The sequence below is a fragment of the Centroberyx gerrardi genome, chromosome 16 (assembly GCF_048128805.1).
Source record: "Centroberyx gerrardi isolate f3 chromosome 16, fCenGer3.hap1.cur.20231027, whole genome shotgun sequence".
Classification (NCBI taxonomy): Eukaryota; Metazoa; Chordata; class Actinopteri; order Beryciformes; family Berycidae; genus Centroberyx; species Centroberyx gerrardi.
Window position 1 is genome coordinate 19,846,803 of NC_136012.1, and position 60,948 is coordinate 19,907,750.

Below are 60,948 nucleotides of genomic sequence, written 5' to 3' on the forward strand. Positions count from 1 at the left end.
CAGGAGTGGAGGGAAATGGCTCAAATTTTTTGTGGTCCCACTTGAGTGGGTGGCGCATCATCATACAATAGAAACACTTGCTGCAGGGCACCGAAGCAGTTTTAACCAAAGAAGTGTGACCTAAATGTTCATGCACTGACTTGGTGATAAGAATGATTCATACATAAGAATTAGCATAGCTTTTTTCCTGTGGATACTAAGGAAAAAGTTTTTCCCATTAGTTCAATGCACGTATCGCACCAGGGGAAGAAGTATCGGAAATGTGCAGCTATGATAATTTTAAGGGTCAGGGCACCAGTGATAATTTCCAGAAGTTGCTCTGCATTTAGTTTGCCTCCCCATTAATTTTTAACATAAGATGTTGAGCCTTAGCATGCCGTAAACCTAATTACCTATGATGGATGTTAAACAAGTTCCTGACGAGGGCTAATAACTGTGTTGATCAGTGTCAGGGAGTTCTCTGCTTCCTCTCTCTCGCTTTCCACCCACACTCAAACCCTGCCTTCCATCACGTCTGGGGATGCTTTGACAAAATAAACCGACAACATGCTGCTGAATTATTCAAATTTGGCTCAGTGATGTATGAAGAGAGAGTTGCAAGAGAGAGTTGCAATTAGCGCTGCTGTTTAATCCCCCCTCCCTCCACTGAACCTCCAGGCAAACAAATTACCATCCATGCCCCTTCAGCTCCTGAGCCCTACGTAAGGTGAGGAAACTGAAGCTCCCATTGTTCTAGTAGCTGCAGTCAAAAACACTGTGGTTCGAAGATGGAGACAGAATCTGTCCATTTTTTTTTTCAGCCATAAAGTGTTGTGATTTGCAATTAGATTAGGATACAGAAAGTTTGCTGTCAAAGACTATCAACTCTAAGAAGAGGAAAGGTACTAACGTACTCTAGTACTGTAAAACAACTGTACTGTATCTATCAGAAACATTCATGTGATTTTTTTTTTTGTCAGAATATCAGTTTTTTTGGATGCTCAACTACATTTCATTCATAACTACATTTAATTTCTAATAGTCAAATCTAATAGTCTAATTCTAATAGTTTTTCAGCATCCAACATTACAGTCAGAGAAAAAAAAAATCTCTTGAATCCCTCAGCCAAACCAGTCAAAACAAAAGCATTCGCAGCGGATACCAGCGGTGCGGAGAGATGCTCCATTAGGCTAACCTTTTGTGCCAGACTTAGCTTAGTTTAAGACCATTTCACATCTCCCTCCTGCCGCCCGCTGTCAGGGCGAGAACGGGGTTTGATTTCAGCCGGCATTTGGCCTTTCAGACGTAGCACATACCTAACTCATGACAACGATCTAACCCTCCGCCCCATTGAGTCTCTCACTTTTCACTTTCTCTCTCTCACTCTCTCTCTCTTGCTCTTTCTATTTCTTTCTCTCTCCCTCCTTCGCTGTCTCTCTCTCCGACTCTATCTCCATGACTCACTCTCTGACTCCCCCCCTCTCTCTCTCTCTCTCTCTGTCTCATGCACCTCTGGCTGTTGGTCTGAAGCTCTCTTAAATATTCATAACCAGGGAGAGAGGAAAACTGATGAGGAGCAAAGAATCACAAAAGCCGGTGCCTGGCTTGAGTGTTGGAGAGCGAGTTCTCCTCCCGGTTTTTCCTTTCTTTTGCTATAATACCAGAGGTCAGGCAACTAAAAGACCCCACACTTGCGTGGTTTACGATGTTGTTGCGTCTCCTGCCGTTTTCTAGCTGCGGGCTTATTTTCGATGCCAGTGTGAGAACGCTATTATGCAGCTGAGACAGATGAAGGTCAGCCCCACTGATACTTTCAGATTATTTAAGAAAGGTTTCAGAAGACAAAAATGTCCGTTCAACTGGAAAAAATAAATAGTTTTTGTCTTCTGAGGAATGAGAGAATAATTCATGATCTTTTCTTTAAGCAAAGTAACTTTAGTTCCCGCAAAGTTTTGTGTTACTGCCTGGCTAAATCTATTGGGAACACACTTAATTCAAAACATCACGCTCTGTTGCTTAAACCCTATTTATAACATGAAGATATTCAGCTAGATTAGAATTCTAGTTTAGACCGCATTAATATAGGAAGCGGCCATTGGGAGCCCAGTCTAGGTCTGCCTCTTGGTCTGTCTACATCATTACACTCACTGTCTGCTGTCTTTATGACTGTGTATGTAGCTGAATCTGCTCCGAGTGTGTGGGTGATGCTTAGCACAGTTGCGTGTGTGTGTGGCTGTATGTATGTCCATCCTCTCTTCCAGACACCTGTTGCATGCAGTGATTTTACCTGCCAGCGGACGCGTGTGCTGCCCTCGCTTTCATGGACGTTGGCGCCGGCCGAACTCCCGCCATCATGTTTCTCTTTGTCTTATTTGCACTGTCCATTTTATTGTTGTGTCCCAGCACCTCAGCCGTCCTGGTGGGAGATCCATCTTTAAATTTGCCCACCTACTGTATGGTTTCTCCCATGTTTTTTTCCTTTTCAGGTTTTTCTTGGGAGTTAGATATAGGCCTCTCATGTCTTTCCAACGTGCTATTTTGTGTCTTGTGCTTTGTTTCCTTGTGTTTTATTTTGTTGCTTACTGTATTGCATCATATTGTTTTGTGACTGATGATTGATTAGCTAGATCTAGGTAGGCTCACTCGCTGTCATTTGAGACATGCTTGTGATGAAGGGCTATCGAAATAAACTTGACTCACTTTGACATATTATCATCATAATCAACAGAAACGGCATCCTGAAGGCGCCTGGTTCACGGCTGGTTCTAACCTGGTTCAAGACACTTTTCAGAAGCCCGACTTCACCCCTCCTCTCTTGAACTTTTTCTCTTATCCTCTCTGACAGTCTCCTACACTCATTAAAGAGTCATTACTGGGACTGTAAACTCACTCTAGTCTGACACAACAGCTCCGGCACCCTCCATCTTCTAGCTTCCAGCTTGATGTATAGAGGTTGCACTTCTTGCACAACAGTGAATTACTGAATTACAGTAAAGCATTTGTTACTACTCATGAGTGATCCTCATCCTATCCCAAGACGTGCTGTTTAGAACATTACGCTATCTCTTAAGCCACCAGAAGACACAGGTTTTGTGTTATCTGTGTGTCTTCCCTTCTACTTTGCTACATTTGAGAAACAAGTTAAAACACTAATGCAGGATTGACACAGGATAAATGCATGATTGGGGACTTCAATGATGGGGAAATCTATAGGGAAATTGAAATTCTCACCTTCCTCACATTCTCTCTGTAGAGAGACAGCCAAAGGGCAACAAGTAGCGATAGGCGAGTAGGTGGTATTCTGGCGAGACCGGATCAGAATACATTATGTCAAAGGCAGAACTAGTGATTGCCTAATATGTACAAAATCAGGAGATTTATAAAAAGCACTAGAAATTTCTCTGTCCCCAGAATAGCATCGTTTACTGAGATGACCCCTCAGGTAGCTAAATAAAACACACTGAATCATCTGAATGGAATAAAACCCCTTTACAATAACATCTACAACCTTCACTGAAGGCCTGGTTCATCCTGTGCCGCCACGTAAGCACATTCCTGATACTGCACCATGAATCATCTTCTCCCCGTTTACTACATTTGCTCTCTTGTAGCGAGCACAATTGTGTGGTACAACCTCTTTCCTCTGACTCATCTGAAAAATAGGCAGCATTAGTTAGCTGTCTATTTTCCTGAAAATCAGTATATGCTTCACCCTTGAACTGCTGGTATGTTATGTGCAAAGCAGAGGATCTTTGTGAAGGTTAATCTCTGGGGCCTATTACTTGCTTGCTAGATTGTAAGCTACACTACATCTACAATAAGACTACAGTTTCTACCTTTCCCATTATTAAAACAGAAGCTGTGGTTACTTCTGGTTTCATCATACTGTAGGTCAGACACATTTCATGTTGGTCTCTGCAGGGTCGTTCCTCTTCTTCCAGACAGTTCTGATAGTTGAGAAGAACTCTCTGCCTGGTCAGTGTTGTGTAACATAACTCAAATCCCACTTAGACCTATTAACTCATCATCTACATTTTAAATTTGGCTGACGTCCAGAGCCTTTTGCTTCAATAACAACTGGGAGATAACAAACAAACCTGTGAAGACTCGGGGATCCTGACCACAAAGGGGTCAATCAACACTGTGTTCACCCTGACTGATTTTGCACCTAATTTCTGTTGTAGCTAAGAGTCACTGATCCATTATGAAAATGTTTTCAGAATGCATGTACTCAAATGCACTTTCAACTGTGGCAGAATCTCAATAAGGCGAGTCTATCCATGGTGAATTCAAATGAATAATTCAATACCAAACAGACATGTACATTTTAAATGCCCCTGTTGTTCTGTTGTTGTATTTGAATCACCCTGAAAGTAAGGTGCCCCTCCAGAGTAGCACTCATGCATCTTTGTACTTTGGTCTGAGGCACTTGCCTTTGAGTATATGGAGCTAAACCAATTTCAGGTGCATTTACTCAAACATCAGATGGGGCTTATCTGTGCAGGTTTACATGGCCGTATGGGACCATTATTCATGTTCAAACATGACAGGTCTACTTCCAAGCCAAGACAGCTCCTCCATCAGACTGTGCCAGATTATACTGTTGATATATAACAACATCAAGCCTGAACACTAAAGGGAAATTACACACTGTCACATGACTGGGCTGAAGGATGCTATTTTGACCATGGAAACAAATTGGTTAAATCTAAAGAAACGAATGTTGCTGTTGCTGTTATTGTTGTTTTTGCATTGTTTCTATCTTAGAGAACTGAGAAGAAGAATCTGAATCATATCTGCAGTGCATCATGTGTTCGGAAAGTACAACAAAGGAGCAATATTTGAGTAAAGACTGGGATTGTACCTTTGTGTTTGAGATGCCTGAGTGTATCATCACTATTCCTATAGCGTGCGGCACATGTGCCTTTGCAAGCAAGATAGAAGCTGAAAATGGATATTCAGAGTGCTTGTATATCTCTCTGTTTCATGGAGTTATATATCATACTTTGGAAACTACATGATGTCAAAGTCCAAAGCATCTGTGATTAAATATTTAAAAAGATAGAAGAAAAATAGCAAATGCAGGTTCAACACAGCTCTAAAGAATATCCATCGAAAATGGTGGTAATTCCCGCAAGACCAAAAGATTCATCACTGAATGTGAGGGAAAACTACAACCAGGAGGCAGATTTCTTAACTCTTCACTGCCTTCTGTTAACTAATTAAACTTTAATGCATTAACACATTGCTTTGCATTCCATTCATTTCCATCACATACTGAGAGCAGCAACATAAAAGAAGCCACGGGGCACAGTATTGTATCTCACCGTCTGTAGCCCTGCGAGTGTCACAGGCATAGCGTGGAAAATAGGACATCCATTGAACACTCCTTCAAAATCGACTGTAACAAAAATGAGTCACACAGATTCTGTTCAAAGCTACAATCTTTACAAACTTCTTTTATAGATGATCTCATGTTAAAAAGAAAAATATTTAAATGTTTTTTCCCCAAGAAATGGTTCCACAGCCAATTAAGTAGATGTTGATTTTGCCTGGGTAAGTTAAAAAGGAGGACAAGGAGATTGTAACTAAACTATCAATGGCAGCCAGCATCTTGGAGTGAGCACCTTATTTATGGCTGCTGCATACTCCTGTGCTATAAAGCTGCACATACAGTCAAGCCAACACAATTAGACTTGTATTTCATGGTTACAACTCCTTGATACAGTGCCTTGTGTGTCATAAAAAGGCACAGCAATTAAAACCTACTGTGCCACTGTTGAAACATGCGCAGCACATGTCTCATAGCATAATGATTCTGGATTAATGGACCAATATGCTCAATGTACAAATCATTATATTAGCTCTGTGGAGAAAGGCGGGTGGGCTGTGTGTGCACCATCCAGCAGAGTGGGTATGTACAGGACACAGGCATGTTTCTGCACATACCCATGAACATTATGCATGTGTGCCTGTGCCTGTGTTCAGTTTAAATTGAATGTTTATACATGTGTGGAATTGAAAGAGTGAATCACCTTGTTTCAAACTTGGAGGTATGACTGGAGAACGGGGGACACACAAAAAATGAACAAGAGCCTCTGGCTATCTCCGCAGGCCACACTACCCCTCCTTGTCTTTAACTGAAGAGGGAGGGATGTGGCTTAGCCGGCGAGTTGGAGGGAATGCAAATGCAGGTGTAAGGGGTTAGTTGGGGTCCAGAATTGTCATTTAGTGCTGCCCCACATGTGGCTGGAAAAGGGGGCGTTATCAGAGCCAGAGACACTCTCCTCCTGCAGACGGAAAAATAAGCCTGCGAGAGTGTAAAGGTGGCGGGGTGGCCTTTCCTTGATTGAAAGACGAAACAGAGAGTCACTCCTTGGGTCTGAAGCTCTTATCTGGAATTGAGCAAAGTGTTCACTTGTGCAGTCAATCCCCGGCACAAGACCAAAGCGCCAATGTGTGTCCACTTGGAGAAAGACCTTGCAAAGCACTTGGTGTGTTGTTGGAGGAAGCACTATTCTGCCACACAACAGGCTCTGACTCAAGTCCTCTTTGAAAACAAACATAAAAAAAAAATATTTGTATTCCACTGAGCACACTGTACAGCAGGTAGGAAGGACAACAGGGGAGCACAGAAGATATGTAAGAATGAAAGCAGATACAAACTACTTATGACAGGGCCTCCAAAACATTCATTAGTGACCTTTCCCTCAGCAACCTACCTAACCCATGTAGCCATATCCAGGTTGGTCATTAAAGCTTGACTTTTTCTTCCAATTTAATCTGTCGAGCCATTTATGCCACCGTGAGCACGCTCAGTAGCAGGCTCTCAGTCAAGCTTTGAGCAAGGAGCCTTTGTACAGTTGTTTGGGAGTATCAGGAGCTGTCATACCGTTCTGACAGGGTCAAAGACAGAGATATGGCAGGTCAGATAGAAAATCCAGGGGAACCACACGACATGGCATCTGTATAATTCTCCATTAGCCTATATATATATATCACTGTGGTACATTTTATCTGATGCAGGTCTTCTGGAGAGATTGCAGTCCTGCTGAGCTCACACAGATTTCTTTGTAATTATGTGTCAATCAAGCCAACAAAGCTGTCTGGTTCACTGCATCAATGCAAACTAAAGTCAGAGCCAGTGCAGTGAATTAATGTGCAGCTATTATAAATATATTGTTATTTTCCTACTCTTTAAGATGCAGATGTAGGCCAATGTATGTTCTACGATATCACTGCCTCATTACGGCAACATGGAAGAGATCTATATGTGGGGGGGACAGAGCTTTACCCTGTATGATTCTCATCCATCTGTGGATGGTGAGGTTTTTGACCAAGAGGAGAATCTATGATTCTCGTCTGCCTTAGGCAGTGAGATCTGACGTAAATATCGGATCAAGAGTAGAATCAGATGGATTCTCATCCATCTGTGGATGGGGAGGTTTTTGACCAAGAGGAGAATCTATGATTCTCGTCTGCCTGAGGCAGTGAGATCTGACGTAAATATCGGATCAAGAGTAGAATCAGGAAGGACAGGGGAAAAGTAAATTAAAGAAAAACATATGGGTTCACTCACAATGTGCATCTAAAAGTGGGAGTATTTGTTGTGTTCTTCTATCTTTCTATTTTACTTGATTTGATTCTTTTAATGCAATGCATCTTGCTTGTTCTTTTATATAAATTTTATCTTTTTAATCTGTCTTTTATCTGCCTTTTATTGATGTAAAGCACTTTGAGCTGCATGTTGTGTATGAAAGGTGCTATACAAATAAAGGTTATTATTATTATTATTATTATTATAATTAAAACATTCCCTCTCTAATTTTCAGCACACTGTATATACTCCTATAGAGCCTTATGAAGTGCTAAAGATCAAACTTAAGATAAAGTCACTTTGAAGATGTGGAAGCAATCGCAAGAAAAATATATTTAAAAAGTTGTTAATGAGTCAATGTTTAATGCTGTGTTTCAGGCTGATTTTCATCATTTGAATCACACACACAAAAAAAATTTATAATAAGATGAGTTTCTAGACCAAAATACAAAGTAGTACTGGTGGCAAAAATTCCTTTTGGACATTTTGTTTCTCCTAAGTACTTTGAGGCTGAATGCTTCTGAGTGCAGGGTGCAGTGAGGTGAATTGCATGCTTATGAATCACAATAGTTTTCAGTTTTTGACTGCCACCAACAAGGATAACATGCAGAGCCCATATATTATTCTAAACCTATTTTGACATTGTACTCTTCCAATATTTTGGCAGACTGACATAATGAAATCTGTATATGCCTCGTCATTTGCTCTGTGGCGACCATTTCCCTCTGTCAAAGCCTATTGGCTTTCTGTTGGATGGGCTGTCTACTTTGGCTGGCTGTACAAATTGAATGGATGCTTTATGCTTGCAAACTCACGGTCATGTCTGTCCCTGTGGATAATGCCTTTACTCTATACATGGGCGGGGAGCAAGGAGTGTTATCTCTACATATGTATGTCTACCAGGGGAGAATTCATCCCAGTGTACCTCATACATGTAATCAAGTGATACAAATATAATATTTAGAAAGCACTTTCACTTTCAAAAAAAGTTTGCCCTAAGCCAAGTTTTTGGAGCTGAAAATGTGATTGGACGAGCGGCAAAAGGCCATGAGGATTAGGTTGAAATGGGTTGAGTGCTATATTTATGTATGAGGAGGTTAGATATGACCAAGCACGTTCTTCATTGAATGGTGGGGTATTTCCTTGAAAAGGTTTATCTCCATACCTTTTAGAAAACCTTTTTCAGAACTTTCTCTCATATACCGTGTCTAGGTGATAATCTAGAACGGTTACTTATAAATGCGTTATTTGATTTGATTTTCACCTTTATAAAGGTGAAAAGAGAAATCCATACATAACAGGATTCTCCTTTTAAAGACACTTGTATATAGACAGAATGTTAAAACACATATATTTATACAAATATATAAAATGAGAAGTAAAAAGGAGAGCTAAAACAAAAAAGGAAAGCAAACCAAATAAGCCAAAACAATATCAAAATACAACCGGCAATTATGAAAATGTAATGACTATATGTGTGACTTGATAGGTTGATGATTTTTTTAAGGTGCATATTGTGTCTTAGTATAGATGGTGTTTCTATCGTCTATTGTAATCGGAACAAACGAGTAGATGATTTGTGTCTCTCTGTGGCCCATCTCTATCACTTTAAACGTTGCATTGATTAAGTGTCTTGCTCTCCGCTCTTATTTGTTTGAAATGATCTTGTCATCCAAACCTCTGCCTTGTTAAAGTGAAATCTCTTTATGTTGGCTATTGATTAATAGTTTAACATAAATAAAACACACATATAGATTTGTATGTCACCATGACAACAGTTACTCAGAAGAAATGATTTGTACATGATCCAGCTGCGATTCTCTCTCTCCTCTCCGATCATTTTTCTGAGAATGGACATCTTCAATTGTGATATGTGGCCAATACTGTCTCATGTTAGGAGGATAAAAAAAAAAATGTTGATATATATGGATGAAGGAGGAGAACCTTGTTACCAAAGTCCTATAAAATCCACACAGCTAAGCTACTATCAGAGAGGATGGCACCTTAGCCTTGTCTCCATGTAAGTTTCTTTAAACATTGTGAGGATAATCACCTCTTTAGGCTATAAACAGCATGGGCCGCTGCACAAAGCTTTCTGTATTCAGCCAAACCAACAGCCATAAAGAATGTTATTTACTCTGCAGCTGAGGATAAGGAAGAGGTTAGGCCACAAACAGGCTACTGCAGCCACAGGTCAATCCCCCAGAGGAGGGATCTAGATTGGGATTTTGTGCCAGGGCGAGCAGCCATTTCTGGGAGACTCAGAGGGATGAAAACCTTCTGAGGTACAACTTAGCTGGCTAAGAAACCATTTTTACAGCAAATGCAAGAATGCTGGACACAATGACAACATAATGGATAGCCGATAGTCAGAGAATTAAGCACAAATTTTGGAGCAATTTCCACTGAACACCTTGGGTAGATTTCTAGTCTAAATAATGCTGTCGTTGGTTTTTTCCAATCTCTTTCTGTTGAAAAACTCTCTTTCTTTCTGTGTTTCTTTCTTTCTTTCTTTCTTTCCTTCACCAGACTACAGGTAAAAAATACAAGCCTGTGATGTCATGTAGGGGAATATTATGGTCACTTAAATGCTGTCTCCTCAGGGCACCATGTCAAAGGTCACATTTGGTGTGTGACCATGAATAAAGCGCATGGTTATATTAAGGTACGGTTGGTCAAAGAAGACTTTCAACTTTGCTGTATGGGTGACAGGGAAAAGTCCAAGAGTGACTGCTACAGCTGGAATCTGACCTTTCAATGGTAAACAACCCATTAACCTGCAAAGTTGAGATGAGGGCAGGGTTAAAGGTTATGGACTGATGGTCAAGTAAAAGGGTTGCCCAATTTAGCATTCACTGTAGTGATCGCTTAGGTGGCTTTATAACAGCTTATTTTCTTTTTAAAAATTCTACAATTGTTTACAATAATGTCGAGAACTTGAGAAGGAATAGTTGGCTGCTTGATTGTTGAGCAGATCATTCAATATCACCAGAATTATGTTTTCCACTGCTTTAATGTTTGGATGTTGCCCCAAAAATCCTTTTACCATGTGAGTTTACCCATACAGAGCTTTAAATTACAAGCAACCAACAAACTCACATGGGACAATTCATGACTTGATTTGTGGCAAGGTCTCAGCTAGCCAATTGGGCATCTGACCTTAATATTCGCCCATATTTGGTGAGCACTGCTTTCCCCCATCAAAATTGTCTCTGCTGTGTGACAGATGTCTCCCTGGCCCCAGATGTCAGCACTCCTGTTAGGGAGTGGAGGGCTCCACTGCCGGCCAACAGCCTAGGTGAGCAGGCTGTAGCTCCAACCCCAGCCTCCACTGGACTTGGGAAAATGATGCTGTCAGATCCATGTTTGATAAGTGGTGTTGCCAACAACAACAGCAGCCCTCACCCCCTCCTTTCTTCTCTCTCTCGCCACCATCATGTCCACATCCACTCACCCCATCTCCGCCTCCCTCATCCCAACATGCTCGCTGCCCCTCCACCCCAGTTGGCGTTCCTGGTTTCCGCGACTGGCTGAACCTGAAAGGAAATGCATGATGATAACGGCGCGGTCAGAGCATACATCGCTACTATTTCAGCTATCAGAAAAGCCAAAACAGAAGCACTTCTGAACAACAATAATTGCGATATTTCACATCTCTTGACTACTACAGTGATGGAAATGATGGCTGGCATCTTTGTGGGTATTGAGGAACCAGAAACAAAAATTACAGTTGCAGCGTTTGAACAATGATGAGACAATTGGGGTAATGATTATATTCAAAAGGAAGAGATAGCCATGGGTGAAGAGAGGGAAGAACCTCACGATTTTCCAGTCACTAGCAAGAGCAGAGAAATGTAATGCATCTTTAATAACCAGGCTTCAGTGAAGGAGGGACAAGGAGATAAGTAATTCTATAAGGTTAAGGTTAATCTGTTGTGTTTTCCCACCCAAATAGAATGGAAAAGAGTGAGACCTTTTACCTGCTTAGGATGTACTGGGTCTGCTTGGCGGAATCCGCTTGGGAAGATGAACGACTGGAACAGAGGCAATTTGATGGTCAGACCCTGTGAGTGATGTGTCATGTTGTACTGCTGCCCTTTGATCTCTAATTTACCGAGCCTTTAATGGATCCTGAGAGCATAAAGACACACAGAGTGGCAGGGCGAAGCAGAAAAAAAACATCTAGCTGGGTTCATATTTGTCTATCGTCTCTGGATTCCCAAACAAACGACATATATGTAGATTGTAAGAGAACCAAATCTAATTTGTATTTTTGTTAGTCTTTTGTGATGCCAGCTATGTTTACCTTTACATACTTGGCTAACTCAGCTGTCATCAGACTGTAAAATTTTAATGTCACAAGGTCCATTATCAGACATATAAGTGAAGAGCTGGAGTGTATGCAGATTCAAAAAATTAAAAGTGTCTGGCATATTTACAGCATGGGATCCACATGACCTGGAAGTCTCTAATATTTACAATTTCACCTTTCACATTTGTGTTGTTTTTTATTCATAGTCACTTTTTATTTGGCCTAGCCTATTTGTTTGAGTTTAGTAATTTGTAGCATTTCCTACTTTTGTAATGTTAAATAGGTCAACGAGCGATGAACGAGAGATAAATGCGCTTGGTTCTTCTAATCTACACGCATGGTTCTCATTGATTCTACACAGGTCTCATAGTCTGCCATCTAACAGTACTGGGTAGACATTACATCGTTCACAACTCCTCTAAGTGTATAGAGTGAGCGAGCATCATGTGGAACCAACCCACTCTTTCGACTCTCGTTCATCGTGCACCGGAAGTCTTCCCACTGTCATCTTCCCTTTGAATCAGATGAATGAAAGAATCAGTTGAACAAATCTTTTCACTGACTCATAAATAACCGAATATCATTAAAGAGCCATACTTTGCAACACTAGTGTGTTCATCCCAAAGGAGCAAAACTGCAAAGAAATCAACCAGTTTAGAAGCATCGCCCTACTGAACGTGGAGGGGAAGATATTCTTCTCTGTGTCGGACTCCACAATGATCTGGGATCAGATTCAGTCAGCCAAGCATGAGAAGGCGGACCTCCATGTTGTCTGGCTCAATCTTGCCAGCGGGTATGGATCAGTTCCACATCAGCTCATCACCTTTGCCTTGGTGTTCTTCTATGTGCCAGACTTCATAAAGCTTGATCACCAGATATTTAAGTGACCTATAGCTATGCTTTGCACTATAAGACTTTACAACAGCGTGGCAGCAGCTCGAGCTTAGGATAACAATGGGATGCTCTATCTCTCCAATGCTGTTTGTGGCAACCTGTGAGGTCATCTTAACTGGAGCAAGGCAGATGGTAGGAGGAGTGTGCCTATGTCCAGGCCAAAGGCTACCCCCATTGCAGAGCTATATGGGCGACCTGACATTCACTGTACTGTACAAACAGCAGCGTGCACAGCCAGACTCCTGCAAAGGCTGGAAAAACTGGTGGCGTGGGCAAGAATGAAGATCAAGCCCTCCAAGTCGCGCAGCCTGGAGTCAGAAGTGACCACACATACTTCACGGCAGGAGGCAAAAGGCCCACAATAGCAGAGCAACTCATGCAGAGTCTGGAGAGTCTGGAGAGCTCTAAGACAGACAGATGGGGAAAACCTGTGGCTGGGCGATATATTGAAAATTTAGCAAAACCGACACTAGCACTCTCTCACTGACCAAATTTTTTACATGTCAGTGTGTTCAGTAAATGCATGTCAAGTAGCCAACTTTGCATAAACAGTTTAATTTGTGTTGCTTCAGTTAAACTGAGTCGTGCTTCAAAGTAGCATAGCTAGTGAATAATCAGCTGCAACAAGCCAGCCAGAGATGGACAAAATAGAAGGTTTTGCCTTCAAAATAAAAGCATACTTTTTATATTTATGACGCTAATGGTGAATGTAGTATTTCTGCACTGGGGTTAGAAAAATAAACAAATTATTGTTTCATTTATCATTATCGAGGTAAGTGACAGTATATAGTGATATGAATCTCAGGCCATATCGTCCAGCCCTAGGAAAGCCATCCTGAAGCAATTCTCAGATGACCTGGCAAGAATAGATCAAAGCCAGCTCAAGTACAAGGTGTGGTGCTGCTGTTTTTCCTTGTATCAACGCATAATGTGGCCTCTGAGGATGTGCGAAATCACCTCATCTGAAATCGCAAAAATGGAGGCCAGAGCCAAGAGATACATCCATACGTGGCTTGGGCTACCAAGATGCCTCTCTGATGCAGGCTCAGCTTCTTAATCAGGTCTACATATGACACCCTTGGCCCCGAAACATGCAACAGTGGTTTGGCATTGAAGAGACCTGGCCACTCTGTCTGCCCCCAGTGCAAGTCTCCAGCATATTCTATCAGGCTGCAAGACAGCGCTGCATTAAGGCCAATATCGATGGCAGCATGATCAAGTACTGGCAGAGATTCTGGAGGCAAGCAGGCAAGAGGCCAATAGAAGCTGTCCCCATCCACAGGATACCAGACTCTCTTTGTGAAGCAAGGAGAGAAGGTTCTTGTGTTGAAGGTGAAGAGTGGAGCATGAGTTGACCTTGGAAGGATGCTCCAATTCTCAAGTGAGATCACTGCAACTGCTCTACGGCCTGACATTGTGTTGTGGCCTGTTGCAGCCAAGACTGCGTTCCACTGAATGCAAGGAGGCAGGGTGGAGGACAACAGTCTACCCAATGGAAGTAGGATGCAGAGGCTTCATTGGACAATCAACTCAACAATCAACTCTACGCCTGTTCCGAAACATGGTATGTTTTGGGCCTGTTCCGAAACATGGAAGGAAAGCAACAAGAGAGATGACTGAGGATTGTTTGGCTGTGGTTGAAGAGGAGGGACAAGAGTTGGGGAAGGAACAAGGAACACCAGTGAGACGTAGAGATGTACGGGGGTCAAAAAGGGGTGAAACATTGAGGAATGGTGGTCCCCGGCTGATGATCCAGCTGATCAGTGGGCAGCAGTGGATGTGCGTCAAGCTTTAAAACAATGATTCAAACTCTTGTGACTTGCCCACACTGTTTTCAAAGCAAATTCAAATGCTTTCACATTCAAAGCAAACTGAATACCCAAAACTCAAGTTTATTGGGTAAAATACCCAATAAACTATCATTAATGCACTAACTAAAAATGCTCCACCCCTATACCAGCCATTGAGAAGGAGAACTTTAGGTTTGAGGAGTCCGCAGTTTGCTGAAGTTACATTACATAATTTCTGGGTTATGAAGTCCTTCAAACTTTCAAATGTTCAAACAATTATCTCCTGCTGCCACTGGGGGCACCAAAGTGTGAAGCTGCCGTCTGCAGCTTTACGTAACTTCACAATGAAACAGCATTTTGAGAGCACCTTGCTTCCTTAATTTGATGTATTTGATGGGAAGGGGGGACATAACATCGGGAAGGATCATTCAAAAGAACCAATCGGTTAGGAAGAGAAAGGCTGTTTTATTTGGTGGAGGGTGTGATGGCACTATTGGTTTTTATATATGCCTACAGGTACAGCATGAGGAAACCATTAAACACACTGTTGAAGTAAATATAGTGGATTTTGATATAAAAAATACAAGAATTTGTGACATTGTGACTAGGGGGCTATGATCTCCTTATCACTTTCCACCTGTAAGGAGGATGTTATGTTTGCTGTGATGTTTCTTGTGTGTGTGTGTGTGTGTGTGCGCATGTGTGTGTGTGTGTGTGTGTGTGTGTGCGTGTGCGCGTGCCTGTCTGTGGTCTTGATGTTTGATGTGTTGTTGTGATGTTATTTATCTAAAAAAAAAAAAAAAAAAAAGTTCAAAAATTGTAAAGGACAGCAAGAGTGCAGACTTTCCATCCCTTTGGCACTAACCATGAACTATAGTTAATCCTATAATAAGTATAAAGTATAAAGAAGGATACTATATGTCCCTATAGGAATATTATAGTGACTTTTAGTTATGGTCCTTTGATGCCAACCACGCACGCACACACACACACACACACACACACACACACACATACACACACACACACACACACACACACACACACACACACACACACACTTTATCTTTCTGAAGAATGGGCTACCTCCTCTCTCTCACTTCATCCTCATGGTCTCCTCCCACATGAAATGTTCATTAAAACAAGGAAGAATGTTTAAGTCTCATACTCCACATCGCCCTCAACCAGTCTACTGTTATTTAGCTCACATCCTCCGAGCTACAATTAGCACTCCCTCCATTCCCCCCACCACAATTGAAGCTAATTACGATTATCTGGCGGCCATCAAAACAAATGCTACTGTTCCTTTAAATCTTCGCCTATTTTTAATTGCTGGAGCGAGGAATTGGTCATACAGAGAAAAACGAGAAAAGAAAATAAACAGACAAAACCACTGAAAAAAAATCAACACTCGCCTTCACACATGCTTACTAACACACTGACCAGTGGTGTCCAGCCGCCTGAAGCAGAGAGCCTGCTGTGGATGTGTACAGCCCTCTGGACTTGGTGGGAGGGGAACAAGTTTCCCCAAAGACAAGCTTGGATCACTCAGAGAGACGATGCCTTCCTCCTCTAGCCCAGTCTCACAAGCCGCTCAGTGGATTTGGTGATTCCTGAGATTATTTCTGCAAGTTATTCAACGGGACTGAGAGAGATTTGAGCCAGATAATGCTCCCACAGGTCATTAGGATTCTGTATGTCTTGTCTTTCTGCTTTTTCCAAGGAGGCTTTATCAGGTAAGGCATACTGTACTTATATGTATTATTCTCAGTGGGTTTGTTCGAGTTGCTTTTATTGCTTGTCATCAACTTTTGGACCGTTACAATCGACGCTACTGACTGTAACATCATATCTGCCATTTTATACTTTTAAACTTGATCATAATAAATAGCGGATTCAATTTATGGATCAATTTGTCAATGGGCGCAGCTCTGAAATTTAGCCATTGTGTGTTCATTTCAAATTATAATGGTAACTAAGGCAAAAGGAGCAGGAAAGATTTTAGGCTACCATTAACTAACTGGTCCCTTCAGGTTTTGCTGCCATAAATAAAATGTGATGAAATGGGGGGGGGGATGACATGTATCAAAATACGGTACCTGCGAGCACGCTTCAATATAAGAAATTATTTTAGGATTCTACACATAGAGCAAAGTCTTATCTCTCGTTCCCAACTATTATTTAAAAAAAAAAACAATTTAATAATGGTCGCTGACAGGTGTCCAGCTCAGGTGTCTGTTTAGGAATGAGCCGACATCAAGTTAATAAGTAAACTTAACATGCACAAGTTAACTATGGCAATAATAGTAATAATGACCTCAAATTAATGTGTCAAACCCTGTGGCCTTAGAGCTCAAAGAAAACCTGTCCTTGTCCGAAACTACCTGTGGAATTCCCGTTTGAATTACCGGGCTTTATCGGTGACTTTTTGAGGTGACATAAGGCACGGTGCTACCGGTGTATGATATTCATGAGGAGCAATTAATAATTTACAAACAATTAGTGAGCAAAACACTCCTGTAACAACCTGGAGAAACATCAAGTTCATTGCTTATTGACCTAAACCTGAGAGATGTCATGCATAATAAACGCCTGCATTCGTGATGTTTCCAAAAATGGCAAGAAAGGAGTACAATATGCATCGCACATGTGCGGCGCTGATTAATTATTGTATGAAAACAGGGCCAAGCTCCAGTCACTGTGTATTCAGAGTGTCTGGGGACAGACACAACAAAAACATTTCCCTTCCTCTGCCTTTCTCTCCCTCCCTCATTCTCTCACTTCTGCCTCCTTCCTCCTTTATCTTTCTCTTTTTCTTCCCTCGTTCTCTCACTCACTCAGACAATCTCTACCTCCTCCCTACCCTGCCCCATTCCCGGCTCCCTCTCTCTCTCCTCTTTTTCTCCCATTCTCTCACAGACTATCTCTACCTCCCTCCTTCCCCACCCCTCCTATCTTTCTTTCTCTCTCTTTCCCTCTCTGTGTGTGGCAAAAACTTTTTTTTTTTTTTTTTTTTACAGTGAACACTTTCCTTATTTCATGCCCTGTCAACCTCAGGTGTGAGCGGGAGGGAATTAAGATCTGCATAATCCTGGAGCGGAGCAGAGCCGTGACTCCGTGACTCCGTGAACCCAGGGGCTAGGAGAGCAGCTCTTAGCCTGGAGAGCAGTCAACTGACAGCACCTCCTCTGAGAAATTAGATGCTCTCTACCCGCCACATAGGGAGAGAGCGAGGAGGAGGGGAGAAGGGAAGGAAGGGATCGAGGAGGAGGAGGAGGAGGAGGAAAAGGGGGGAGAATGGGCGGAGAAGGTGGGAGGAAGGGGTCATGCGGATAGATGGGTTAAAAGGGGTACAGGCAGGCAAAGACCGGTGGAGGTGTTGAGAGGTGGAGGGCGAAAGGGGAATGGAGCAAACCGGGAGCGAGAGGGCTGGAGGAGGAGAGAAATGCGGAGGAGAAACTGAGGGGGTGATTCATTTAGCTGGAGGGGGCAGGGAGATTAGCAAACTGGAAGGCAGCGCTGGGAGACGGGGAGAAATGGTGCAGATAGGGAAGGGGAGATGAGATGGAGAGGGGATGGTGGGGGTGAGTGGCAGGAAGGGTTTGTTAGAGATTTGCCGGGGCGATTGTCATGTAAAAGCAATGCACAGGCTGGATCAGTATGATGGGTTTTGGACTGGCTGGTTTTTGACAGGCGGAAATTTAAATGAGAGCGAGGAATGAAAAGGGTAATGAATAACAAAGTTCATATCATAGTCTGAGAGAGTGATGGGTGAGGGGGTAGGTCATATGTGAGTGTGTGTGTGTGTGTGTGTGTGAGAGAGAGAGAGAGAGAGAGAGAGAGAGAGAGAGAGAGAGAGAGAGAGAGAGAGAGAGAGAGAGACTGTTGTGTTTGTTGCAACACTGAAGGCCTGTTTCACTTGAATGTCAACTCAGGAAGCCCAGAATCAGTCTGGTTGCCTAAAGCGGGCCTGCTACCTCGCATACTGGAGTTTTCTCAGCAGGTTTTAACTTTTTAAATGAGTCTTTTTTCTGCTTTTTTTCCTTCCACACCTGACCTTCCTTTGTTTATGAGTTCAGTGCTATGAGGGTTTTTTTTTTTGGATTGAAGTTCACCTTTTTCCTAGAGACAGAATTACAAGCGAAAGCAGCTCACTGAGCGGCTTTCGTTCACTCTATAATGAGCTGATTTGCTGCTGTAGTGTTCACCTCAAATCGATGACACATGCCGGCCCCACCAGTAGGCGAGAGGCTCCACAGTGGATACACAAATTGTGCGAATATATGCACATCATCTAGTCTAATGTGTATCTGTACTATGGCAAATTGAAAGTGAAGTGTGGCAAATTGCATTGAGGTGAAGGGCAGAGAATCGCACCAAGGATCCCTGCTCTCCTTGCCTCTGGTCAGAGAGAGTTCCTTCTGACTCACAACTGAACAGATCAGAGAATAAATCTCATCACTCAACGCTTTAGAGCAGGGTCCGCATGAGTCTGATTACTGGGTGTCCTCCTACAGTGTGTGTGTGTGTGTGTGTGTGATAGAGTGAGAGAGAGTGAGTTAAGGGAGGCCTAGTATTTTCCACTCTCAACTGCTCCCATCACATGCCTCAGCGAGTGAGAAGAAGGGACGCGCGAGGGGAAATTAATTAAATATGTACTGTATACTCGAAATAGGGCATCGAGTCAAGTAGATGATGACTCAACTTGATCATCAACTTCAAGTCCAGCACATCTTCTAAAAGTGGGTCAGTGGCTGAATTATGGAAATGAGAGATATGAGTGAAGTTTGTAGAGATGAACATGGGCAAAAAAAATGCATAAACTGAGCTAGGGATATCTGAGATGACAGGAAAAGTTTGTTTACTGAGAGAGTCTTCATTGCTGCATGCTGCCACATGCTCTGTTTCTCATTCCTGAACAAAAAAATTTGGTTTTATATAGATGGCATTGTTTTTCTGTACAGTCAGTAGGCTTACAAGAACAATTCACCCTAAAGCACTGCTAGAAAAGCAGCTATTGGTGATGTACCTTGCATATCTGGGCCCATTTTGTTGTTGTTTTGTTGTTTGGTATATTTTTATTATTCCTATGGATAACTGGCCGAACGCAGACAACGTGACGTCACATCGAGATATTTCCAGCGCAGCTACAATGGAGTTTGATAGCAGGACATTTTTCAGCGATCTAAAACATCAACGGTAAATGTCAAGTTTTGGTGTCAAGCAAGGTCATCTTTCTAGACTCACCATTTTGCACCAGTGTTCATAGAAGAGGCATAGATACCCATTTCTCCACCTAGAGCAGCCTAAACCAGAATGCATTGCAGCCACAACATTTGCATGTGGTTTTGAATAGAGAGCCTAAGTCCCTCCCCTTCCGCTGTCCCCCATGGGACCTTATTTCGGAAAAAATATGTACGGTAGTCAACGGCGAGAGACAAATAATTGTTTGATCCCGTTTGAATTGTGCCATGAATTACACATATGATGTTTTGTCAATTTAAAAGATAATTTTGCAAGTCAAGAAAGTCGCAGTTTGTCGTAAAACAGTAAAGTAACGTTTAGTTTTGTGTGAAACCGCTCAGTGAACTACATCTCTCGTCTTGCACAATATACGTCACCAACACCAACATGGAACGAAACATACGAAACACACAGGCATCGCGTTAACGTTAGCCCCCACTGTACTAAAACTATCCTAAACCAGTTTAAATCCATTCTTACTGTCTACCTTCCAGGTTGTGTATAATACTCCTGCTATCTGAGAGGGACTTAGCTTCAGCGGCTCTGGGTAGCTTGTGGAGAGAGGAAGTTACGTCACTTGCGCGACTTTTGGGTGTGTAGTCTTTCTAATTACGTATTTTTACAGTCTTATAGTTCAACAGTTTTACGACAAACTGCGACTTTCTTGACTTGCAAAATTATCATTTAAATTGACAAAACATCATATGTGTAATTCATGGCACAATTCAAACGGGATCAAACAATTATTTGTCTCTCGCCGTTGACTACCGTACATATTTTTTCCGAAATAAGGTCCCATGGTGGTCCACCGGAAGGGGAGGGACTTAGGCTCTCTATAAGGGGTGATCATGGACACGCCCCATTGTTCATAAACTAGTAGGCCAGCTAGCTATATTTATATGCCCATATGCTAACAGGTTCATGCCCGTTGTCTGGGGCTTGTCGAAAGGCATTCTGGGAAACAGAGGAAATCAGTAACTGAAGTAGAAGTAGACAAAGCAGGTTGAGGAAAAGTGGGTACATCAAAAAAGTAAACTACAGCAACACCTGATCACAAAATAACTCCTGGAACGCGTTGAACATCACAGATTGATGATGTATAGCAGTGTATCCAAGGGTGGATTTTTCTTCTTAGACCATTCATCAAAAATCAGCTCAGTAGATAGTGATAAAATATTTGTTGTTAGTTATGACATCAGTGGCATGATCTATATTATTTCAAATATGTCAGGTGTTGCCTGTGTTTTAGATAATTGTTAGATAATCACCTATTTTGCTAAAACCATGGTTTGCCATCTAGAGTCTGTGCTAATTCTTATTGAGGTGAGTTTACTAATGCTGCTGAGGATTAGCTCACGTTCTGTCAGCTGGATTTTTGCGTTGCATTGGGGTTTATTCTTTGTGCTGCTCTTTATTCTCTTTTATATGATAATTCTAGGGAGACAGAAATACTATCAGGGTCCTATGGCTCTGACAGTTGCTCTTGTAATGTTGTTGATCTAGGATTTGAAGCTTATTCTACTGTTGCACTCATTGTTAGCCACTCTGGATGGAGCATCAGAAATTTAAATGCAAAAGAAGTTAGGACTTTGTAACAGTCGCAAATATGCCTACTATGCTTTTGGAACATTGTTTGGTTGCAGGAACAGATTAAGTCACTGGGTGGTGCTCCTTGTTTTTACTGGGACTGGGTTACAGCGGCAGGTTGAGTACTACTCCCAGTCTATCTCCTGATGAGTAGCTTGTCTCTTCAGTAACGATTTGGTACGTGTTAAACTATATCAATCTACATGTATGTTGAGAGATTATAGTGCTGTAGAGACCAGGCATTGTATGGTTGACAAGTATAGGTGAATAAAGTGGTACATGTGTGAAATCCCAATACTGACGTCGTCTGGCTCTGTCATGCTATCTTGGAGCAGCCTACTTCCCTAAAGCTAATGTAAGCTAAGACACGACCAAGCGCGTTACAACTTTCTAAGAAGAAAGGTTAAGAGAGGCATTGCTCCAAAGAACTCAGACTAGGCCAATATGTGCTTAAAATGCTTGTACCGTTTTAATTACTAATATCAAAATGGTGGGATTTTCTTTTTAACTCAGTTCTAAGAAACACCTGTTTAACTGCAGAAAAACAAATTTCTCAGAGGAAACATTCTGGACTGAAGTAAACACTCATTAGCCAAGTCAGACTTCAAAAGCTCAGTCCTTAAGAGAGGACACAATCTTTCCGTGATAGCTTTTAATTAAATTCTGATGGCAGTCCCGGCTGGTATAGAAGCATCCATAACAGCAAAGTAATGTCTGGAGGCTAGTAAACAGTGAAGGGAAGGGGACTGCAAGGAGTGTGTACTTTCACTTTGAATGAATCACAGTCCAACTGGAGCAGAAAAATGTGGAATTGCCCTTACAAAAAAAGTCACAGGTGAAAACCCACATGTGAATTCAAGGCACATGTGCTTTGTGGACACATGTGAAATTTCCCATTTCCCTTGTGAGAATTACATTTTCAATTATGAATTGTGTCTGCATGTGAAATTAAGTTTTCACAGGTGAAACAACTACTGTCATATGTAATGAAAATAAAATGCTCACGTGGGGAAAAAAACAAACACTTTTGACTTATGAATTGAAGTAAGTAAAAGCTGTCACATGATGTCAGATTATGTGAAAAAATCCACATATGAAAACCAACCTGTGTCCAAAAATACATGTGCTTTGAATTGACATGTGGGTTGTTCACACCAATGGAAAAAAAACATCAATTGAGTGTAACAGAGACAAAATTTCGCCTTGAATTATTCTGTCACAGACACTTTGGGAGCTCTCTTGTCCTTGCCAAAAAACCCTGGAAATCCCCACACACTTGGCTGATACACAGAGTAGAGCAATGAGGGGTGCTGACGAAAAAGCAAGTGTGAAAGGAGGACAGATGGGATGTTCACGTGAGTTAATGACTAAAAACTGAGAGCCAAGTTGGAGACAAGAGTCAAACAGACGGTTTGCTCTCCACAGCCAGCGCCACCTCGAAGTTCGAGGATAGACTCATGCGTGGAATATAAAGACAAAGGATACAAAGGAAATTTAATCGAGACAAAAACAAAGGATTCATGTTTTTGCACCGGTAAACCTTAAATGCCATTGGGAATATGTTAAAGGTTTCATTTTCGCTAGGTAAAAAAATTACTTGTAGTCATTTATTGTGCTCATTGTCAGTGCGTAGCAATGTCTGGCTCTTTTTACTATTGGTTCATCTTTGTTCCATAACCTGCTATGAAGCCAGACAAAAGTCACTGCACACACTTCTAAAAATATTTGTCAGGTCACTTGAGTAACTTTCAATAACAAAGGGGTTAATGAGCACAAATACTTGGACACACAGTCTAAGCCTGACTAGAAAGCGGTGTCTGACACAAATCTGTCCAGTGCTTCAGTGGGCATTAGATTTGCGTTTGGATATATGGTGGAGGTGACAGCTTACTGATGGTCTCTAACAGCCAGCCAGCGTCCTGAGTGCTGGGCTGACACCTCCAGCCGGAGAGATGTGACTGATGATTCTCTGCCCGTTTGACCCAACACCGCATATGACACTTCCCTGTTTCTGCGAGATTAAATGCGCATAACAACCTCCTTCTCCCACATCTGAAGGCAGCTTTCTCTTGAGATGCTGAGACTGATGAGACTCGGTGAGTGTGAACGGTTATTTACGTCGGGCCGGTCAAATACAGATTGTCAGCCCTGAGTGATGCCACTAAGGGCTCCAAATCAAAACGGCTTGTAGAATCACATGATTTTTAGATAAGGAAACTATGGTAAAGCTGGAGGAGTTTCAGATTTCGTATTTTCTCGGCTATTAGATGCAATGACCAAACTCCTTACATATGGAAGGGCAAGGAAAAAACAGTTTTGTACAATATTGAACCTTTTAAATCTCTAATCATTGGTGTCTTATACAAGTACAATTCCCCATCCTGATATTACCAGGAAGAGAAATGGTTTCTCTCCCTGTCTTGTCTCTTCCCACACTAAACTGTGCGTGTGTGGCGGAGTGACACGTATCTGCTGCCAGCTGAAATCAAAACCCCGAGCCACTGAATAATAAAAGCATCATGAAGTGTAACTGATGCGGATGAGCTCAGTGTAAACTTTTAATCTCTGCAGATACTCCCTAGTAACCAGCTAGCGCTCAGCTGGAAGGCCATTAAAATGCAACATTGTCCACTGGTCATGGAAGGAGCCGCCGCAGCCTTGGAGGCAGCAGAGCATGCATTCACAGAGGCTCAAATCAAATGTGTGTTCACTCGCCTCACACACATCCAGCCTAAACCTAAGTTATCCCATAGGTAAAAGAAAGCATTGACTCCATTTTATCACTACATGCCCACAAATGTTGTCCTGTGTGTGTGAGCTGCGCTGCAACTAGACTTAATCCAAGATTAACAGAATAAGTAGGGTAGGGGGAGAGACCGAGTGATGTAGGTCTTTCCTAAGGCAAAGTCTCATGTAATTACATAGTGAGAAAGGTGGGAAATGTAGGGAAGACAGGTTCAAATGCAGCTTAAGTGAGATTGTCTTGCTACTTCACACAAATGCTCACTACAGCATTTCATATGGGCAATATCCCTCACTATATGTCATACAGACCAAGACATGAGATCAGAAGATCAGGAAAATGACCCTCTTCCATATATAGCTTACAAAATATGTGACACATCGGTAAATTAATGCTACTTAAGTGGATCTCCTACTCTCTCCTTCTCTGGCCCTGGCAGATTAAAATGGCCACTTATTGACTGGAACAGCACTTTGGCTCTGAGGTTCATCGTTGTAGGTCATTATGTTCTCTGCAATTAGGAACATGAAGTGGGACCCATTATAAAACCCTCCATCATGTCATTAAGTCTGACCATACAGTTCATGCTGATTAAACTTCACTTTGGGAGGAAAGGAAATGTCTGGCCTAAGAAAACCGAGCCTCACAATACATAGCTGAACAAAAAGAAACAGTTGACAATGGAGTCAAACTGTGGCTCTGCTTTGTAACTGAATCAAAATCTCATTAACTGAACACCATTCAGAATGACCATAGTGCAATTACTCGGTAATTACTCAGAAGCTGTAATTTATCAGCCAAATATGGCAGGCTAGTGCCAGCAGAGGTAGAGCAAAAAAAACACTTAAATTGTTAACTCAAAGTAAAACTTACACATCAACCTAACTCAGCTTGAGTTTTGATTACTGCTATAGCTGATTTATGACAATTAAATTGTAATTGGCTATTAATTAATTAGTTATTAATTACCAATGTACAATACTGTACAATGAATTAATTTAAAGCACTTATATGGATTTGATGACAATCATGTGATATGACAGGAGCCAGTTCAGGTTCAGTCATATCAAATCTGACCAGGGATCAGAAGTAAAAGACAGAGAGAAGTGAAATAAGCAGCTTGACTCCTATGGACTTGGACTAAGTGAGAAGTCATCAGATCGTTGCGTGTTTAATGCAGAATTGGTTAAACATGGATTGGGCAAAATCAGTGAGAGGATTCTGAATCCAGCTTTAAGCTGTTAATGGAGGTTGGCTCAGATACTTCATATCTGACATGGCAGTTTTGTAAAAAAATAAATAAATAAATGAGGTACAGTATTTAGGAAAAGTTGGAATGAAAGAGGAGGTGTTTGCTCATATTACATTCTTTGCAACTGTGTGCTTACTTGAGTCACTGAAGACAGTAAATTCATCTGACTGTGTATCGCCACAGTACACTGATTAAAGAGCCATCATGTGGCTCATGCGTATGTGACACTATCAGCGATGGCACATAGCATGATACCAAGGTCACTCAGATTAGGAAACGGAGGACTAGCTGGAGCGAAGGTAAAAGCCAAAACAACAAACAAATTTCTCCTTTTTCTCTTTTCCTCCCTCCTTTTCCAGCCTTTTTCACGCATGACCAGCGAAGCAGAATTTCATGAGAAGGGGGGCGGGGGGATCGTTGAGGGGGATTACAACTGTGCTCGTCAGATAACACAATGGCAGTGCGCAGGCCGCTCCTCTCCAGCAGCATGAAATGAGAGTGAGCCATGCTGGGATACGATGCGGGAGCCTGTGTAATTCCTCCACACGCTGTCTGGTGTCAAGGCACCCCTTGACTCCCGCCCACTACTGGAAGAAGCAAATTAAATCCAATAGCACTAATCACAGTTTCACCACCACTAAGTAAAATAAGGCCTGACTTGTGTGCTGACCTCCATGGGTTGCCTAGTGTAAGAGGCAGAGTAGCTGCGGTATTAAATGTTTATCTTATTGACATTCTGCTCCCTCCTCTGTTACAATAAGAGAACCAATGGGGTCTCCAATAATCAGTTTCCATAGAGATAGGGCTATATTGATTGGATGGGTGTTGGTGTCCATTATCCAAGACTTTGTGATAGCATTGGTGTGTTGGCCATTAGTGGCCTAAAGGTAATAATCTTTTATAAGCAGGGAGATGCTTTTTCAAGGGTAAAACACCACAGATCGAGTATCTCCACAAATCCAATGCACTCTGACCTCAGGTTCACTCGCAGATTCTCTTCTCCACACATTAGTGAGATGACTAGTTGTCCTTGAGGGGGGAAGTGCAGCATTAAACTGTAATGTTATTGTGATGTGTTCAATTTGAGAAAACATGACAGTAGCCTGTATAAATTGCAGAATGAAAGCTTTTCTTAGTGTGAAATCTCAAAGGGGAATACTACAGAGTTTTAGCTTTGAAATGTGTTGTTCCTATGCCCTAGGACATTGTGGGTTGTATTGGTGTACAGCTCCACAGAGAGAATAATTCAGAAAGGATGGAACTGTGACTGTGACAGCACCAAGGATGTTTTCTGGGGATCATTGCTTTCTCCACTTTAGAACTAGCAGCACTCCTGTAATATAAACCCCATTTGGATGTAAAAGTTTAGACATTCTGGCTGTCTGCAAAGTCTCATTCTCTCAGTCACTTTCAATTTATAGTATTTCCAGGGCAGGCAGTATATCAGTGTGATATCAGTTGCTTCTTGGGTTTCTAGCTTTGAGAAAGATATCCATGTTCCAAAATGCTGTTTGGGCTGTTGTAGATTATAGAAATAATGTGGGAATTTAATTGACACACAATAAAGAAAATTCAATACAGATCTGGTAGAACATAGTACTGGTAAACCAAATTAACAAACCTAGAGAGCTCATTCAATTACAGAGCACATTTCCTGGACAAGAAATGTGAGTTATTTGAGAGAGAAAAGTATTGTCCTTGTACAAAAAGGTTGCGTTGTGCTGTCTTACTTTGTTAAATGCAGTTATGTTTGGTGTTGTGTTATATGTACTATTACTAATGGTTTCAACACAGGGGAAAATATCTGGGGCGAAAGTAGACACCTTAGTTTTGCACTCTGTTTGTTACATGGATGGAAAAAGCATATTAAACAAGTACATATCAATATGAAAGGTTGCGCACAATATGTGGCAAATTTCAGACCCGTGTTTGACTGTCTGAGTCATACGTGGGGATGTTAACCTATTAGATACTGTCTATAACCTTTAATTGTTATTAACTCTGCCTGTAGAAAGCCTACGTGTTCCCTTTTCTCCATTAGGGAGGCACACTCCATTAGACATGCTTGGCCATACTGCCCATGGTTATCTCAGCCCACACACTAGGCCCAGAGCTTCCTAACCATCCATAACATGGCCGGAGACACATCTCTTTATCGGCTTGAACAGACACCGTTTGGGCTCCTAATGTTCGTCCTTGTATTCCCTCTCTCACCTTGATGCCTGGCCACTGAGACTCCCTCCATTTGTCTGCGTGTTCCCACAAGACGCCCACATTGTTTCCTGAAATCAGGTGTCTGAATCTCACGGTCCTCGAGAAATGTTTGCTTTTCAATAAATGGGTGGCACGCTCAATAAACATGTGTCAGATGGACACTGCTTGTGGCACTGGGTTATGCTTCTGCTATTTCTTCCACAAGAGATTTCTGAGGCAAATACTTTGTCTTCACAGTCGGTTACCTTTGCATTGTCTCTCTGCAGTCTAGGACATATTTCAATCACAAAAACATTCCATTTACACTAACATCTAAAAAGAGTTGCCTCCCTCATGCAGATGACTGACTCCCAAGAGTCATTAAATCCACCTGACAGGAGGTCATGGGGAAAGCACAACGTATGTAAAACAGGATTAGTTCCTAGTCTGTCTGAACTTGTTTATGCTTAACAGGCTAAAGGCGAACCATAGCCATATGCCTTTGTTCTCTGTACAAATTGCATGACATGCACTGCCATGATGTGTGTCCAGCACACCAAGGGGATGATTTGTGAATAAGACATCACTCTAGAAAAAGCGCACAAAGCAAATGGAGCAGTGCCTGAGCTGGGCCTTGAGGCTATGTCAAGGAGCCAATGTTTGTCCTGCCTCTGAGTTTTCCACTTCTACTAAAAAGAAAACATGAGGACACATAACTTTATAACCATCAACCATATTTTAAATCAACTTTGCACTGTCACAGCTTTGTGCACCCAAACTTAATCAGCAGCATGATAATAACACCATGACAATGTAATTATTCAGTCAGACTGCAGTTAAAGCCTCCCTAGTGTTTTGTTGCATGGGCTGCATTGGTGTAATTCCAATTAGAGGGTGAGTTTGCGAGAACTGTCAGTGGGCTGTGCGGCATGCTGAGATCCATGTGTCTAGTGCTATCAAGCTGAGAGGAAGATATGGAATCCTTAGACAAGTAGACAGGGACTCTCCTACTGGGACTGACACCATACTATTTATCAAAAAAGGGAGACATTCAAAGGGCCTAAAACTGAAGAAATAAATCTGCAAGTAGTTTTGAATGATTTGGTTGCATTCCAAAACACTACTATATCCATTTTGGGAAATAATGTTAACGGATGTTCCTTATTCATAATTTAAACAAGGTGCTCAAGAAGGGGAGGGGAGGTGGGGGGTATGCGTGGTTGTGGGAGTGAGTGAAACTACCTTGACTTTAAAAACTCCACCTGTTGTAACTAAGAGAATTGAGCTTTGAGTTAGTTGACGCTTGAAGTTTGAAGTTTGATTTCTACCGCACTGCCTGGTGTACGAGCGCACCTTGTATTTCCTTTATATAAGACTCTTAGTGCTCTGCGCTGGCTAAATAGTTTATATCATGAGTCCCCTAAGCACTGCACACAGCAAAAAGAATTGCACATGAACAAATGAACAAACAATGCACAAACACACACACAGAGCCTGGCTCTTATAGAGGTGCGCCTTCCAAGCACCTAAAAACCATCTATCCATCCATTTTCTAGTTGCTTGTCCGGGTCAGGGTCGGGGGGGCAACAGGGCGAGCAGAGCAGCCCAGACGTCCTTTTCCCCAGCAACTTCCTCCAGCTTCTCCTGGGGATCTCCAATGCTCCCAGGCCAGCTGGAAGATGTAGTTCCTTCAGCGTGTCCTGGGTCTATACCCCGAGGTCTCCTCCCAGTCGGTCGTGCCTGGAATACCTCCAGGCATCTGGGGAAGGAACGTTATCAGGTGCCTGAACCACCTTAACTGGCTCGGCTCAATGTGGAGGAGCAGTGACTCAATACTGAGGTCCTCTCGGATCACTGAACTCCTCACCCTATCACGCAGTGTGAGGCCAGACGCCCTGCGGAGGAACATCATCTCTGCCGCTTGCGGACCTCATTCTTTCAGTCACTACACAAAGCTCATGACCATTGGTGAGGGTCAGAACTGCATCTAAAAACACAGATGATTAAAAGTGTTAAAGAGGGTTAATCACTTAAATAAGAGGAAATAATGAGTCTGAATTTCATGCTAGCAATCAATTTATACAATTATGTATATTATATGAATTACAATGAGTTGTTTAATTTGATCCTGGTGGAATGGATTCCAAAATTAAAAAGACTACCATGAGCAATATGACCACTGCTATTCAAGTTATTAGACAACACAACATCTGACGGTTTGGTTTAAAACTTTATCTCTTATTAGAGCTGGTTCTTAAATAATTTATAGCCTGTATTGCTGATGCAGGACAATCTCTCAAAAAAGCAGCATGGCACTTTCCCAATGAGAAATAGAAAACATCTCCCCACAGTGAGGAAGAGCAAACATCTCTCTGTTGATGAGATTTTTCTTGATGGCGTACTTGATAATGACTAAAAGTGGGTGAGTGCATTTATCTTGTGCTCAGCAAGGATTATGGAATTACTGAAGATACAGTCAAATTAACACAAGCAATATCGCCACCCTGACTGTGTTCCCCTCCAAAATTTCCAGAATACATTCCATCCTTTATGGTGGCCATGAATACATCTGAACAATAACAGTGGCAAACTCCACAATATGTTTGTATCATCCCAAACCAACATGATCTCATAAAAAGTCATTTACGTGCTGTGGACACGAATTATGTGAAAACTACGTTCCTCCACGACAAATTGGATTCTGTGGCAACAGCACAAATTGGACACGGCATTTTCAGGTTGGCTAACAGTTACATTTAGGCAAATAAAACAACCAGGTTAAGGTTAGGGAAAGGCTTTGGTCATGGTTAAATAAGAAAAATTTGTGCTAAAAATTTTAGTTTCACTCACTGTAGAAATTTCATTTATAGAAGCTGGAAATTGAACCTTGGTCGCTGGTATTGAAAGCAAACACATAAGCCCATCCACCACCCCAACCACAACACCCTTATTTTCCACTGCGCTACTTCAATGTGAGACTACTTCTTATTTATACTCGTGCCTAGTTCACGTAATTGTTTTGTGCTGGGAACACAGAATTTTAACACTTTACTTACCACCACTTGTTAACAAGTCATGTTCATTTCACATATTTGTGTGAGATCAGCTTGTCCCAAACATTGCACCTGTAAAGTTCTCATCAAGGGGGAAAACCAGACTTCTGCCAAACTTTAGATATAGTGAAATTCTGCATTAGCTGCATGAGTGAAATGAGAAACAGACAGTTCACGAAGCTTTGTTTGCCTGTCTCCTTCATGGGTATGATTCAGAAAATCCCCGGTAGACCGAGCTCCATGGTGGCTTTGTCATGACTCCGTTGGTTCCAGCCAGCGGTCTGATCAAGCGAAACAGACCAGAGGCTATGCCTGCAACTTCTTTTCTCCTCACTGTCATGTCCAAAATATGGGTCATGTAGAGTGCAGTGACTATGTGTGTGTGTGTGTGTGTGTGTGTGTGTGTGTGTGTGTGTGTGTGTGTGCATGTGTGTTCTGGGCACCACTTTTTGTGTGACTATCTGCTCCACCTCTCATGGGCTGAAACCCCTGTTCCCTAGAGATTGGCAGCAAACCCCACTAGCTCTATTCTTTGGTTTAAGGCACAGGTGGACCATAATTGGGGCCAAGTGCACGCTGACTCACCCGCTGGCAGTTGGCTTTCTCATGTCCCTCTTATACTGCAGTAACTGTGCTATGGTCCCCGGGGCGAAATGAGAAGAAGGCCACCTAACCTCTCTTCCCTCTAAGCAGCAACTCTAGCCAACCTAAGCAGCTAACAACCATGTTATTCAGCCGAGGGTGTAGCCAGAGAATTGTTACAACTGTGGAAGACTGACCAAAGCATCTATGGAAGGGAAAAGAGCATGGAGTAAGAGGCTTAAGGGACAATTTCAGTGTGATTTGAGTTTTTGCTCATTTTTTACATTTTGCACCCCTTCAGTGTTAATTGTGTTTTTATGTGCATGTATCACGATTAGATATTTTTAAATCAGTTTTTCCATACCTCTGGGGCTCATTCACTCCCATTCAGTTCCAAACTACACAGAAAACAACTCTGGTGACTTGTAATTTGGTTGGTAAAGGTAATCTATCATTGTGGAGAAGAGGCCATCAATCGCATTTTGCAAAGTTGGACCAGAATATCAAGCTAGAAACGTTTACATTTTGAAAGAAGTTCCGTTTCACCGTTTCATATTCATGCACGCATTCCGGAAACCGGTCTCTGCTTGTAAACAAGAAGAGCAAAGATACTTCTTCCGGGTCACTATATGTACGATTTCCGTGTTTTCCAGCCCAAAATAAATCTTTCAACCAATAGCTAATCTGTCAATCATAACACATTCAAGCCAACAAAGCAAGACCCTTCTGCCAGCTATGGTCTCTAAAATTAAATGGAAAATAAAACTAGATCTTACACAACTAAGGCTTAAAATTGCCGCCCTCTTCTTTACACCTCGTAATATTTAGACAGCGTTTATTTCAAAATATTTACTTTGAAAAACAACTTAAATGAGGGAAAAATAGCAAATATCTCATAACGTGATAAAAGCATTGGAAAGCGATATACAGCGATCTAAAACAATAAGGGAATGTCAGAAATTAGCAAATGCTGGAATTTTCTCTTAAACAGCTAAGAGAAGCAAAAGAGTATGACAGCTAGCAAAGAGCTAAGGGCAGCAAGAGAACAAGCATATGCTATCAGACAATGTGATTTATACTGAGACTGATGGGAGCTGACGCCTCCATCCATATTCATACAGGCACAGGTAGCAAATGGAAGACATTAATCATTACAGTCAAGCAGACTACAGCTTCTAATTATACGTTTACTGTAGATGGACTGTAGTCTGCTTCTGTGGGAATCCAGCTGGAGAGATTTCCCAATGGGCTTTAAAATCAGAGAAGGATGGGGGTGGGGCAAGTGGAGCCCAAGACATGGAGGTGCACACAGCTGCTGAAACCCTCTCATTTCATACTGAAAACACATACGCACACAAACACACACGTACGCACACACACACACAGGCACACACTCACGAGTGCTTCATTATGTCACGCAATTACCATCCCAGTTCAGTTGCATCGAAAATCCAATCTTACTCCTCTAATCACTGCATTTCATTACCATGACTAGATCAACAAGATGAGAGAGACAAACACGCTGCTTTGATCCTGGCATTTATATCCCCTGCATCTAAACACAACCATTCAGCTTACAGCGAGTTTCATATAAACAGCATAAACTGACATGCAGGCATCAGCTGTGATAGCTTCATGGAACCACGAGAAGTGTTGAATGTGCAGAAGATAAGAGAGACAAGACATGTAGGTTTTATTTGCATAACTCTAGATGTGCTGTGCTGTGAGTTTGATCATCCAACAGAACACAATAGACAGTTATTTGAGGGAATACAATGCACAGCAACATGACAGCACACACCTGTACTGAGGCTTGCGGCGAGGGTCTATCCATGATGATAATGCCGCAGTCCATCTCAAGCCCTTAAACAGACACATCAAAGCAATCTTTTGCAGTCAGTACAGTCCCTCTCTCTATCTGAAGTCATGCTAGCTGTGTTTCACAGAGACTGACAGGAAGCAATCCGTGCTGATATATCAGATCCAAGATGTGGAGAAGGCGGCCTGAATACAGAGAGGCTGGGAGAGACAGGAGACATCTGGAGGACGGGTTAGGCCTGACTGTGCTCCGTGCTAGATTCATCTCCTTTGGGGGAAAGGTCGATTCCACTCGTTTATTACTGAGATTTCCATTCAACCTGCCACTGTTAGAAACTTTGTGGCCTTGACTTGGCTTTGAGGGAGAGCCTGCAGTAGATAAATACGAGGGCAAAACGAGTATCTGGTGCGGATATTGTGTTTTTTGTCCGAGCATGACTGATAACATTTTGGACTCACATCCATGATCGGAGAAATTTTTCACTTGGTCTCATTTGGGTACCTCTGCTGTTTGATACAATCGCTGCTGTTGCTGCTGTTGTTGAAACAATCACACTATAACCGAGATAGGAATGGGGATGGAATAAGGCGAGGCAAAAGACATAGAGGCAGTTTCAAGTTGTCAACAATCTCAAACACAGCTATAACCTCCGTGTTGTTAGAATAGCTTGATTTGGTGATGATGTTGTTTTGGCATGTTTTGTACTGATGTTAATGATGTAGCTAAATTGATTGAAATAGCTTATGTAGCCAGCTAGCTACTATATGAATAGCAGCCATATGATATGAACTTTATTGTAAATTCTGTATGATGATCTGGTTTTGCAAGGGTTTTTGATCTCCCATCCCTCTCTCTTCAGTGCATTGATCCATGCACAGCGCCTTTCATCGTCCTTAGTGTAAACATTCTTATATTTGAGAACACCCGACCACACAACAACACACAGGATTTTTCATCTGTGATCTCCAACAAACTGAAGTTGTTTTCAACTTGAAACGAGCTTGCCACTTCCTAGTGTAAACAGCTGACTGGATGTGTACAAGGGTTTTCACTTGTCTCCTAGCAACACAAAAGCAATCAAATTAAACTTTCTATACTAAAGTAACCAATATAATGTACAATTATGTACTATAATTTAAAGCACAGGTAGTTTCAGTCAGCAGCAGTCTGTTTAGGCAACTTCCATTGTCTGGTCATACGATCTTGAGTATTGGGGTTTATTGTATGGATCCAACTATGGACTATGAAGTGATTGGCTCTATCCTAATAAATACTTAACATTTTATACACAGTTGAATACATTTTTCATTCAATGTTCAACATTAATGCACAGCCCTATCCAGGGATCTAGTCAAGACCACCAAGTCAAGTCACATTCAAGTCCAAAACCAGAGTAGGCTATTTAGTTGAGAAGATATACTTAATATTATGTGCAGTCCAATCATATGATTTCGGATTATGGACTAATACGCTTACTGGATGGAGAAAATATGGCTGTGCTATTTTTTTATTTTGATGTGTAGATTTTGTGCAATGAAGCCTGAGGATAGACGACTACAGTCCTGGTTCTAACATTGTTTGACAATTCCCACTGCTACAGTACAATGTGAAGTGAGGATATACAGTAAGTCTTATGACTCTCCTGAACCTTTGATCTTAAATTTAGAAACAGCGGATGCTTGACATTTAGGCTTGTGTCTATTGAAAATTGGAATCCAGTTCTTTTTAATTAGCTGTTGGATTCACAAGTTTCAAATCCAAGAAAAAGTAACTGGTGAGATGACTATTAAAAGAAAAGTATTTGCTAGATAATGCGTGTGGGCTGAACCAATTCACCCTCTGTCGTGAAATTTTGACAGCAGATGTAGCAATTAGGAGTTGGAGAAACCAACGTGGTAGGAGAGCTCCCTTCAGTTCTAATCATGGAGCGTTCAGGAACCCAGCAGATAAAAGAATTAAATCACAAAGAGAGGAATACATCACATAAACGAAATAAAAAAAATGCAAGTCACCAGACTGAAACTGTATCAGAGCGCTGTAGATCAGCTGAAGCTGGACGGGAAACGCCCGCGGTGGTGGTGGAAGTTCAGTCTAGTAGAAACAGGGGCATCATGAGCATAAATCTGTCATCAAGCTGCAGCCCATTGTGCCTCTGTCTACTGTGGCACAAGCTTGGAAACATCATTTCTGCTGGGTACTCTAGAGATGTCAAGCCTCACTCCCACAAGATTAAAGATTGCATTACAAATTAGAACGCATGAGCGACGGCGCGGAGTTGGAAGCAGCGATTGACTTTGTGGGTTAGCATGGATTAGTCTAAATCATTAAACCCCAGGGTTCACAATGAGACAGCTAAATGTACTTTTCCGTGAAGCTAATTCTGCCATTAGCATTGGCTCGTGGCTAAACTAATTATTCTTTACCAAAAAACAAAAGATTAAAGTTAAGACTGACGAGAATATAAATAGTTCAGACAGAGGGGCGAAATTGAAAGCGAGCCCAGTAAACACCACAACAAATTCTAACGAGAACGGGTGAAGTCCCACTTTGCTGCTCCGTAAAATGCACTTAATCCTGCAACTATTTTTGTTCTTCTATTCTTCCAACTGTAGAAGCTGATTTTTTTTCTATCTAAATTCATACTGAGGTTTGTAGAAGTAGTGTTAGCTTTGCAGAGCAAGATAATGTGTGTCCTTCTCAGCCCCCTGAACAAGCACAATAGAGATAGTGTAACAAAGCAGTAAAATGGAGTGTAGTGCCATGTCTCTGAGCCTGTCTTTTTAACTGGATATGTAAACAGGATATGATGTCATACAAACAGAAGAAGCCTTTTGCTGGTCAACCTACTGCTGCATAATGGTAGATGATGCTCTACAGGTGGAGGTCATATGCAAAAATGTACTGCATGAAAAAATCACTCAGAGAAGTCATTTCAAATCCATCCATTTTACATTTTAGCTACATAGAATATGCATGTATGCCCTGTAGCTTTTTCCATGACATTAAAAACCTGTGGTACAGTTTCTAGTCATTTGCCTTGTAAAGGGTGCCTCTGTACTGAATGCTTAATTTTTATGCTATTTCTCATTCCATCCTTGGTCCTAACTCAACATTGCCTTATTGTTGTTGACATAAGTTGTTCATGTACCAAGTATGTCACTATCTAAATTTTACATACAGTATGTCTCTGCATCTCTGCATCAATGCCCTCAAGTGTGTGTTTCCGAGTGTGTGTGCGTGAGAGAGAGACACAGAGAGAGAGAGAGAGAGAGTTTGTTGATGCTTTTTTTGGGGAAGATGTGCAATGTGGATGTCATGCACTGGATTCACCCCCTCTGAGACTAAAATCAATTAGCTAAACGGACGGTGATGAATCCATCCGTCCAGAAAAAGTTAAACTGGGTTGAAATTTCTGTCCGTCAAAACGGATGGAAATCTGACAGAGACGGACGCATCATCAGTCCTGTCCGGACAACGGACAGCTCTCATTAAAAAGGAATTGAAATGAACGGAGACGGACAGACACAATGGATCAGTGTGTCCGCGGCCTAAGCAGGTTGCCTTGGGTCTTCTTGATTTTTGTTGTTTGCGTGATGTTGTCATCAGCTTAGCCTAGATGCTGGGAATCATTGGAAATTTTGAATGTACAATTGATATACTTTGGTTTGATACTTTAAGCTGTTATACTGGTCAGCTTCACAGACAAAACAGGTAGTGAGCTTGAAACTACTACTACTACACTAAGCTAGTTTTCACTCGTTCACCATACATCCAGCTATGGTTTACCAGGTGGGGTTATCCAGGCACAGTTGGAAGGCTCCTACTGTAGGAAGCTCCATCTCTGTCTATGTTTCCATAGCCAGAGGTGTCACTGTACAGGAGTGGCAGTGGTCACATCACTGAAGATAAATGTGCAAGGGTAAATTGCAGTGTGCTCCAAATCCCACTCCCCAATGAGGCTATTGATCAAAAGGGGACAGATGTAGCCATAGGCCATCATATACAGTACAGTAGGGTGAAGACAAGGTCTGCACAGGTCATTAAAGACAAAAAATGACATGTCAGTGTATTACCATAAAGCTTAGTGTGGTTGTATGTACATTGATAAAAGGCCTGTCAGTGGCATGAGTCAATTTGTATATGGTTTGGTAGGCCAGTTACCAATGGAAAGTTGTGTTGCCTGTCAAAAAGACCGGCGTTCAACCTCAAAGTGAGAGCCGTTTATGGTCAATTAATGCTCAACTGGACGTCAAGGGCAATTTCATTGGCGGGAGATTAGAGCAATGTGTTTCAACAGGCAGAGAGACCAGTTTTGTTCAGTCTCCCATTATGCTAATGGCACTAAAAACCTGGTATGTTCATGCATGGATGTGTAATGGCACTGATTTACCCCCAGTGCTTTCATGTAGGCATCCAAGTGACGGCCATAAATTGATATGCTTTTCTGATCACCGGCTTCCTAATGAAAAAGCAATTACGAAGCATATGCTTGCACTCCATAGGCAGAACTTGTGCACTATCTAACTAGATGTAATTTTGATCAGTGAGTTCTACTGTACACTGAGGCACAACAAAATTGAGCTATACACAGTAAAGTAATGGAGAACTTTACAAATGCATTAAGTGAATACTAGTCAACCAGTTCTGTGGTTTGTGATGAAGATCAAGGTACATCCAAAGGCAATCATTTGACATTTAAGTGTGTCCACATCTGCAGTATCTAATGTAGGTTTAATGTAAGGAGAAAATAGAGCAAGAAGAGAATTTCGTAGACTGTAAGGAATTGCTGGTTTCTCCCTGACCTTGCCTCCCTTCCCCCAGTCCATTTATGTCCTTATACATATCAGCCATATGTACTGTGTATGCAGGATGACAGCTCCTTTGCTTTTACTGTGTATGACTATATATTCCCTCAAACTAAGTGATGCACTACACTGGAAATGGGCACCACTTCACTAGTTCTGCTGCCTCTCATTCTTTATCTGAGCCTTCAGGCCACTGAAATTCAACATTAAATCTTATTACAGGGAAAACTTAAAGTGACATTTCACTTTGGAAGAGCATTTGCAGTTTTTAGTTTACATACCTCTATGGGAGTTCATGAATCGTCAGTCACTATAATTTGCTGCTCATAGGACCCATTTACCCACATTGCGACTTCACATCACAGGAACTCAAAAAGCGTCTCCAACACTAGCTGCTAAGTGAGTGAATGGTCCACTGGACCCTCTATCAGCCCTCCATGCCCACTGACCATCTGATGGTCTGTCAGTCACCTGCAGTAGCTTGCATTGTCTTAACACTGCAATCTAGAAACGCTATCCCACAGTACATGAGGGTTGCTGTTCATGTTGTTGTTAAGCTAGATTTGCGTCTTTTTAGAATGTTGGAAATCTGAGTGTGTGCCGTCTAAAATCATAATTTAATCAAAACACAAAGGCAACAATTGGCTGCTTTGGAATGATCAAGCTAAGAGGCATCTTGATCAAATGTCAAGTGGCCAAGTATTTAGTTGTAGATTTTCCCTTAAAATTCATACTTCTAACATGTACAAAGATAAGTCAATCCAGGTCACGTTATTTAAAACAGTGTCCCAGATTATACTATCAAGAAGCAAGTATCCTCGTTGGCAATTATCAATATTGAGATTGGGAGAAATTGACGGTAGATCCACAGGACAGCTGATGTTGGAGGCTGACTGCTCCCGAGCTTCTATGGAGGAATGTGTGTTGAAAAGTGAGAATGTTCTATCAAAGTGAAATATCTCTTTAACAAGACAAGTAGAGCACATGCAGTATATTTATTATAGTGTTTTAGAGTGTCTTCTTCAAATTGATTATTGGCACTACAGGGCTGTGGTGTAGTCAGTCTCACTGATGCACATTTTATGCTTTTGGCTGTAGAGTGGTAAACAACACCTGTCTTCAAATAAACACTGTAGGCCATCAAGTCCAGTGTGATTCCAGTTTGAGCTGGCTGATTGCTAGCTATAGCACTAACATTGTGTCAGTGATAGGCAGGATATTTGGCAATGCTAACACATGTTTGGGTGTTTATGGGCAAAGTTGTCCATAATTTGATGGACTTTTCCATGTGACAAACGAAGAAACAAGGCAACCATGGTCAACATTGGCCAATGCTTCCCTGAAAATTAATGCTGGCCAAGTGTGCACATGATAGGAGTGACCTTACTTTGAGTAAAATTTATAGCTGGCTGAAATTTTTACCAGGGTGGATTGAATAGACCATAGATGACAAGCTGAAATTCAATCAAATGCTGACTAGCTCCCCAGATGAGTTGCCTGTGTTGTCTTCAGACGGTGGTTTCCGATTTGCTGACGCCGCACTCCTGACAGGTTTGACATAACTCAACACAGTGTTTTCCTCTCATACCTGAGACTGTCAGCAGACTACACTGCCTTGACTTACTATGAGCAAAGGATGAGCAACCGCCACACAAACTCATATCTGTTATTGAAATTTTAAATATTAGTCCTGTTGAATATTGCTCCATCCAGGAATTAAATATTGAATCTTTAATTCTGTGTTATTGCTTTGTGGCTCCATATTTGGAAAGGATACTAACATATCTAACAGGGAAGTTGAGTCTACAATGTGTATTCAGCAGTTTAATTGTCCAGAAAATTGAAGATTGAAATGGAAAGAAAATGTTTAGAAATTAATGGTTTATAAAAACAAAAAAGATGGCATACTGAACTTTTGAAGACAGACTCTCGACTTCACCAAAATGAATTCTCAGCAGCTGTGAAGTTATGATGCAATTCTCCTACCTTTTTTAAAACCACTTTCTTCACAGTTTTTGTAGTACTTCTTTTATCTTTACAATTGCATTTCAGCTGTGGAAATACATAGCTTTTTCTTTTCTGTGTGAAGGAGTTACAAGATTAACCACATTGCTTTCATTTTTCTTTCGGTGCAAGCCAAATAAAACTACTGTAAAACAAGATTCTGACTACCACAAATTGCTCTAAAATAAAAGAAAGAAAGAAAGAAAGACAGTTGTTATGTATTCCCGACATCAATCTGGCACGGATGCTCGAATGAAAGGGATGTAGGGGCAGCCAAAAGGTCAAGCTCATTAAATGTCGCCAGCTAACATCTTAATAATTGAATCCTTCAGACAAAGAACCACATAAGTGTATTTTGAAGGTTTTTGAGAAGCCAACACACTTGCAATTTTATAGTCAATAGATATAATTTGGAGTGTTGTGTGCATAAACTGAAAGTGCTTAACATCTGTTTTCTTTCATTATGAGTGTATACAAATCTCCAAATGACAATATAAAACTAATAAAATTGAAAATGTTATTCATTTGACATATTGACAGCCCATGTTTCTTTTTAACTGGTTCCGTACTGCATCTTAAAACCTCTGTCAGGCGTCACAACCGCTGACACAACTGCAAAATCTTCCTAGGGATATTTGCGTGCCAAAAAAATATCTAAATCTTTTGACAAGCTTGTAAATAGGCCTGCTGATTTTTCTTGGGTTGTGTCTCTCTTCAACTTTAAGTCTCTGTGACATAAAATGGCCAGGACTCGAGCGCCGATGACACTGGCCAGAATAGTGAGGAGTCCTATTAGAAATGCATGAAGGCTGATGGAGAGGTGATGTAGGCCCCGAGGGCGGAGGCACAGAAACCCCTCATCTCCTCCCACAGCCTAGGGTTAGAGATTCAGCTGTGAACCTCACCACAAATTGCAAGAGCTTACATGTCCCATGAACAACTGAATTGCAGACAGGTAAGAAATCAATGTAATGCTTTAGAGAATAGCATAAAAAAAAAAGCTTTTCGTCAGTATGAAGAAATGTCATCGGTAAAGTTCTTTTAAAGGCTGACAAGCTTCCACAGTTAAATTGGTTCCAACAAAGGTAGCAGCTCCATAAAACTCATTTTAACAGCTGAGGAATCTCCTACTGAGCTGTTTCTTCAATGTTTATTAGCACCAGCAAGCAGAAATGACTCACACACAGTCAGCTGCACAGATCCAGGCAGTATTTCACCAGAACTTGCTCTGGAAATGTATGTCTTGGCTAATAGCTTTGGCTTCAGAACATTGACTCTTTGACGTATAGGGGGAAAAGAGCCTTGTCTTATGGGCTTGGCTTACGCTGTCTTGACAAGACTAGACTGATAGTTTTTTGACTGTAGTGAACCCTTTCACGATTTTCTTGACAGGAATGTCATATAATGGACACCCTCCCGAGAATTTATGTTACGTTTTCATCAGTCAGTCTGCGAGCCCTGTCAAAAAGCATCCAGAAATCTCTGCCAACATGTGCAATTGTATTAAAGGAAACCCATTTTTCTTCTGTCAATATTTCTTGAGGACTAAATAGATTACTGTCACAGCCATTTGTTTTGAATGCTTGTGGGCGAAATAAGTAAATAATCCACCATTCAGAGAAAATCATATCAAATAGGATATTTTACTCTTGTGCTTTGGTCTGTTTTAAAACAGGCACAACCCAGAAAGACAACGAGGGGCTGACTTAAAGTTATCCATTACTTGCTGTATGTGTAGGAGTCTGACCATCGATCCATCTCCCTGTGTACCTGTGTGTGTGTGTGTGTGCGTGCGCGCGCACGTGGGCACGCATGAGAGAAAGAAAAAAAAGAGAGAGAGAGAAGGATGAAGAGGGGTATCAGTACAATAACAGCAAAACTATAGAGTACACTTCAGCCAGAAGTCGGAGGAGCAGAGAGAGTTGAGTTTTAAAGTGTAAGAAAGACTGAGATATGGGCTAAGCTCTGCAGGGAAAATCATCAAAGGCACATATATGGAGTTCTGGTGTGATTTTTTTCAACTGTGTGAGTGAGAAAGAGCGAGTAAGGGAGACAGAGTGAGAAAGAGGACATGTGTGAACAGCATGTGTCTGAGTATGAGTGTGTCTATGGGTACATATGTGAGTATGATGTTAAAGATGCATGTTTTGTGCCTCCATAAGCTCAAGAAATGGAAAACTTTGGAGCAAAGTGGTTATGTTTTCACCCGTCTGTTTGTCTGTCTGTCACCAAGATATGTCAAAAAGTAACAAACTGATTTGGATGAGATTTTGTGAACAGATAGCCCTTGACCCATGGATCAGCTGATTCGATTTTGGTGATGATTCTGATCTGGGATCGCAAGATTGTTGTTTTTTGCCATAACTGCTATGCTGCACTCGTGTGCTGGTGGGAAGGTCAGACATCTGGGACTTCCAAGTCGGCAGCATTGCATTCACATGCTATTTTGTCAGAAAATCAAACTCAGCAGACTCAGAAGGTAAATAAACATGAACCGTTACAGAGGCTGCAGCTTTGCAAGCTGGAGAATTGTTCAGTGTTTGCGCTCTACTGAATTCCTACTAGTATTATTATTTTAGCACAAACACAAGATATTCCTTGATTTGGCTACTCTGTGACTTAATGTAACATTTAAATAGAAATACGTATTTATCTATGCCACTGTAATATGCAACAGCATATTAAACCATAGCTTCATAAATATAACATTGTGAAGAAGTCCCTTTAATTCCCATTCATCACCATGGTCTAATTTCCAAACTAGGCACAAAGTGCACTCTTTTCTACACAATTACAAAAGGCAGATCTCAGAGGATCAGCACAACTCCACCCTTGAAGTCTTTAAAAATCTTCTATCCTGTAATCCTTAAGGATGTGGTCTGTATGTGGCTTTACATACAGCAAAGAGGCCCTCAGATCGTTGGATGTGTGACTCCACACTCATAAGAACATAGGGCATCAGTAAAGCTCTGCCTTGGGGAGGGGATTGGACCCGCCATCTGTACTTCACAGAGGTCCGGATCATGACGGATCGTGAACTATTAACAATTGCATCAAAAGCATGTGGTGCAATCAGCTGTGCTACAGCAGAGGCCAGTCAGAGAAGAGATCCATCACCAGGCAGGGTCCATGGGCTCGAAGAGGGCTTGTTTTCTTTCTTTTTTCTCTCTCTCTCTCTCTCTCTCTCTCTCTCTCCCCCTCTCTCTCTCCCTCCTTCTCCATGCCCTGTTGGTTATGCCTGTCAATGGCTGCCTGAGCCTCTCTGGAGCTGGTTTCAACACCTTCCTCTCCCTGGTGTGACATTCATAGCATTTCAATTGAGCCATCAATCTGTCAAGCCTTACACCTGCTAAGCCACAAGCAGGAGGAGGCACAGGGGAGGGACAAGTTTACTTTTGCTTCTATTCTGCCTCTCTGTAGTACGGGTCTAACAACCACGATAAGACTCAGACATGATGTGAAATAGATGAGCTTTTAGTTGCCAGCTGAGGCAAGCCGTTCAATCCTCATTTTTCACCCTCATTTCCTCATCCACCGCTGGGTATTTTTTTGCTGATGACTGACTTGCTGATGGCTGATGGCTTCTCATTCTCTCTTTTCACCACCCCACCCCCTATCCCTCTCTCTCTCAAACACACACACACACACACATACACACACACACTGCTCCTCTGCTCTGTTTTCTTCTTCTTCTTTCTTCTTCATTCTCTTTATATTGGTTCTCTCCCTCTCTCCCTCCCTGGGTAATGTCAGACTGAGCTCCTGTAAGGAGGAGATAAAGCCCCCCAGCAGGGCAGGACCGCAGCTGTCGCCTTCTGACTTCCTGGACAAGCTCATGGGAAGAACGTCAGGATATGATGCCCGCATCAGACCCAACTTCAAAGGTAGTGTATGTCGAGGCAGGCCATTGCAGTAGCCCTCTAGAAAATCACTTTGAATGGTCACAGTATGAACATGAAGAGGCATTGATTTCTGTAAAAACAAGGACTAGTGCATCTGTGCTGTGAAGGCTAGATAGCCGTTAGCTCTCACATATGTGAATTTATGTTTATTTTATCATCCAAAGTAATGCAGACACAGATTTAAATAAAAAAAAAAGCCACAGGAGATGCATAATAGTATTTTCAGGCTAAATGTGGACATACAGCAGTTTGTCTCATGAAATCCGTTCTGATGGGAATGTTGTCTAAATTCTGTTGTTTCTTTCCTCAGGCCCACCTGTGAATGTCACCTGCAATATTTTCATCAACAGCTTTGGGTCCATCACAGAAACTACCATGGTAAGAACATCCTGGGAATTTGAAATGAGGCACTGGGAAATGTTAGTAATTTGAGCATGGTTTCTTCTAAACATCATTATCATTACATTTAATAATCTTGTTCTGAGATAATACATTTTTGTGAGAAGATGATTGTAGCTTTTCCCATGATTTATAAATGAAGTCTCGAAAAACACTCCCACCATCATCTTTCCGACTTCTTTGTTAATCCACTCAGTGCTGGAACCGTTCCCTCATTTCTGTTTTCTGGAGCATATCAGCGCAACCTTCAGAGACCAACGGGTCACTGACGTACTGATAATGAACTGTCCACTCTGCAATTAAAATGAAAAATTGAGAAAATGAATGAAAAGGGGGAAGCAAAAGAGGGAGAGAGGAGAAGGGGAAAATGCCCTGAAGTCTGCCTTTGCAGGGTTATAGCTGCTGGGTCAGCACAACACAGCAGTGAACTGTTAAAGAGTGTCCTAGGGAGGCCCAGAGGGCCAGACCTCCAGCCAGGTCAGCCCAGAGAAACACAACCCTAATGATGTCATTGTAAGCTTTAGTGAAGCATGCTCTTTATTGTGATAAATGTGGGGAACAAGCCCTCGATTTGTTATTCCACATAGGATTCAAGCAAAAAAACAAAAAAAACTAACAATCTATAACACCCAAACATAAATCTGAATTAATTGCATAGAGTTACAAATGTATTTAAATTACTTTTGTTCAGCCCTTGGCCTGGCTTACATTGCTAATCCTTCGCTCACAAAATCCTAAATGTTTTTCTTGATTTTGGCGACACCTTTGGTGATTAGCGGTCATTGTTTTGGTGTTTTGTACACCATTTAGGCACTGGCCAAACAGTAAATGATAGTGAAGCCTACCAGTCCAAAAGAAAGAGCCGCTGTACAAAAGAAAAAGGGTCACGTCTAAATCACTCATCATCGTCCCATGTCATCTCAGAGATGTCAATGTTCACTCTAGTTTTGGCTCGGAGACGGATACTTTCCTTTCTTCCGAGCGATTAATCTGTTTCTTTTCCTTGGAGTTGCTATTAACGAAGTTTGAGTTTATGTTGGTACTGATCTTTTCTTTGTCTGTTCAGCCGTGGTGGATATCACTGCTCATGCTAACTACCCCGTTCTTCTTCTATTTATTCCAAACAAACCACTGTTGCCGCTTCCAGAAATGTAAAACACATCAGGCATTCAGAACAGCAAATGTAAAAGATTTCATGAACTGGGTATAGGTTGAAGCATTATTGTATGGTATCAATTGGTGATAGAGAGTAGCAAAACAGACATTTATTTGTATGAACAAATTGCGGATTATTACTTCAAGTCAGTTCATGTGAAGTCCAAGATCCCAGGATGAACACGACACAATATGTCATACAGTGGTACCTCTTTTGGAGCATTTTGGGTATACTCACAAAAGGTATACATACTGTACTTACCAATCAGTTTAATTACTGTTGTGATACATAGCATGTGACACACTACAACTCTGCTCAGAAGTATACCAGATGTACTTTTCACTAACTACCATGAGCCCTTCCACAGGACTACAGGCTCAATGTGTTTCTACGGCAAAAATGGAATGACCCTCGTCTGGCATACAGCGAATACCCAGATGACTCCCTAGACCTGGATCCCTCCATGTTGGACTCAATCTGGAAACCTGATCTGTTCTTCGCAAACGAGAAAGGAGCCAACTTCCACGAGGTCACCACTGACAACAAACTGCTACGGATCTTCCAAGATGGCAGCGTTCTGTACAGCATCAGGTAATGTAATGGCAATTCTCACAAAATCAAGGGAGGGAGCCACTGAGTGTCATGGCTAGTTAGAGAATCGCATCAGGGATTAAAGGGCTTATTCGTAAAACACAAAAGCAGCTGCAATGACAAGTGGAAGTCATTCATAAATTTACCATGGCAGTGATTAATCTGACGTAATCACATTACTGTTGCCTTATTCTGAATAGTGATGCAAGTTACAGCCAATGAGTTAATTAAGTGTTCCATATTAAACATGTGTTCCACTGATTTTCCACACCTTCAAGACATGACAGAGTGTCAAAGAAAGACAGAGTTCTTGCCTGATGTGCTAGAAGAGAAGAGGTGGTGGGAACATTCTACATGTTCCTAAAGAAACTGTGACACCCTGATGCCATATAACATAATTTGTTCAACATTTTTAATCCAGAAACAAGAAACATCAGTAATATTGTAACTAAAACCACCGAGTAGCACATATATTTTTTGTGCTTTTATGAAGCATTTAAAACATTTGAAGAGTTCTATTCCAAAATTTGAAGAGTTCTATTCCAAAACATCATATATCCATTTTCCAAAAATATAATTTCCTGAAGATCTTTTGAATATCCCCAAAAATATGGAGGCTCCAGTCATGTAAATGGTTCAAATGGTGGACACCTTTTGGAACAAAACTCTTCATATCCAAATGATAAATGATCAAGTGGGATAGTAGCAGTGGTAACAGTTCCTCAAATATGGATTGAGGGGATTGTTACAATTTCAACAGTTCCAATATCTTCCAATGCTAATCATATTGATTAGATGCTTTTTGTACTATTGCTTTATCGGATGTACTGAAAGTGACAGAAGAATTACGAAAGAGAGGGGACATGCAACATAAGTCATCAGTTGTACTCGAACCCGCAACATTGCAGATCATCGCCTAATTCTGCTGCGTGTTTTTCTTGTTTCCAATTTGCTTAGTAACAAGATTTCTAATCCTGGATCAAACGTCACCGTGTGCTGTAAATACATGACACAAGTTAAGAAACATTAGGGGATTCAGTCATCAGGGTGTTTGTGGTTTGCTATTCGGTTGCTGAAAAAGATTTTGTGTCATCATAACACAGTAGCAAGTGGGTGCCTGTGAGTATAGTGCTGGCGGCTCTTGTCTTGCCTCTGGGCGATGCATTACAGCAGGTAATTACACAGCTCTCTTCTACCCAGACTCCCTAATAGCTCCCACTCTTCTCTGAGGCTTCTTGAAGGCTTAATGCATCAGCACCGCAATAAATAAAAGTAGGGATGTCTTCACCAATTACTTTACTATTACTGTGGCGCTGTGTAATCAAATGGCACAGTAACTCACGGTATGCTTTCCAATCTACCCTTTTCTGATATAGGGAAAAACTCAGGTTGTTGAACATGTTTCCAATTTTATTGCATTGCACACTGCGAAATAGAATGCTGAAAATCACAGCTCTGTTCTGATAATTTCTTTTGCTGTTCTTTTCATCTAACCTGTTTACCTCTACTATAATTTCTCCTTGTGTTTAGTTATTTTCCTTGAGCCCTTTTGTGCCTTTTGCCTTCACCTATGGCTACCCTTCTCTCTTTCAATCTGTTTCTCTATCTCAGGCTGACTCTTATCCTGTCCTGCCCTATGGACTTGAAGAATTTTCCAATGGACATTCAGACCTGTACCATGCAGCTTGAGAGCTGTGAGTCTCTTCCTCCTCTCCCTTTTGTCTCTTTCTCCTCTTTTTATCTCCCGCTCTTTCCTTTTTTCCTCCCTTGTGCATGCTTTATAAAGTGTCTAACCACACCCTCATATTCCAAGAGATAGCCACTGTATAATAACTATAAAGTTGTGACATCATTGAGGTTATATTCACAAAATCCATGCGGAAGAAATGTTAGCAACGAAACGTCTGGCCTCCCTCCCCGATAGGAGTCTAGGAATAAGGTGGGTCCGTCCACAAAGTGAAGGGTCCAATCACAGTTTTGGAGGCTGATCCATGGGGGGGTGATGTAGGCAAGGCGTGATGCAGCAGAAACGTAAACAAATATGGCGGCAACAGAGTATGGCAGCAGTGACTGTGTCGTTGATGAAGCAGTGTTATTTCAGAATTCAAGACCGTAAATGCATTTAAAGAAGAACAAATAACTACACAGGAGGCATACCTTTTTATTGGAGGGGAAGATTTCGCTCTTGGTGGTATAAGAAGACAAAAAGGCACGGAGGGAGAACCCAATACTCATCATGTCTCTGTTGGTTGGACTCATGGAGGACCAGATCTGTGAATGTGCAAAACTGGGTATCACTGCCATCTCAGATATCATCCATGGAGGTTGCCAGATTTTTGGTTGCTGAAGGCGGAACATGAACTCATCTACACTGTATCAAGAAAATCTGATTGGGGTTGCTCTAGATGAAGTTCACGTCACATACAAATAGTAAATATTGCTCTCATGTGCTAAGCTACTTAATATTGTTTACCAGCTAACCTAGCGGCGCACTGTGTCTACGTCATATGACACATTGTTATGATTGGTTTGAACATTTAAATAATGCAAGGCTCCCGAGTTAAATCACTAAACGAGAAGCATCACCAACGAGTATTGCCCACTAGATGAAGCCTGCTGTGTGTGGATTTGAGAAGCGCTTTTATTTAGAGCGGGGATTAGACTCGTTAAGCTAGGCTAATTTAGCTAATGTTAGCCTGGCTTGCAGGCATCGTTCAGTGTTTACACTGCTTGGAATAATTGAAATCAAATACTCACCGGTTGCCCCCACTGCCAGGCTTACAATCTGCCAGACTCGTCTTTTTACATTCAGGTTGTGATAATCCTTGTGGAGACTTGTTTTGAGTTAACACTTCTGAGCATTTTTTTTCATTATTAATCTAGATTGCTTATCAAAACTTGATATTGGAGAGCCTATTTTTTTTCTTGTTGTTTGTGTGTGTGTGTGTGTGTGTGTGTGTGTGTGTGTGTGTGTGTGTGAAAATTATGAGATTGGGAATGTGATTGCTGGCATCAAGTTGGCCAGTCATTCATGTATTGTGGTGTCAAAGAAAAAAAAACCAAATTGCGGAAATTGCTTTCAGTCATACATATATATCGCTTCTACATTGTGAAATTCCTGTGCCATGTGTTACAATTGGAGAATTGGTTCAAGAAATGTACATTATAAGATGGCTCTGAAACATTTGTAACATTTTCTTTCTTATTACACAGATAAAATGTAAGGGAGAATAATATTTTAAAAAGTCCTTTCAGTCCCCCTTGCCTTTAGCACTGATAGCATCTGCCCTCATGAAACCAATTTCCAGGATATAAATAATAAAACTTTCATTTTGTGTCCCTTTTATTATGTGACCCACCCCCTGTGCCTAGAGGTGACCTAATTTCACCTCATGGAGACAGAAGAATTTAAGTCTAGCAAAAGGGGAAACAGATGGAGCACACGTACTATGGAGCCACTGTACCTTTCCAGCGGCATTTCTCACAAATAGATAAGTCAAGCTGCATGCTGGTATCTCTATTTACCTCCTTATCTGATTCAGCAGGAACAAAAGGTGTATAAGCGAGGGACTCCATCTTGGTACAGGAGGCAGCGTGTTTTATTTCTGCAAATTAGCACAGGCACATACAGATAAAATATCCAATAATGGTAGTGCAGCACTTACGTCTGCCACTGTAAAAACACGGGACATTTTGCCCTTTAGTCTACTATTCCTCTGTGTACTTCTTTGTGGTAGTCCAGTTCTAAAAGTATAATTAGCTGCAATAAAAACTTTACTTTTTTAAGTGTAGTAAGGGGAGAGCGGACATTCTGGCAAGCAGAGGTGTGCTTAAGGCAGTGGGGGGTGTGTGTGTTTGGGTAGGTTTACCACCTGACACCGCCATTAGAGGAAACGTAATCATTTCTGATTAAAGGCCTAGTAGGGATACTTGGCCTTGTTTTGACAAGTGTTAGCACGCCACCCAAGGGTGTGATCACCTTGGCTGGGGCTGGATGTTAAGAGGACATTATAGGTTTTACTGCGTCTACTGTAGCTGTGCCAACACTGTCCACTCAACATGAGAGAGAGGGAGAGACGTGGGGGCTGCAAAAAGAGAAATGTCTTTGGGGTTTAAGAGAGCCAAGGCCAATGTTCTTTTCTGGCCTTTTATGCCATGGGCTTATATAGATATAAATAGAACCAACCATAAGATTCTGCCTTATTCTGACACATCAAAGTCATATATATGCAGTTTATCCCACTTCACATTGCCTTTGAGCCATCATTGTTCAGTTGCCCCAAATCCACTTTGTAACTTGGGCATAAGTGAAAAGCAAGCCTAAGACAGCAAATCTGAAGCATGACTATAGCTGCATTGAGACAGTAACTTTCATCAAGTGAACGGCTTTTTAAAAAAGAAAAGAAGCTTCCACACCGTTTACAGTCATTAACCTATCTCGCCAAGATATTCCAGACATTCTGCCTCATAAACTTCATTTTTATTGTACCTTGAATACTATGTCAATTACGTTTTGACATCTCTTAGCTGTAGCTGGCGGAAGGATAGAAGACCATTTCATTATCTTATAAAAACATTGGTATTCCCCTTGCTCGTTAGAGCAGGATGTGTGAATGACAGTGAATTCTCCTCAGGAACGAGATAAGTGTGTTTTAGTGGTGTTGTTTTTCAGGCGGGTGGTACGGGATAGGGGATAACATCTTGAATAATTGATGTCTTTGTAACTCAGGCCCCCAAAGGGTCCCAATAGACATCAGTATTGTTCAGATGTGTCAAGAATTCTGCATTGTTGTTGCATGCTCCATGCATTTTTAATGTACCTGTAATCAGGCGCCTGTGAGGAGGAACAGAATCATCAAAAGTGCAGGCAAATCAACAAGGGAATTGGTGGGTTTGGTGTATGTGGTGTGTGCGTGCGTGTGTGTGTGTGTGTGTGTGTGTGTGTGTGTGTCTAAGTGTGAGAGCATAATAATTATGCCCTCTTTCTGAGTGGTCATTTCTGACTGCTTTGTTAAACTGTGTGTGTTTTCTTACAAATATAGCCTAAAATATAAATACCTCACTGGTACAGTTTGCATATCTTCAGTGATGCATCTACATGTATGGCAGAGTGCAATGGCAAGTTTGCATCCAGTAAGCCATCAGCTCAATGTGTGTGAAAACATCTCCCGCTGTCATGGGCACACATTCTCCTCACGTGCGCCCTTATTCTGCAACCTTCAAACAACCGCGACACCACTACTGAATCTGTGGCGTGTGACCTTTACTGTGACAAACAGGATGGTAGCTGGTAGCTGGACAGATGGACATTACATCACCGCAATCTTTCAAGTTCCATTCCCCCTCTCTATGAGTCTCACTAGCTCAGGTTTCTGACACACAGATTTTACACTTGTGACAAAATCCAAGTCAAAAAGTCCAAAGTTGTGGTATGATGGTGACGATGATGACAGTAAGACTAATAAGAATAATTTGTCTTTGTTGAGCACTTTTTAAAAACAGTTTACCTAGTGTATTTACAATCAAATAAAAGCAAACATCATACAAAATAGTTTAAATAAAACCAAGAAGGCATAACGAATTAGAATATAGGGTAAAAGCAATATAATAGTAAAGAATAGGATAAAAAAACATTACCAAACGTAAGTCTGTAAAAATAAGATTTAAGAAGTGACTTAAAGTGACTTAAAAAACAATATTGATTCTGCTAGCCTGAGCTCATCAGACAGGTCAATCCAAAGCCTAGGGACCCTGATGGCAAAAGCCCAGCCACTTTTAGATTTTAGACTAGACTTTGAAACAGCCAGAGGGCCCGTGCCCAAACCTAACCACGCTCTAAACTGAAACCCAACAGGTAACCAGTGAAGAGATTGAAAAATGAAGAAATGACTAGCACTCCAAGTTTATAGACTAATATTTCTTCATTTATTCTTAAAACACGGCAGTAGCAACAGACAAATACGTTTCAGCCATCAGCCATGAGACATATTAGTCTATACACTTGGAGTTCTTTGTAATTCAGTATCAGTTGAACCTTGCACCCAGTCTAAGATATATTCTTTGGCATTTGAACGTTTTTGAGTTGTGCGCACTATTTCCTGGTAATCAGTGAAGAGATCAATGTGATTTCAATCAATCAGTGTGATGTGATCAATGGGATCTGTTGATCTTGTTGCCAAAATCAGTTGGTTACATTGAGTTTAAAACTAATTTTCATCATTGTCTTAGGAATGCAATAAATACAAGGCAATAGTAAACATGTCATCCCCTATGAATGATGCAATCCCCCTCACAGCCAAGTCAGTAACAAGTATGTCACCTTGTTCTGACCTCCAGTTGTCGCACCCCCCTTGGGCTAATCAGTATAATTTTGGAAATGCTGGAGTGCAATTGGGGGTGAAATGCATCATTCCCCCGAGTTTCTCCACAATGTGATGGTGATGTCTGAGATATCATGTGTGGCATGTTCAAACAAACAAACACACAAACAATGCCCCACCCCCCACCCCACTCTCCCTCTGGGTTAATCTGTGTAATTTTGAAAATGCCAAAATGCAACGGTGAGATTCATATTCAAGTTTCATCAAAATATGATCAGGAGTGTCTGAGATATCGTGTGTGACATGTGGACGAAGAAATGAACAATGTAGCTCCCCACCCACCCCTTTGGCAAATCACTCAATCATATTTTTTTGAAATGATCATACAATGGAATCTAAGATAAAGTCAAACAACATTTTTATAAATGAGGCCTAATATCACCTCCTTCCAAACCTGTGTTTTTCATTGCCTGTATATGTATTTTATTTCTATTATCCATCCGCATCTCTCACCATCTTTCCTCCTCTCTCTTTTAAATATCTTATTCACTCTCCCCTTAGCTCCTTTGTTCTCTTTTCACAGTTGGATACACCATGAACGACTTGATCTTCGAGTGGTTGTCCGAGGGCCCCGTTCAGGTGGCTGATGATCTCACCCTCCCCCAGTTTGTGCTGAAAGAGGAGAAGGACCTGGGCTACTGCACTAAGTATTACAACACAGGTACATCATGAATTCCAGCTGAAGTGTTGAGAAACAGGGGCACCATGCTCAAATTCCAAATAATAATTTAGTTCTTCAGTTGATGTCTGATCTAGAGGGACTTGCAGTGAGTGAGGAGATAGGGGTTTAACGCCCCAAGTTTAACGCCTTGGGGATTGAACCTGGGACCCTCCGGTTACAGGACAGTCGCTTTAGCCACTAGCTCACCCTACCGCACCTTTACCCTACACTTAACCCATTCACTGTGGACCTACACTTTACCTTACCCTACTCTGCCAATACTGTAATTCTAAAAAAAAAAAAAAAAAAACAGAATTTGAGAACTATCGTTTTAAGCAGGACAGCTGAATAAACTACGTTGTGCGTCTGCAGGTAAATTCACCTGTATTGAAGTGAAGTTCCACCTGGAACGTCAAATGGGCTACTACCTGATCCAGATGTACATCCCCTCCCTCCTCATCGTCATCCTCTCGTGGGTCTCCTTCTGGATCAACATGGACGCTGCCCCGGCCAGAGTGGGCCTGGGCATCACCACTGTGCTGACCATGACCACCCAGAGCTCGGGCTCCAGAGCCTCACTGCCCAAGGTGAGTGACTAGTGACTAACATGTTTTCTTTACAGCAGAATAAAATGTAGCTAATATTGCGATTCATTTTTCTACCTAACGATACCTATTGTCATATATTTGTGATATATTGAATTTCGATATATTGTCCCATCCCTAATAGTTCAGCTTGGTATGATTGCGATACAAGTGCACTGGTAAGGACGATGCCCAAGTGTATTTGGTACCAAAGGGTGCTGGCAAGGATGTGATCATTACACTCCTACTCAGGACCACATACAGCTGCTGAGTATTCCAATAGAAAACCAAATTGCACTGATACTGTGCCATACCCATAGCAGACCCAGTACGGGTACAGCACAGTACCTTTGCAATGAAAAAAGTCCACAAGATGAGGCCCTAGCTGGGTATACAGCAGAGTTATAAACCAGCTTTCTACAAATTGCTGCACAGGTACAGCTACATCACTCGCGATGCTCTTTCTGGAGTCCACACTCACATAATATGGGCAATTTAGACTCTCCAATCCACTTGACTTGCATGTCTTTGGACTGAGGGAGAAAACCAGAGCACCTGGAGGAAATTCACACAAACAAGGGGAGAAATTGTAAACTCCACACAGAAAGGGCTGAGGCTGCGGATCAAACCTGGGTCCTGCTTGCTGTGAGACGACAGCGCCAACCACTGAGCCACTGTATATCTGTATCATATCATAATGCCTGCTTCCATTGCAAAGTCATCCATTCTTACCATTTTACAATTTGTTGACAGGAGAGATATACACATAAAAGCTGACATGGCTAACATAGATGTTTAGATTTGGTCTACCAGTGATCTAAAATGATGTGATTTGGATGGGAATCTAAGAGTCTGGTGTGTCATTTCCTGGGTTTTTTCCCCCCCAATTCTCTGTGTATATTTATACCAGTCAGCAAACTGCTGCTGTATTGAGTTAACTTTCCGCACGATGCTTACTCAGTAGGCGTTCCTGATATGTTTTGACATGTCTTCTCTCATGAACAAGCCGGACAAGGCTCTCCCTGAGTCTGTGACCTCTCTCATGGCTATGTGTCAACTGCCCGCACCCTACTGACTCATTAGAATTCTAGGCCATCCCAAGGATCTGGGTCATTCGATGCCAGGCCTGAGGAATGAGCGGAGTGTGAACAGCCCTCTCATTATTTCCATCAGCCTTCATTGATTGGTCATTGACGATTCTGTGATCTTGTCTCTCCCCAGGTGTCCTATGTGAAGGCCATTGACATCTGGATGGCGGTGTGCCTACTGTTTGTGTTCGCTGCCCTGCTGGAGTACGCAGCAGTTAACTTTGTCTCAAGGCAACACAAGGAGTTCATCAGGCTGAGGAAAAAGCAGCGGCGGCAGAGAATAGTAAGTAAATCACACCGTTCACAGGCAGGGACACAACCACACATTCATGCTCATGCACATGAAAAACCATATACACATAGACACACACTGACACACAGTGGCACACACTGTAGCTTATTCTAAAACGTAAGCACTAGGAACACACACACACACACACACACACGCGTCCTTGTCAGCCCCTATAACATTGACTTATGCCTCTTGTTATTGTGGGCTGCTGTATATTCAGGAACTGACAACAGCAACACGCTACAGCTGGCTGTCATATTACATGAGGAAGATCTACTCATTTCAGTTCAGCTCGTTTCCATGGTGAGCGCTGACCTGTTAAGAGCCTGCGTGATCCTTTCTCTCTGTCACTCCATTCGACACAGAGCAACAACCTTTCCACCAACCTCACATAACTGGGATACCCTAACCCAGGGTTCACACCGGGAGAAACTTGGTCGATGGGTCGCTCTATTCTGACCAATTGTGGGCGGCGTGAGAGGCTCTGATTGCATCTACTTAGTGGCGTTGTGCAGCTGCAAAGTTTTGACCAATTGCTGCTTTGGTATTGCCTTTCACAACATTACACCGTGTTGATGAGTTACTATAGCTAGCTAGGAAGCGCTAATTAGGTAGCTTTTATAAAATACATAAAAAAATAAATAAAATTATTCCAGAGCTTACCATCGACCCCAACAATGGATGCAACTGTTCTCCAAACATCATTTTTGAGACGTTGACTCCTTTAGTCTTTCAAGTAAAAGTTCCAGACAATTGGGAAGCTTTGAATTGCTGTAATCAGCTTCTCATCCCTTCTACATTTGTCAGGCGGAGCTGTTGTTCATGAGTCGGTAGGGAAACGAGAAAGTAAAAATCTGATTGGCTGTTGGAAGCCGATGGCCACAACTTTTCTTGGCCGACAAGCTTGTTGACCACACATTGGCTGGTGGCTGAGCTCCATAGGAAATTAATGGACTTCCAGGGATTTGTTGACCGTGATGCTCGCAGTGTGGATGCACGGTAAGAGTAATAAAGGTTGACAACATAGAGCCATTTAACCTGAAGGTATACTGTTTAGAATCTCAAGTCTCATCATTCAAGAATGAGAACTAGACCCGCTCCAGAGCTGAAGTGTTACAGTTCCCTTCTAGTAAATCTTACAGCTACTCCTCTGAACAAGCTGTTAACATAAAAAAAAAAAGGTATTGCACTTCTATTTGCCCCTGCTGTCATATCAAAAAATGCATCCCCCATTAACTGGATGTATTCCATATTCTGTTTATCTTGAAGCACCATTATCCAGGCAAACAGCTTGTAAGTTGACACATAAAAGCATTTATAGAGAGATGTGAGACCTTTTGCGAAACAGAGGTTCATCTCAAGAGTAAGACAAAGACAGTCTTAAATATCCTATTAAAGAGCTAGCCTCCCAGACTTGTGGCAAAGTTCCCTGTCCAGGCAGAGGAATTGAGCAGATTTACTGGACAGTCTGCTGGACCTGAATCAATATGGAGAGTGAAAATGATGGTCGACGGGGAAGGACTTCCCCTGTCAACATCAGTTGCACAATTACTCCCACTGAAGAGTTTGGCTTGCAAACTATCCATCTGAGAGGTATTGACGCATGACCTGATGTGTTGTACTAGAGAGGTTGGGAATCTGACGGAGCATACAAACCCCGGACTGACCAGGTTTAATCAATACACTTTCCCAGCCGTCTGTTTGGCTTTGAAAACACCAGAGATCTGCACTTGTGTCAAACTGCTGTAGTACGAACGTCTACAAAGCCTTCAAAACGAATAAACTGAGATCCTTGCTTCCATTTTGTGGTGTTTGCAGAAATAACTTGAACTGGTTGCTTGAGGATATTTTCCTCAGTCTCCAAAGCTAATTCCCCCAAATAATAGCCATGGATGATGTATTATCACACTCTCACAACTCTTTCCTTGAGCGCCTCTTTAACTTAAAAGCTAAGTAGCACGGCTTATTTTTGTTTATGTTAAACTCTGCACCAACATGTCTTATGAATTTGAAGCCCGCATCTTTAATCACTTTATTTTTGGCATGACACAGGTGGTTTGCTGAATTTGAATGAAGCAGAGGGAATTCTTGCCCTCAGCAAAAAAAAAGAGAAGGCAGATGTCCAAAACAAATTAAATTCAACACTAATGGATTTCTCTTACAAGAGCCTTCATACCAGACTCTTGCTTTGCTATCTTACACCCACAAAAAGGGGCAATAACTATCATTTCAATTTGTCTACCTTCCTTTCTAATGGAGGTGTTTGCCAGTCAGCCAGGGAGTGTCGAGTCGCTGCGGAAAGTGAATGATATCCCTGGTAACAACTCGACCTACGGGACCCTGAATCAGCATTGCAGCGCCTGTGCCAGGGTAAAATTAAACCCTGTGTCAACCCTGACCTTCAAACCCAATTTTTCATGCCTCTAGCCTCCCAAATCGACTATGTCCTGCAACTTTAACCTCAAACCTGAATTTGTCCTGGCACCTCTCCCATAACCAAACCTCTACCCACAATGTGCCATTCTTGCCCTGTCACCAGCCCTCTGTGACCCCCGCCCCCCTTACCCCAACCTGGAGCTCTTGCCCTTTATTCCTTCCCTTTGTGGAATCTGCTTTGAAGGCTAATGTGAAGTCAAATGTCTTTGCTTCCTCATGTTCTCTCCTTCAACTGTCATCACTTTGTCGACAAATGTGTTTCACCTTCAAGGTCTTGTCAAGAAAGTCTCCTTTTTTCAGGACACCTTCCAAGAATGTTGGCATGTACTTTGCACAGAGTAACCTTCAGAGTTTGTTTTTTCTTTTGGTTAAAGAACACCTGACTGTATGGCTTTAAAGTGTTGACAACTGCTTTCTGTTTACTGTTTATTGTTGTTTATGTTTGCTCGGCATAAAAATAGGATGCCAAAAAACCAAGCCCAGAAACTTGATAAAACACAGATTGTCACTTATCTCTCATTGGAAGCTAAACCATTTCCACATTAAATTCGCTCTCCACAGTGAAGAACACAATGTGATGACGAGGGGGGGAGCAATTGAACTTATACCAACAAATCACAAAGAGCACAGCCACCGCTGATACCTCACAGGGGCTAAGAGCACGGACCAGAGACGATGAGTACCTATTATCTTTAGAGAAACGCACCATTAGACTTTAGCACATGATGTACTGTATCGTTTAGATAGTAGAGGGGATAATTAAGCTGTGCTAGAAGAGCTACAACTCCCTCTCCCCCTTTTGTATGGTGTAATTTGTCATTGGGGCAACAGATAAACGGTTAGTTCCACTCGCAGCCAACCACTCTTAAGAATAAGAGAAGAGGAAGAGGACTAGTAACTGAAAATGGGACTTTGGTCCCTTACTATAAAAGAGTACTAGATTGCCAGCTGCCCTTTGCTAGCTCCTGCACAGAGGTTAGAGGTGAGAACGATTTTAAAAGACTGCATGAATATACTATGCGAGAAATTGTAATAATAAGCAGGCAGTGGAGACAGGTGTGTAACACAGCAGTAACTATAATGGACCTTTGACAGCAAATGGTAGCGTTTAACTGCCAAGTCTGTCCGGCACTGGGGTGCGGAGTGAGGCAGAGTACCAGAGAGCTGCCAGGGTCGGTGAGAGAGGAAAGAGAGAGAGGGACACAGGGGTCAATGCTTTCAGGGCATCTCACACTGACTACTAATCACCCAATTTAGATCCCACATCTCCGCTTTCCCCCGCTAAAGCGAATCTCTCAAAGTGTCAGAGGACTGTCAGAGTTAAGCTGCATGTCTATTAATATTCTCTTCAGAGAGAGGGAATAGTGTCTCTCATTCACTGTGAAAAAGTGCCCTGCCATCCATCAAAGCATAATGCCTGGTGCAAGTTTTTTTTTGTTGAGACTGTGACTTTTCACTAATAGGTACTTTGAAAGGTCTATTATTCCAGAACTTTGAAAAAAAAAGAGTGTGTGCGTCCTTAAACTACAAAAGAGAGACGGAGGTTAATTTTTTGATTAGCTTTTCGGAAATTATAATTTCCCTTTCTATTCTAATGAAGATGCCCCCACTGCCCTCTCTGTGTCATAGAAACCCCGATGAGTTAAATTGATTGAATAAACTTGATCTGAGGCTAGTGGCTATATTAAATACCATCACTCACAAAATCATTTAGTTTAAAAATAGCTTCATCCCTGAAGTAAAATTTTTTGTTCATGGTGAAAGGGGGGGCATGTTTCTGTTTTTTTTTCTGTGGATGTTCTCACCCTTTTGCACACTGTTGCCCTTTTGCACTGCTACACCCCAAACGCATTTGGGAATCAGCCACTGAGAGGAAATGTGAAAAGCTGTGAGCTAATGCTAGTTGACAGTGAGAGGCCAATCTGTTTTCCTTGTGCTTCACTCCACAGGAAGAGGAACTGGTGAGGGAGAGCCGTGGGTTTTACTTCCGGGGTTATGGACTGGGTCACTGCCTGCAGACCAAGGATGGTACAGCTGTGGAGGGGGCCACTGTCTTCACCCCCCCGCCTCCGGTTACCATATACGATGGGGAGGCACTCCGCAAGCGCTTTGTGGACCGGGCCAAGCGCATTGACACCATATCCCGAGCTGTCTTTCCCTTGAGCTTCCTCATATTCAACATCTTTTACTGGGTCACCTACAAAGTGCTGCGACATGAGGACATCCATGCAAACTTGTAATACGCTCTCTGCCTACCCCGCCCTCCTTAATGTTAATTGCTACATTTTAGTTTTTTCTCAGAACCAAAACTGCCTGTCAGATCTACATTACAAGTGAGGAAAAAGTGTGTCAGAGGCATATCTGCTTCGTAAACCATTGCTGTTGATGCTATAAACTTTGTGCTCAGGTGCGTCTTCAGGATCTCAGACAAAGAGTGAATGAGCCGAAAAACAAAAGTTAAGCTGCGTGGATTCAGACTGGTGTTGTTGCTGTTTGTGATTGCCCTCTCGTATCTGTCTTGGTTTGATTCGCTTGGATTACGACAGAGACGAAGCGCTGCTGGTCCTTGTGAGTTCATGACCTTTGTTTGAGACAATGGCTAAAAGCAGAGATCAAAGAAGCCGATGTTGGTCCTGGCTGGATGAGATATACTGACTTGAATTTTGACACTACGCATCTTTGAATGAATGTTTTTGAAAATTCAAAAGATATTGGCTTTTTTACACCTTTAGATTGCCAAACAAATGGTTTGTGGGGGGAGGAAGGGGTATTTGATATTTATGAGTATTCAATGGGTGGTGATAATTCATTTTAACTACTTATAACAAGAGATTATATATATAACAGTGTATAAACTGTATATAAACAAAGCTGTTCATTGACTGCACAAAGCACAAATGTGTATTTCCTTTTGTCTAAATTTAAATAAATCGATATTCTGCCAGGAAATCACAAATTCTTTTGCTTCTCTTTGCGTAAAGCTTTGGTTGATGGAAGACATAAATTTCTCACTTTAGAAAAGGATACAGTGGCCATAATCAGAGGATGACTTCTAAAGCATACAGGGAATTCCTCAACAGATTAACTGCATCAGACACAATTGCTTTTCTATTGCAGTCCTTTATTAGTCCCCAACAGCTCCAAATCCCAGCAGGGATGGGGGGAAAACATCAGTCCAAAGGTGCATATCAAATCCTATAATGTTGAATCAAATGCAAACAGTAAATGCAGCAAATGCTGAATCAGTAACCAGCTCACATCAGTGGTTCCTCCTCTTTCCAGGGCTTTTTATAATAGCTGTAATTGTTAATTGTGTCAGCATACATTGACACATTACATCTTGGAGGAATTGCTGACCAACTTGTTGAGGAAATTGTACAAAAGCTGCCATTTGTTTCCTAGCCCCAGGAGTAGCTGTGAAGGTGTGGAAATGCAGGAGGGTGGGAGTGGGGCGGGTGGGGGGGGGCATCGCCAGCGAGGGAGGACGAATGGGTTTTTTAATGGGAAATCAGAGGGTTGTTTTATCAACTAATGAGTTTGAAAAGGGCTTGGTGTTCCACTGCTAATGACAATGAATTCTAGAGCCAGCTGCAGCCTACTGTCCT

General features: G+C 41.8%; 1 protein-coding gene across 1 annotated transcript; it reads left to right on the forward strand.

The window, feature by feature from the left end:
• The first annotated feature begins 16,216 nt into the window (after positions 1-16,216).
• Positions 16,217-60,077, forward strand: glra4a (glycine receptor, alpha 4a). The gene is made up of 9 exons (XM_078289072.1): positions 16,217-16,308; positions 43,608-43,738; positions 44,067-44,134; positions 45,679-45,902; positions 47,514-47,596; positions 52,806-52,943; positions 53,316-53,530; positions 54,749-54,898; positions 59,293-60,077. The coding sequence occupies exons 1-9, from the start codon at positions 16,241-16,243 to the stop codon at positions 59,581-59,583; spliced, it is 1,368 nt and encodes a 455-aa protein (XP_078145198.1). The 5' UTR covers positions 16,217-16,240; the 3' UTR covers positions 59,584-60,077.
• Positions 60,078-60,948: the final 871 nt, after the last annotated feature.

Coding starts and splice junctions, on each gene's coding strand:
- glra4a (XM_078289072.1), top strand. CDS start 16,241: ATGCTCCCACAGGTCATTAGGATTCTGTATGTCTTGTCTTTCTGCTTT. Junction 43,739..44,066: donor CATCAGACCCAACTTCAAAG/GTAGTGTATGTC, acceptor TTCTTTCCTCAG/GCCCACCTGTGAATGTCACC. Junction 54,899..59,292: donor AGCAGCGGCGGCAGAGAATA/GTAAGTAAATCA, acceptor TTCACTCCACAG/GAAGAGGAACTGGTGAGGGA.